The sequence below is a fragment of the Heptranchias perlo genome, chromosome 26 (genome assembly GCF_035084215.1).
Source record: "Heptranchias perlo isolate sHepPer1 chromosome 26, sHepPer1.hap1, whole genome shotgun sequence".
NCBI lineage: Eukaryota > Metazoa > Chordata > Chondrichthyes > Hexanchiformes > Hexanchidae > Heptranchias > Heptranchias perlo.
The window spans coordinates 41570310-41642110 of NC_090350.1; the positions used below are offsets into that span (position 1 = coordinate 41570310).

The 71801-nt window shown below is 45.1% G+C and overlaps 4 protein-coding genes across 6 annotated transcripts in view; 1 reads left to right on the plus strand and 3 right to left on the minus strand.

Moving 5' to 3' along the window:
• Positions 1-4403, plus strand: part of LOC137342733 (exostosin-1-like) — a 221555-nt gene extending 217152 nt beyond the window's left edge. Inside the window, exon 11 of the mRNA XM_068006891.1 lies at positions 3846-4403. Within this exon, the coding sequence (XP_067862992.1) occupies positions 3846-4031 (186 nt within the window). The 3' untranslated portion in view covers positions 4032-4403. The remainder of the gene's footprint in view (positions 1-3845) is intronic.
• Positions 4404-23718: 19315 nt separating this feature from the next.
• Positions 23719-37354, minus strand: LOC137342734 (mediator of RNA polymerase II transcription subunit 30-like). Of its 2 annotated transcripts, none has more exons than XM_068006892.1 (5): positions 37270-37354; positions 35234-35463; positions 31265-31423; positions 30475-30567; positions 23719-24725 (listed from the first exon to the last, which is right to left on the minus strand). In XM_068006892.1, exons 2-5 carry the CDS (start codon positions 35444-35446, stop codon positions 24630-24632), a joined length of 561 nt encoding a protein of 186 aa, XP_067862993.1. In that variant the 5' UTR covers positions 35447-35463; positions 37270-37354; the 3' UTR covers positions 23719-24629. The 2 variants fall into 2 exon arrangements, with proteins under 2 accessions (XP_067862993.1, XP_067862994.1); XM_068006893.1 differs by lacking the exon at positions 37270-37354 and adding an exon at positions 36379-36612.
• Positions 37355-40519: 3165 nt separating this feature from the next.
• Positions 40520-55719, minus strand: LOC137342877 (proton-coupled zinc antiporter SLC30A2-like). The gene is made up of 8 exons (XM_068007051.1): positions 55227-55719; positions 54005-54213; positions 52572-52718; positions 51077-51230; positions 49307-49514; positions 47688-47793; positions 45282-45416; positions 40520-41280 (listed from the first exon to the last, which is right to left on the minus strand). The coding sequence occupies exons 1-8, from the start codon at positions 55295-55297 to the stop codon at positions 41135-41137; spliced, it is 1176 nt and encodes a 391-aa protein (XP_067863152.1). The 5' UTR covers positions 55298-55719; the 3' UTR covers positions 40520-41134.
• Positions 55720-60001: 4282 nt separating this feature from the next.
• The window catches only part of LOC137342735 (E3 ubiquitin-protein ligase TRIM63-like), a 15254-nt gene continuing 3454 nt past the window's right edge, over positions 60002-71801 (minus strand). Inside the window, exons 3-9 of one of the 2 annotated variants that reach the window (XM_068006896.1) lie at positions 70911-71076; positions 68333-68428; positions 67039-67272; positions 65925-65947; positions 64840-64964; positions 63577-63642; positions 60002-60757 (exon numbers count right to left, since the gene is read on the minus strand). In XM_068006896.1, the coding sequence (XP_067862997.1) occupies positions 60747-60757; positions 63577-63642; positions 64840-64964; positions 65925-65947; positions 67039-67272; positions 68333-68428; positions 70911-71076 (721 nt within the window). In that variant the 3' untranslated portion in view covers positions 60002-60746. Of the gene's footprint in view, positions 60758-63576; positions 63643-64839; positions 64965-65924; positions 65948-67038; positions 67273-68332; positions 68429-70910; positions 71080-71801 lie in introns of both variants that reach the window. The other variant, XM_068006895.1, reaches the window with a different exon arrangement.

Genomic DNA, 71801 nt, shown 5'->3' on the forward strand with positions numbered 1-71801 from the left:
CGGTTTAGGAAGAAGGCCCACTACCACCACCTCAGGGCAACTAGGGATCGGCAATAAATGCCGGCCTTGCCAACGCCGTCCAGATCCCGAGAATGAAAGGGATTTCTGTGGTTTGCCTGTGTGGGGGTGGGGGGGAGCGGATGAAGCTTGGTTTTGGCCTGCAGTAGGCACAGGACAGATGATACCATTCGAATGAAGTGGAGGGTGGGGGCCTTTGGTGTCCTCCCACCTCGTTTTCCATCTAGAAACTCCAGGCAGCCAAGTGCAGGATGCCCAGAATGATGGGGCCGTGTCTTGACTCAGATCATTTACTGGCCAAAAGGCCTGCGTGGGACCTGGGGCAATCTGAGGAATTACAAGTAGGCTTCCACTTTTAAAGTACCTCCCCCCAATCGGGACCTTCTGCCTGCCAATCTCCAGCTATTCTTGATGTCAGCCGTGGCTCGGTGGGTAGCACACACTCTATCAGAGTCAGAAGGTTGTGGGTTCAAGTCCCACTCCCGAGACTTGAGCACATACTCCTAGTGCCAGTACTGAGGGAATGCTGCAATGTCAGAGGTGCCGTCTTTCAGATGAGACGTTAAACCGAGGCCCCGTCTGCCCTCACAGGTGGATGTAAAAGATCCCACTGTACTAACTCGACGGGAAAAATTGCAATGGTGAGAGAGAATGAAGGCTAGAGGTGAGCGAAGGGATCACGTTCTCAGACGAGCTCACTCTTGTATCCTGACTAAGACTACGAGTGATAACTCCACATTGCCACTTTAAGGATTCAGCTTATTTCACCAGTAGCATCCTCTGTGTGTTGAGACCATGTGCGTGGAATCAGTTTTCAAGACGGTACTTTTTCATTGTATTCCCTGCACAGTTGGAAGCTGGATTGATTTCTGGTTCGATTTGGTAGGCAGACCTGTGAGGTTTAGACACCATCATTCATGGGTTGAGCTAACACTGACATGAAGCAATCAATGATGTTCCCACTGTGGACGGAAGGTTTGGTAATCATGCTACCGTCCCTTGTTGTTGATATATTATTGATTAACTCCTGCTGAATAATTTAGGGGCTGTAATTCTAGTAATGACTAAAGTAAATGAATTCCAAAATCTGTGCCCTTAGCATTAACTGCTTGGACCCGTATTGCAGAATATATTCAACAGGACAAATAGATTGCTGCCCGGAGTCATAGAATTTTATTTAAATGCTACCTGTTTTGAATTGTTCACTGTTTCATTGGGCCTATCATTTCTCTCACATTGCACAGCACTGTAGTGTATGAACGTGCTCTGCAGGAACACAATTGCCCTGCTTTGCCTCTGCTGGGAAAATAGAAACCCCCCAAAAATACTGGGCCAACTTTGGCTGGAGTGGGGCGTCTCGCTGCATGTCCCATTAGTGAGACTTTTTCCCTCACCCTTCAGCTGGAATATAATTTTTGCCGGAAGTTGCCGGAAGTGCGAGCTGATAACGGCACAGCGAGGGAAACGGGGCTTCTGGGACATTAGTGAATGGAGGGATCAACAGTCAATCTCCTTAACCAATGAGATTTAAGGATTGAGAAAGAAACAGAAGAATGACGGAGAAAGAAATAGGGTGAATTAGCGTCAAATCAGGTACAGAAAGAGAAATAAAGAGAGGGAAAGAAAGATTAGATTAGGAGAGAGAGAAAAAAGAGACAGAAAGGAAAAGTAAGAAAAATATTTGAAATTTGAAGTTTTTTAAATCTCTTAAGAAGAATTCACTCCATGCAGGAATAAGACTGCAAAGTTTCAATAGTTCTCTTTCTGGGCCAGAGAGGTTGTTCGACATTGTGTTAACAATTATCATTGTTAAAAGGTTGTTTACGCCGTTAATTATGAACCCTAACTTTCTGCGACAAGTTTAATGGGCGATTAATGTGCAAATCCAGCAAGTTCTTAAAAATAATGGGGAGGTTGAGGGCGAGATGCCATTTGTGTGAAGCAAACCGTGGAGTGGCGTAAATCGACCAGCAAGTTCTGAAGATTCTCAACTCATGGCGTTTCTCTTCATCTACTGAACTTGCTGGTCGTTAAAACGCCGTTATTTTTCCAGGAAGATTTGGCCCATGAAGTCATCTGTTCTCTCCACAGATGCTGATTGATCTGCCGAGTGTTTCCAGCATTTTCTATCTTTATTTCAGATTTCCAGCATCTGCAGTTTTTTTTGGTAAAGTAGAATTAACGTGATCCATTAGTGAATCACACAAACAACCTACAGAGTTTATTTAAAAAGAGTCCCTACGAACTAGAGAAAACAGAACTCATGAACGAAACTACAGCAACTTCTCCCGATAAAAGCAAGATTATTTCTCCAGCAAAATGCAGTGAGTGGAGGATAGTTACATAATACAAATTATATACGTAAAATCAATCCCAGTCACTTACAGCAGTGATTGACAGGGGATTTACCCAATCATCTCCATTCTGGCTGGGACTTGTGGTGTCAATATATGCAGCCATATTTTAATGGACGTCCTATGGTGTTGTTCATTTGAGTCGGAAGATGCACTCTATCTGTCTATCATCTTTGGTTAGGGGTCACATCTGCACGTGTGTTCCCTTGCCCTTCTTGTGGAAGTTGGAATGGGGATCCCCTGGTCTGTTAATATTTGCAGGGGATCCTTGAGAGTGTGTCAGTATTTGCCGGGGGTCAGAGGTGGTGTGTCGGTGTCTGCAGGAGGTCCGTGGGAGTGTGTCAGTATTTGCCGGGGGTCAGAGGTGGTGTGTCGGTGTTTGCAGGAGGTCCGTGGGAGTGTGTCAGTATTTGCCGGGGGTCAGAGGTGGTGTGTCGGTGTTTGCAGGGGGTTCCTGGGAATGTGTCAGTGTTTGCAGGAGGTCCGTGGGAGTGTGTCAGTGTTTGCAGGAGGTCCGTGGGAGTGTGTCAGTGTTTGCAGGAGGTCCGTGGGAGTGTGTCAGTGTTTGCAGGAGGTCCGTGGGAGTGTGTCAGTGTTTGCAGGAGGTCCGTGGGAGTGTGTCAGTGTTTGCAGGGGGTCCGTGGGAGTGTGTCAGTGTTTGCAGGAGGTCCGTGGGAGTGTGTCAGTGTTTGCAGGGGGTCCCTGGGAATGTGTCAATATTTACAAATGTCAACAACAGAGAACTGTGCATCTGCCAGCAATGAGTCCCTCTCAAGGCAAAAGTACCTGACTCGGTGCTATTGTCCACAGGATTAGGAATAGGGGTGACTAGGGTAGGGGTGACTAGGGTAGGGGTGACTAGGGTAGGGGTGACTAGGGTAGGGGTGACCATTTTGAACCCAAATAGGGTGTGAGCAGTTTTTTTTAAGAAAAAGCATGAGTGAAATAGCGGCCAATCACAAATGCAGCAAATGGACTGTTTTCTTGAATCATTTTCATTTCCCAAAACTGTCAGGGGCCTCCCCCTCCCTGCTCCTAGGGTTGCCAACTCTGGTTGGACGTATTCCTGGAGATTTAATCACATGACCTCTCACCTCCAACCACCCAGCCCCCACCCAGCAAAACTGCCTTTTTGCGCCATTTATCAATATTTTTTATAACTAATAAATTAAAATGTTCAAAGAAAATGAAAAAAACACTTTTTTATTGCCCCTATGATTTTTCTCCCGTGCTTTGCTCACAGCAGTGTCCTGGAGATTAATCTTTGATTCCTGGAGACTCCGGGATAATCCTGGAGAGTTGGCAACCCCTACCTCTCCAAAATCAGACTGTCCAATTGATTCAAAACTGGACCTTAAATGGTTATATGAATGCGAGTTGTTGTTGTTGTATAATCTTTTGACAAAGCAGAGGTTTTATGATTGAATGACTTTCTGATTCTGACTGGTTTCTTTCTTCTTCCCGATCACACAGGGGTCAAAGAGCACTCGCTGGGCCGATCCAGACCATTTCACACAGAGACAGAACTGCATTAACACATTTGCCAGCTGGTTTGGCTCCATGCCCCTCGTACACTCACAGCTCCGCCTCGACCCCGTCCTGTTCAAGGATCAAGTCTCCATCCTTCGAAAAAAGTACCGCGATATCGAGAGACCGTGAAGGACAGGCTCGGGATGGTCAGTCGCTGTAGGCCTGGCCTAAGGGACATGACCGGGTCAAAGGTCTTCTCAGAAGAACACAAGTCAAAAAATAACACAGATCAAGATTCTTCACACCCTCCTCAAATCTTTTAGACAATCTTCCGCACAGCCTGAAAGAATAGGCCAACTGACTTTTTTTTAAAATCGCTGTTATTTACTACAACACAATCCATGTGGAATCACTAAAAATGTGATTTATCTCTTAATTGAGGCAGTTTTGGAAGAGATTCAGAGGGGTGGCCAATACCCTCCCAGAACTGGTTATACATTAAGTTCACATTCACAAGACTGCGCTTTACCTAATCCTAATAAAGTAAACCAGTTCTTATCAGTTGCTTATGTTATAACCTAATTTCTCTGAAAGACTGCGTGTTCGTTATTTGTTCCAAAAAAAGGTCCATAATCCAATCAAGATATGCTGGAGAGTTCTCCAGCGTAAATGAGAAAACTGGCTAAACACGCCTGGCAATTTTCAAGATTTCATTCTTTTCCTTGTCAACCTAAGAAATCTGTAAAGATCGACTAATATAACGATTGTGTGGGGGGTGGGGGGGTCAATGAGTGAGTGCCAGGGCCTGAATAACACTACCATTTGTAGGAGTCCTGCTTCTGGACCTGTGTTGTTGGATGCTGGTGGTTTGTAAAAGAGAAAGAGAGAGAGAGAAGTGTGCAGAGTCTCCCCTGCTGTGACCCTGCCTAGAACACACCAGTTTACATGAAGATTCAGTGAGCTGGTTTTAATGTTAAATTGTTCACGTTTTTTTTAAAAAAAATAATGCAGTTCAAAATGGAAGATGCATGTTGCTGCCCACAGGATTATGTTGTATGAAATTACATTTTGTCCAATACGTTGCATTGCATTGAATAATTTAGCACAGGCCTTCCAATCTGCCTCCGGAACACAATAAAATCATAGAGTGTAGACGGAGGCCATTTAGCCCATCATGCCTGTGCTGCCTCTTTGAACGAGCTATCCAATTAGTCCTATTCCCCCTGCTCTTTCCCCATAGCCCTGTAATTTATTTCCCCTTCAAGTATATATCCAATTCCCTTTTGAAAGTTAAAGTGCGTTCCAGATCGTAACAACTCACGGAGTAAAAAAAAACAATTCTCCTCGTCTCCCCCCTGGTTGTTTTGCCAATTACCTTAATACGACCAATTAGCCTTGAAAGAGAAAAACATAAAGCTTTGAAATTCCACTGTGTGAATTGAACACTTAATGTGTTCGTATGAAATTACATTGTCCATTGTTTCAACTGAGTTAATTTATTTAAAAATAAATAGGTTAATGCTGTTTCAAATAACAAAGACACACAATACATCAAGTGTTCATACGCTAATGTTCGTGCTGTGTAAGTTCAGAGGCCAAAGACTGAGTTTGGGATCACCATGGCAACTGCCTTCGTTTGAGGATATTTGCTGTTCATTTCCCCCCGTGTTTGGGATGTGAGATGTTGACAAGGCAGGTTCACAAGCCACATCTTACAGCCCCAATGCTTGAAGGTGCGTTCATAGAGAATAGAAACTCCTGGCTCAAAGAGGCTTGGGGACCATGGAAAAACTGCTCAGTGCCCTCCCCGTGACTGAAGGAATGGACTATTATTGTCAGAAATTTCCTTGTGAAATGTTCCTGTTTGCTGCATTTTCAGGCATACTTGGGAAAACTATAATCTATTGCATCACACGCTCACAATCCTCCACACACACACTCATTCACTCACAATCCTCCACACACACACTCATTCACTCACAATCCTCCACACACACACTCATTCACTCACAATCCTCCACACACACACTCATTCACTCACAATCCTCCACACACTCATTCACTCACAATCCTCCACACACACACTCATTCACTCACAATCCTCCACACACACACTCATTCACTCACAATCCTCCACACACTCATTCACTCACAATCCTCCACACACACACTCATTCACTCACAATCCTCCACACACACACTCATTCACTCACAATCCTCCACACACTCATTCACTCACAATCCTCCACACACACACACACACACTCATTCACTCACAATCCTCCACACACTCATTCACTCACAATCCTCCACACACTCACTCATTCACTCACAATCCTCCACACACTCATTCACTCACAATCCTCCACACACACACTCATTCACTCACAATCCTCCACACACACACTCATTCACTCACAGTCCTCCACACACTCATTCACTCACAATCCTCCACACTCATTCACTCACAATCTTGCTCACACACTCATTCACTCACAATCCTCCACACACACACTCATTCACTCACAATCCTCCACACACACACTCATTCACTCACAATCCTCCACACACTCATTCACTCACAATCCTCCACACACACACTCATTCACTCACAATCCTCCACACACACACTCATTCACTCACAATCCTCCACACACTCATTCACTCACAATCCTCCACACACACACTCATTCACTCACAATCCTCCACACACACACTCATTCACTCACAATCCTCCACACACTCATTCACTCACAATCCTCCACACACACACACACACACTCATTCACTCACAATCCTCCACACACTCATTCACTCACAATCCTCCACACACTCACTCATTCACTCACAATCCTCCACACACTCATTCACTCACAATCCTCCACACACACACTCATTCACTCACAATCCTCCACACACACACTCATTCACTCACAGTCCTCCACACACTCATTCACTCACAATCCTCCACACTCATTCACTCACAATCTTGCTCACACACTCATTCACTCACAATCCTCCACACACTCACTCACAATCCTGCTCTCACACACACTCATTCACTCACATTCCTCCACACACTCATTCACTCACATTCCTCCACACACTCATTCACTCACATTCCTCCACACACTCACTCAATCCTGCTCTCACACACACTCATTCACTCACAATCCTCCACACACACTCACTCACAATCCTCCACACACTCACTCAATCCTGCTCTCACACACACTCATTCACTCACATTCCTCCACACACTCATTCACTCACAATCCTCCACACACTCACTCAATCCTGCTCTCACACACACTCATTCACTCACAATCCTCCACACACTCACTCAATCCTGCTCTCACACACACTCATTCACTCACAATCCTCCACACACTCACTCACAATCCTGCTCTCACACACACTCATTCACTCACATTCCTCCACACACTCATTCACTCACATTCCTCCACACACTCATTCACTCACATTCCTCCACACACTCACTCAATCCTGCTCTCACACACACTCATTCACTCACAATCCTCCACACACACTCACTCACAATCCTCCACACACTCACTCAATCCTGCTCTCACACACACTCATTCACTCACATTCCTCCACACACTCATTCACTCACAATCCTCCACACACTCACTCAATCCTGCTCTCACACACACTCATTCACTCACAATCCTCCACACACTCACTCAATCCTGCTCTCACACACACTCATTCACTCACAATCCTCCACACACTCACTCAATCCTGCTCTCACAAACATTCACTCACAATCCTCCACACACACACTCATTCACTCACATTCCTCCACACACTCATTCACTCACAATCCTCCACACACACTCATTCACTCACATTCCTCCACACACACTCATTCACTCACAATCCTCCACACACTCATTCACTCACAATCCTCCACACACACTCATTCACTCACAATCCTCCACACACACTCATTCACTAACAAACCTCCACACATACACACACACACACTCATTCACTCACAATCCTCCACACACACTCATTCACTCACAATCCTCCACACACACTCATTCACTCACAATCCTGCTCACACACTCATTCACTCACAATCCTCCACACACTCATTCACTCACAATCCTCCACACACTCACACACACTCATTCACTCACAATCCTGCTCACTCATTCACTCACAATCCTCCACACACTCACACACACTCATTCACTCACAATCCTGCTCACTCATTCACTCACAATCCTCCACACACACTCATTCACTCACAATCCTGCTCACACACTCATTCACTCACAATCCTCCACACACACTCATTCACTCACAATCCTCCACACACACACAGACCCACAGACCACCACACTGAAACAATCTCTACTTGCATTCACAAACAAAACACTCTCCATTCTACGCATACACACTCACAGCACACACACACCTCTGATTGTATTCTTACCGTACACTCACAATCTACCACACACACACACCTCCACTTGCGTTCACCCACCACACACTCACAATCATCCACTAACACAAACACACTGCTATGAGCCTCCACACACACTAATACTCCTACACGAATACACACTATCAGAAAACACACCCGCCACATTCTCACAATCCTACACACACTCCTCTAAACACACACACACATCACTCACAATCTTCCACACTCATACTTCCATTTTTATTCACACACCACACTCGCACACACCATGCACACAATCCTCCACTCATTCACATACCAGCCTCACAATCCACGCACACACCTACCTCCACCCAATCCACACACACACAATATCTTCCACATTCATACAATCCTCCTCACACACACACTCAATCCTCTCCTATGCACTCTGTCTCTTACACACACACACACACACAATGCCCTTGTACACTGTCACACACTCACAATCCATCTCTTGTACACACACACACACAATCCTCTAATATAGTCTCTCAAATTTTTTTCTCATATTCTACCGCATTCCTTCCCTCAGATTCAGGAGCCAGCCCTCCAACCCAGAGGCTCAATCCTTTCAGATGAAATGTCTTTACTGAGTGTTTAATTTTTCCGCGTTCCCCCGAAATGTGCGAGATTGCTCTGTGGACTTCCACTAAAGGTCACTATCAAAAAACAAAATTAACCTGCATGTGGGGATGATGGTACAGAGAGAAGGTCAAAGGACAAACACCTTGAAGAGCTCGGTAAGATCCAACTCCAAACCCATGGGACTTAATATGGTGGGTTTACCTGAGCTAATGAGCATAGACAATAAATTCCACCAGATGCTCCTACAGCGAAGGTCAAAATACTCTACAAAACTTACAGACTAGTTTTACCTAAAAGACTGAAGAAAAACAACAAGCACTATTTAGGATAATCATCAAACCCAGTGGACATGAGACCAGAAGTGAGACATGTGGGATGAGCGAGTTAAACTGGTGGCCAATTGTGAAAAAAATAACTAGCCATCCAACCAATTGGCCCCAGGGCCCCAGCAATGACAGAGATAGCCTTTAGCAAATGGTTACTCACCCGACACAGGTCAAAAACAGCAAAGTTTAGGAGAAAAGCCAATGCAGAAATGCTACTGGGTGGTATTATGAGCTACATTCAACTAAAACAGGACAGTGATCAACACTTAGAATGGACTTCTAGATAGAGTAGTGGAGGCAAAAACCCTGGAATCACTTAAGAACCAATTGGATGCTGCAATGGATATACTGTAGGGTGTTTCCGGATGGGTGAATTAAGATGGGCTGAATGGCATCCCCCATCTTTAATTATCATAAGAACGTAAGAAATAGGAGCAGGAGTAGGCCAATCGGCCCCTCGAGCCTGCTCCGCCATTCAATAAGATCACATGATATCAAGAAACGGCTGAGTGCACTGGATACAGCAAAGGCTATGGGCCCCGACAGCATCCTGGCTGTAGTGCTGAAGACTTGTGCTCCAGAACTAGCTGCGCCTCTAGCCAAGCTGTTCCAGTACAGCTACAACACTGGCATCTACCCGACAATGTGGAAAATTGCCCAGGTATGTCCTGTCCACAAAAAGCAGGACAAATCCAATCCGGCCAATTACCGCCCCATCAGTCTACTCTCAATCATCAGCAAACTGATGGAAGGTGTCGTCGACAGTGCTATCAAGCGGCACTTACTCACCAATAACCTGCTCACCGATGCTCAGTTTGGGTTCTGCCAGGACCACTCGGCTCCAGACCTCATTACAGCCTTGGTCCAAATATGGACAAAAGAGCTGAATTCCAGAGGTCAGGTGAGAGTGACTGCCCTTGACATCAAGGCAGCATTTGACCGAGTGTGGCACCAAGGAGCCCGAGTAAAATTGAAGTCAATGGGAATCAGGGGGAAAACTCTCCAGTGGCTGGAGTCATACCAAGCACAAAGGAAGATGGTAGTGGTTGTTGGAGACCAATCATCTCAGCCCCAGGACATTGCTGCAGGAGTTCCTCAGGACAGTGTCCTAGGCCCAACCATCTTCAGCTGCTTCATCAATGACCTTCCCTCCATCATAAGGTCAGAAATGGGGATGTTCGCTGATGATTGCACAGTGTTCAGTTCCATTCGCAACCCCTCAAATAATGAAGCAGTCCGTGCCCGCATGCAGCAAGACCTGAACAACATTCAGGCTTGAGCTGATAAGTGGCAAGTAACATTTGCGCCAGACAAGTGCCAGGCAATGACCATCTCCAACAAGAGAGAGTCTAACCACCTCCCCTTGATATTCAACAGCATTACCATCGCCGAATCCCCCACCATCAACATCCTGGGGGTCACCATTGACCAGAAACTTAACTGGACCAGCCATATAAATACTGTGGCTACAAGAGCAGGTCAGAGGCTGGGTATTCTGCGGCGAGTGACTCACCTCCTGACTCCACAAAGCCTTTCCACCATCTACAAGGCACAAGTCAGGAGTGTGATGGAATACTCTCCACTTGCCTGGATGAGTGCAGCTCCAACAACACTCAAGAAGCTCGACACCATCCAGGGCAAAGCAGTCTGCTTGATTGGCACCCCATCCACCACCCTAAACATTCATTCCCTTCACCACCGGCGTACCGTGGCTGCAGTGTGTACCATCCACAGACCCAATACGAATGCAAACTGGGGTCAAGCAGGGCTGCGTCATCGCACCAATGCTCTTCTCCATCTGCCTCGCTGCAACACTCCACCCCATCACCATGAAGCTCCCCGCCGGAGTAGAGCTAACCGACAGGACAAGCGGGAAACTGTTCAACCTTCGACGCCTCCAGGCCAGAACCAAGACCACCCCAACCTCTGTCATCGAGCTGCAGTACGCAGACGATGCCAGCGTGTGCGCACACTCAGAGGCCGAGCTACAAACCATCGTCGACGCATTCACCGAGGCGTATGAGAGAATGGGCCTCAGGCTAAACATCCGGAAAACAAAGGTCCTCTCCCAGCCCGCTCCTGCCACACAACACTGCCCCCCGACCATCAAGATCCACGGTGAGCCTCTGGGCAGCGTGGATCATTTCCCATACCTCGGGAGCCTCCTCTCGCGCGAGCAGACATCGACGATGAAATTCAACATTGACTCCAATGCGCCAGTGTAGCCTTCAGACGCCTGAGGAACAGAGTGTTCGAAGACCGAGACCTCAAATCCAGCACCAATGGTCTACAGAGCAGCCGCGGTCCCCGCCCTCCTGTACGCATCAGACACATGGACAATGTGCAGCAGACACCTCAAATCCCTGGAGAGATATCATCAACGTTGTCTCCGCAAAATCCCGCAAATCCACTGGCAGGATAGGCGCACCAACGTGAGCGTTCTCTCCCAGGCTAATATCCCCAGTATCGAGGCACTGGTCACGCTCAACCAGCTGCGATGGACGGGCCACATTGTCCGCATGCCCGACACAAGATTCCCAAAACAAGTTCTCTACTCCGAGCTCCGCAATGGCAGGCGATCACTAGGAGGGCAGAGGAAACGCTATAAGGACACTCTCAACGCCTCCCTAAAAAAATGCAACATCCCCACCAACACGTGGGAATCGTTTGCCCTAGAATGCCCAAACTGGAGAAGAAGCATCCGCGAAGGCGCCAATCACCTCGAGCGTCACCGCGTGAAGCACGTAAGCAGCGGAAAGAGAGCGCAGAATCCAGAGCGTCTCACCCACCCGCCTTATTAAACACTACCTGCCCCACATGTGGCAGAGTCTGCGGCTCCAGGATTGGACTATTCAGCCAACGTAGAACCCACCCTCCCAGAGTGGAAGCAAGTCATCCTCGACCCTGAGGGACTGCCAAAGAAGAAGAAGCACTGCAGCAACTCGCCAAGGTTTCTTCGACAGCACCTCCCAAACCCACGACCTCTACCGCCTGGAAGGACAAGGGCAGCAGGCATGTGGGAACAACACCACCTGTACGTTCCCCTCCAAGTCACACACCATCCCGATTTGGAAATATATCGCCGTTCCTTCATCGTCACTGGGTCAAAATCCTAGAACTCCCTAACGGCACTGTGGGAGAACCTTCACCACACGGACTGCAGCGGTTCAAGAAGGCGGCTCACCACCACCTTCTCAAGGGCAATTAGGGATGGGCAATAAATGCCGGCCTCGCCAGCAACGCCCACATCCCATGAATGAGACAGAGGGGGAGGTATAAGAGGAGGGGGGGTCGCAATATTAATTAAAGAATCAATTACTGCCATAAGGAGGGATGATATATTAGCAGGTTCCTCAAATGAGGCCATATGGGTGGAGCTTAAAAACAAAAAGGGGGCAAGCACTTTGATGGGAGTGTACTATAGACCCCCAAACAGTCAGGGGGAGATAGAGGAACAGATATGTAGGCAAATCTCAGAAAATTGTGCAAATAATAGGGTAATAATAGTGGGGGATTTCAACTTCCCCAATATTAACTGGGATACTCAGAGTGTAAAAGGCTTAGAGGGTACAAAATTCTTAACATGTATCCAGGAGAGCTTTTTGAGCCAGCATGTAGAAAGTCCGACAAGAGAGGGGGCGGTACTGGACCTAATTCTAGGGAATGTGGCCGGCCAAGTGGAAGAAGTGCTAGTAGGTGAGCACTTTGGTGACAGTGACCATAATTCAGTGAGATTTAAGGTGGTCATGGAAAAGGACAGGGAGGGGCCGGAAATAAAGGTTCTAAATTGGGGGAAGGCCGATTTTAATAGGATAAGGCAGGATCTGGCCAAAATGGACTGGGATCAGCTGCTTGTAGGAAAATCCGCATCGGAGCAATGGGAGTCTTTCAGAAGGGAGATTGAGACCATACAATGGCAACATGTTCCCGTAAAGGTCAAGGGTGGTTCCAAGAACTCCAGGGAACCTTGGATGTCAGGGGATATACGAGAATGGATTAGGAAAAAAAGGAGGGCTTTTGGCAGATACAAAAGGCTAAGGACGGAGGAAGCCCTAGAGGAGTACAAAAAGTGCAGGGGGATACTTAAAAAGGAAATTAGGAGATCAAGGAGGGGCCATGAAAAAACACTGGCGAGCAAAATAAAGGAAAATCCTAAGATGTTTTATAAGTATATTAAGGGTAAGAGGATAACGAGGGAAAAAATAGGGCCCATTAGGGACAAAAATGGCAATCTGTGTGTGGAGCCGGAAGATGTAGGAGGGGTTCTAAATGAATTTTTTGCATCTGTTTTCACTATGGAGAAGGACGACGTAGACATAGAAATACGACAGGGGGACTATGATATACTCGAACATATTAACATCGAGCGGGAGGAGGTATTGGCGGTTTTAGCAGGCCTAAAAATGGATAAATCCCCAGGCCCGGACGAAATGTATCCCAGGCTACTGTGTGAGGCAAAGGAGGAGATTGCGGGGGCTCTAACACATATATTCAGAACCTCTCTGGCCACAGGAGATGTGCCAGAGGACTGGAGAACCGCTAATGTAGTACCATTATTCAAGAAGGGGAGTAGGGAAAAACCGGGGAACTACAGGCCAGTGAGCCTAACATCAGTGGTAGGAAAATTATTGGAAAAAATTCTGAAGGACAAAATTAGTCTCCACTTGGAGAAGCAAGGATTAATCAGGGATAGTCAACATGGCTTTGTCAAGGGAAGATCATGTCTGACTAATTTGATTGAATTTTTTGAGGGGGTGACGAGGCGTGTGGATGAGGGTAACGCAGTGGATGTGGTATACATGGATTTCAGTAAGGCCTTCGATAAAGTCCCGCACAGGAGACTGGTCAAGAAGGTACGAGCCCATGGAGTCCAGGGTGCCTTGGCACTTTGGATACAAAACTGGCTTAGTGGCAGAATGATGTGGAGATGCCGGTGATGGACTGGGGTGGACAAATGTAAGGAATCTTACGGTTGGACTATAACCTGGTGTTGTAAGATTCCTTACATTAGTGGCAGAAGGCAGAGGGTGATGGTCGAAGGTTGTTTTTGTGACTGGAAGCCTGTGGCCAGTGGGGTACCACAGGGATCTGTGCTGGGGCCCTTGCTGTTTGTGGTCTACATTAACGATTTGGATATGAATGTAAAAGGTATGATCAGTAAGTTCGCTGATGATACAAAAATTGGTAGGGTGGTAAATAGCGAGGAGGATAGCCTCAGTCTGCAGGACGATATAGATGGGATGGTCAGATGGGCGGAACAGTGGCAAATGGAATTTAACCCGGAAAAGTGCGAGGTGATGCACTTTGGAGGAACTAACAAGGCAAGGGAATACACAAGGAATGGGAAGACCCTAGGCAAGACAGAGGGTCAGAGGGATCTTGGTGTGCAAGTTCACAGATCCCTGAAGGCGGCGGAACAGGTAGATAAGGTGGTAAAGAAGGCATATGGGATACTTGCCTTTATTAGCCGAGGCATAGAATATAAGAGCAAGGAGGTTATGATGGAGCTGTATAAAACACTGGTTAGGCCACAGCTGGAGTACTGTGTGCAGTTCTGGTCGCCACACTACAGGAAGGATGTGATCGCTTTGGAGAGGGTGCAGAGGAGATTCACCAGGATGTTACCAGGGCTGGAGCGCTTCAGCTATGAAGAGAGACTGGGAAGATTGGGTTTGTTTTCCTTGGAGCAGAGGAGGCTGAGGGGGGACATGATTGAGGTGTACAAAATTATGAGGGGCATAGATAGGATGGATACTAAGGAGCTTTTTCCCTTCGTTGAGGGTTCTATAACAAGGGGGCATAGATTCAAGGTAAAAGGCGGGAGGTTTAGAGGGGATTTGAGAAAGAACTTTTTCACCCAGAGGGTGGTTGGAGTCTGGAACTCACTGCCTGAGAGGGTTGTGGAGGCAGGAACCCTCACAACATTCAAGAAGCATTTGGATGAGCACTTGAAATGCCATAGAATACAAGGCTACGGACCAAATGCTGGAATATGGGATTAGATTAGACTGGGCTTGATGGCCGGCGCGGACACGATGGGCCGAATGGAATTTAACCCGTGCTGTATAACTCTATGACTCTATGAATAAAAAAAAGTTCTCCCCAGTGTCCTGGCCAATATTTATCCCTCAAACAACATCAATAAAGCAGATTATCTGGTTATTTATCTCATTGCTGTTTGTGGGATCTTGCTGTGTGCAAATTGGCTGCCACGTTTCCTACATAACAACAGTGACTACACTTCAAAAGTACTTAATTGGCTGTAAAGCACTTTGGGATGTCCTGAGGTCGTGTAAGACGCTATATAAACGCAAGTCTTTATCTCTTTTATGGTCTTTCTCCCATTGTCATTAAAAGAGGAATTTCGGACCAAAATATTTGTAAGGGATTTGTTGACTCCATTAAGGCAGGAGGCACTAACATTCACTTTGGTATTTGTATAACATGAATGCAGAGATAGTGTGAATGTTTAACCACTGCTGTTACACACAAACAAGTGAGTACTGCATCAACTCAGCTCCACCCAGTGGCTGGATACATAATACTCAAACAGACCAATTAATTACTTTGAAGTGTAATGGCCTTTAAGTAGGAAAACATGACCACTATTTTGCACACAGCAAGATCCCACAAGTAGGTAATGAAACAACTGACCAGTTAATACATTTTGGTGGTGTTGGTTGAGAGAGAAAAGTTGGCCAGGACACCGGGGAAAACTGCCAGCTCTTCTTCAAAAAGTGTTGTGGGATCTTTAACATCCACCGGAACCATGCATACAGGGTCCTGGTTTTACAGCTATCCAAAGGACTGTACCTCCAACAATAAAACACTGGGAATTATTACCAGTAGAGAGGAGTGTGCTGTGATGAAATCAAATTTATATGTGCCAGGAACAATAGCTTTCGTACAGCATCTTTAATGTAAAAAACATCCCAAGGTGCTTCACAGACGGTGATGGAAAAATGAGACCCAACCCATTATGAATTGTTGGCGGTGCCTTCCTTTGGATGAGATATCATCAATATCATCCCACACACAGGGCAATGGAGTGAATGACCAGCTAGTCTAGTTTCTAGATGGTATTAGATGAGGGTGGAACATTGGCCAAGGAGACCAAAAGACCTTCCTGCTCTTCTCCGAATAGTGCAATGGGGTACCATTCACACTGGAACAGGCAGATGGGACCTCCATTTAATGGATCATCCTTTAGTACTGCACTAGAGTATAAGCCTTGATCGGCAACTTGAGCAGTGGTGTGGAGTTCCGATCCACAACTCCCACCCAGAGATGAGAGTGCATTCAACTGAACCAAGCTGACGTGTATTTAACATTGCACCGAGCAAGGGTCAGTGTCCTATTTAAGCAAACCAAATGATCTTGCACCTCATCTACAGAGTAATGTAAATTTCCTAAGTAGGTTGAATAAACTGTTCATCCTCCCTGGATCATCATTGTGTTGAAATCGAATACTAAGGGCCATAAATATAAGATAGTCACTAATAAATCCAATAAGGAATTCAGGGGAAAGTTCTTTACCCAATAAATAGTTATAGAATGTGGAACTCGCTACCACATGGAGTAGTTGAGGCAAATAGCATAGATGCATTTAAGGTGAAGCTAGATAAGTACATGAGGGAGAAAGGAATAGAAGGATCTGCTGATAGGGTGAGATGAAGTAGGGAGGGAGGAGGCTCGTGTGGAGCATAAACGCCGACAGAGACCAGTTGGACCAAATGGCCTGATTCTGTGCTGTAAATTTTATGTAATTGTATGAATTCATTGCACCATTGCCCTATAGTGCCTGCCCCATCGCCCTATAGTGCCTGCCCCATCGCCCTATACTGCCTGCCCCATCAGACTGGCTTTGGACTTGGCAAATGATGCCAACACGGGTGAATAACAACAAGGAGACACAATGAATTCAGGTAGTGAGGGATTGAGAATTAAGTGGAAAAGAGCAGGAGAACGCACGGAATTTTAAATAGGTAAAACAGAATATAGAATGGAAGGATTAAGGGGAGAAGCTGAGGAGGTTTGTCAAGTGGACAATAAGCAGAATAATAGCAGCCCATAAGGGACCAGAGTTCTGTGTATTTGAGGGTTCAACTTGCAATGCATTTAAAAATGATTAAAGCTACTGGAAAGATTTTAGTATTCATAAGTGTTGAGTTAGATCTACATGGTACATATACTGTGGGTAGAATTATTTATTTAGGAAAGTATGATTCATTGACCTAAGGGGATGTTGGTCTAGTTTGTAAAAAGCATCAAACTGACAAGGTTAATAGGAGAAGTTGTGTTGCCTCCAGGTTGAGTATTTCTAATACACAGAGCAGAGAGGATGGTAGGGGAGTTTGATAGATGGTTGGCAGTTCCGTAGGGGATCATTAGGAAACTTTGTCAGGCTAGAAAGAGGGAGGAGGAAGAAGTGCGAGAGGTTCCCTTCTGGGAACGAAACGGAGATGAGAGCAGCATAGAATTTAAAATGGAGTGCCTGGTCTGTATTGTCCATACCACACCGGGCAGCACATCCCCCAAAAGAGTTGTCATGAAAGCTGTGCATCATAAAGAATTACCTCCAATATGATTTCAACCCCCCACCCCCCGACCCTTAATGATGGTCAGCTAGGGAATAAAAGGATGCCAACAACAACTACTTGCATTTATATAGCACCTTTAACATAATAAAACGTCCTAAGGCGCTTCACAGGAATGATTATCAAAGAAAATTTCACCTTGAGCCACATAAGGAGATATTAGGACAGGTGACAAAAAGCTTGGTCAAAGAGGTAGGTTTTAAGGAGCATCTTAAAGGAGGAGAGAGAGGTAGAGAGGTTTAGGGAGGGAATTCCAGAGCTTAGGGCCTGGACAGCTGAAGGCCACGGCCACCAATGGTGGAGCAATTAAAATCGGGGATACGCAAGAGGCCACAATTGGAGGAGCACAGAGATCTCGGAGGGTTCTAGAGCTTGAGGAGGTTGCAGAGATAGGGAGGGGCGAGGCCATGGAGGGATTTGAAAACAAGGATGAGAATTTTAAAATCGAAGCGTTCCCGGACTGGGAGCCAATGTAGGTCAGCGAGCAGAGGGGGTGATGGGTGAACGGGACTTGGTGCGAGTTAGGATACGGGCAGCAGAGTTTTGGATGAGCTCAAGTTTATGGAGGGTGGAAGATGGGAGGCCGGCCAACTATGGCTAGTCAGTGATTCCTACTGGAAGACACTGAGCTGGAACAATGAAAGAGAACTTGGAAGATTTTTTTTTACAGAAGGTTATTCGAAGATGGAACATTTCACCACAAGTGATCATTGGGGCAGACACAATAACATCATTTAAAAGGGAATTAGGTAAGGATTTGAAAAGGAAGAATATAAAAGGAAATGGGGAAATAATGCAAGGAGCCAGCACCTGCCCATGTGGAATGATCTCATTCTGTGCTGTAATTTCTAGGATTCTGTTATTGTAAAGTGCGTTGGGAGGTTTCTGAGGGATGTGATAAGCTGCTATTTAAATGCAAGACCTTTCTCTCCTATTTTCCCCAAAATGTAAACATAAAATGCTGGAACTCCACGGCAGGCCAGTCAGCATCTGAAAGTTAAAGGTAAAAAATAGAACTTGCCTTTATATAGATCCTAATCACATCCTCACGACATCCCAAAGCAACCCATTAATTACCGTTTTGGAGTGTAACAACAACTTGCATTCATATAGCACCTTTAACGTAGTGAAACGTCCCAAGGCGATTCACAGGAGCGATTATCAAACAAAATTTGACACCGAGCCACATCAGGAGGTGTTAAGACAGATGACCCAAAGCTTGGTCAAAGAGGAAGGTTTTAAGGAGCGTCTTAAAGGAGAAGTAGAGCGGTTTAGGGAGGGACTTTGAGAGCCTAGGTAGCTGGAGGTACGGCCACCAACAGGGGAGCGATGAAATATTATGCGGGCAAACACGACAGCCGTTTTGTGCACAAGGTCCCACAAACAGCAAATGAGATGAATGAGCAGTTAATCTGTTTTTGGTGGTGTTGGTGAGGGATGAATATTGGCCCAGGACACCTGGAGAACTCCCAGCTCTACAAATAATGCCATGGGATCATTTAATGTCCATCTGAACAGACAGGTGGGGTTCTTCATCTCTGTCAGTGCAGCGCTCCCTCAGTACTGCACTGAAGTGTCAGTCAAGATTATGTACTCAAGTGTCTGGAGTGGGGCTTAAACCCACAACCTTCTGACAATAACTGGGCACAATGCCAAGAGTAGACAAAGATGATGACGTACCGGGTGGAGTATGCTGGCGTGTTTGGACAAATGTTCTGGAGTTTGATTGGATTACAAATGGGGAAGATGGGGTTTGGGGGGGTGATTTTCACTGAGCTTTATCGCCTCGGGGTTGGTGCGTCTGCATGATATAGAATAGGGCCCGTGATTGGGTTAATTGTCCATTGCCTGTTCTCCTTACTGACCTTATACAAGGGACTAATCTACAGGCAGTGACAAGATTAAGGAGGAGACACGATTCAAACTTTAAAATGGTGCAGTCAACGTTGTGTTTGTGCACAGGTAATTCATGGAAAACCAAAGCACATATAAACTAAAGAAGCCATGAACTAAATCTTACCTTAATAAATAATTCTTGGGGTTACCAAATTATGAATTATGAATGAACTGGTTCAGTAATTAGCCATTTAGTTGAAGCATTCAAAAAGGAATTGTATTCCAATTCAGCAGGGAGTAGAGCAACATGAATTCTGAGTAGGATAATGGTCAGATTAGAACCTGAAACAGGAGCTGTATGTATTTTAATTATTGAACTGTGTGAAAAGTTTGGCGTTTAAATTCATTCCTGGTTCAATCCAGAATTCTAAGTTGCCGTTTAAGGCACTCGTGACATTCTATGGGTCAATGGCAACAGTAATATCCTGATTTCCAACACCACCACATCGTTGTGACCCACACACAGTAGTGCAAGGTGACAGAAAAGACACACGGCTGGAATTGTAAGGTTATTCTCAGGTGAAGAATAATGTCTGCAGTTTAGATCCAGGAGCCCGCAGACTAGTAGCGGGATTTTCCCCTTTGCCAACCGATCAGTCTCCACACACTCAGCTCCCTGACCTGCAGCACGATCATCCCACTTCCTGATCACTCCATCAGGGAACATTTGACAAGAGCTCGGAATCCTGGAGTCTCCGAAATGCTCTGCCGATTGTTTATTTGCGTGTTGCTGCATCTCCCGTTCCCCTGTGGGAATGTGAACGGAGGACACCCCTCCAGGGCCATTAACTTCCGCTGCATTTGTATTTTATGCATTTACTACATGGCAGCCTGTAATTAACCCCAATATATTTCTTGATAGATTTGCAGTAAAACACTCACATTTATATAGAAGAAAGAAAAAATTTGCACTGTTGGAATGTAGGAAACGCAGCAGCCAATTTGCGCACAGCAAGATCCCACACACAGCAATGTGATAATAACCAGATAATCTGTTTTAGTGCTGTTGGTTGAGAGGTAAATATTGGCCAGTACACCAGGGAGAACTCCCCTGCCATGGAATCTTTTACGTCCACCTGAGGGGGCAGACGGGGCCTCGGTTTCACATCTCATCCAAAAGATGGCACTTCCAACAGTGCAGCACTCCCTCAGCACTGCACTAGAATGTCAGCCTGGATTTTATGCTCAAGTCCCTGGAGTGGGACTATAACACCTCTCTCAGATGTCCCAAAATGCTTCACATACAATCATAGAATCATACAGCACAGAAGGAGGCCATTCGGCCCATCGTACCTGTGCCGGTTCTTTGAAAGAGCTATCCAATTAGTCCCACTTTCCTGCTCTTTCCTCATAGCCCTGCAAGTACATGTCCAATTCCCTTTTGAAAGTTATTATTGAATCTGCTTCCACCACCCTTTCAGGCAGTGCATTCCAGATCATAACAACTCGCTGCGTTAAAAAAAAATTCTCCTCACCTTCCCTGTGGTTCTTTTGCCAATTATCTTAAATCTGTGCCCTCTGGTTACCGACCCTTCTGCCACTGGAAACAGTTTCTCCTTATTTTATCCATCAAAACCCTTCCTAATTTTGAACTCACTTCCAAGTATTCTGTTCTGATGAAAGGTCATCGACCTGAAACTTTAACTCTGTTTCTCTCTCCACAGAAGCCTGACCTGCCGAGTGTTTTCCAGCATTTTCTGTTTTTATTTCAGATTTCCAGCATCCGCAGTATTTTGCTTTTGTCCAAATATCTAATATTCTATATACAAATTATCTGAACCCTCCAGTTTAGATTCCAGCCTGTAATTCACCCTTGTTCAATATATTAGGCTGCAATCTAATCAAGTGGTTCGAGTGGTTTTTATATAGAACAACAAATACCCAGGAGTGAGTTACAGGCTGGAATCTAATCAAGGAGATCGGCTGGTTTACGTGTACAATAACAGATACCCGGGAACGAGTTACAGGCTGGAATCTAATCAAGGGGTTTATATATAGAACAACAGATACCTGGGAACGAGTTACAGGCTGGAATCTAATTAATGGGCTCACGTGGTTTATACATAGAACAACAGATACCCAGATGTGAGACATGGGCTGTAATCTAAGCGAGGGGTTCGGGTGGTTTTTATATAAAACAGATACCCGGGACTGAGTTACAGGCTGGAATCTAATCAATGTCTATATAGACTATTGTATACTTAGGAGTGAGTTACAGATTGTTTTTTCTAGTCTTCAGCTATAAGTCAGATAGCTAAAAGTGAGATAAGATTGCAATCTATTTGGACTGTTAATTGACCCTCTGAGTTTGTAACCACCATTAAACTGCGAGATTGGTCACGAAATGACTCCCCAGTCCCTGATATTTTCTTTATGTACTGTTTAACTTTTGGGGATTTAATTGTTCTTTTTCTGAGGAGATTGCTCTGCATCGATGCTGACAAGTTGATATTACACCTTGTTGTACGACCTTCACTGGGGGGAAGCTTTAGGAATTCTGAATCTCATATCAATGACCTCGGGTTCTAATAAATACTGGACGCTGTGCTCTATACGAACCAACTGCAAACCAGCGTTATAGAACAGACACAGTCTGGGGAGAGCCGCTTGCTGGTAAGACTCTAATGCAAATCGTTCACCATTTGAACAAAATGGATGGCCTGGAAACTGTGAATAGGAAATTATCACAGGTGTTTTAAAACAACAGCAACTTGCATTTATATAGCACCTTTAACTTAGTAAAACATTCCGAGGTGCTTCACAGGAGCGTAATCAGACAAAATTTGATACTGAGCCACATAAAGAGATATGACAGAGGTAGGTTTTAAGGAGCATCTTAAAAGGAGAGAGGGGCGGAGAGGTTTAGGGAGGGAATTCCAGAGCTTAGGCCCTAGGCAGCTGAAGGCACGGCCGCCAATGGTGGAGCGATTAAAATCGGGGATGTGCAAGAGGCCAGAATTGGAGGAGCGCAGAGATCTCGGAGGGTTGTAGGGCTGGAGGAGGTTACAGAGATAGGGAGGGGGCGAAGCCATGGAGGGATTCATACACAAGGACCCGGAGCCAATGCAGGTCAGCGAGCACAGGGGTGATGGGTGAGCGGGATTTGGCACGAGTTAGGACGCGGGCAGCAAAGTTTTGGATGAGCTCAAGTTTACGGAGGGTGGAAGATGGGAGGCCGGCCAGGACAGCATTGGAACAGTCCAGTCTAGAGGTAACAAAAGGCATGGATGCATATCAAGAATATGTTCTGTGGGTAACTACTTATCATTAAAGGGGCAGCCTCTTCATGAGAGGTGGATCTGGCATTTTTCCATCGTGTTATTTGCAAATGAAAAAAATCTTTTTTTCATGAATCGGGTCCCTTTAGCAGCACTTCCTCCTGGCATTACCAGCTCTTCCCTAAACTGTGACCAATATTCTCAGGCTCCTCTTCTGGATGCACTGATTTGTGTTGGGGGTATCCTCCTACCAGTACCTCACCTATTCATTGCATGTGCGCCCATACAGAGTGCCACTGGGCTATTCGTCCACGATGGTTTCACAAGCCGAGTCCGATCCTATCCTCATCTGGATTTGCCGGCAAGGTTTGCTGGACAGGACAGTCAGGAAGAGGAACCTTGGCTGATTCTCTCCCTGGCCCAGTGATGTTGAGCCAGCTCTCGTGCCCAACCGAAGACCAGCTGGCAGTACAGACTGTGCTCAAACCTGCGACCTCCTTGGTCAGTTATGTGGCACATTTCAGCACTCGGTGAGCCCTCAGGGAGTCATCATCTCTTTCGAATACAAGGCAGACCCAGAGCAAGAGAAAATTGACTAAACTCATGACAAGCAATACATTATGCACTCTAATTCAAACAGGTTACAAAGGGATCAATTTAACAAATGGTTTTCATTGACTGATGGGATGTAAATAAAAATTATCCGTTAATGTCTTATTTACGTAGAAAAATGCAAATTAACAGCTTCCTCTGACAGACTAACAATTGCAGCCCTTTGTATTTTATTGTTTATTAAATTTTGCTGAACTTATTTCTGTCTGCAAGGATCGCCCGGCTACAAATTAAATCCACCAGTCACCACAAATACAACGATGGGATTTCCAAGTTGGGTAATTACAATACGGGTCACATGTAGTGAGTCACCTCATCGAACTCCGAGACACAACAGACCAAACTCTTCATTCTCTCTGATGCAGTAACGTACTGCAGTCTGACAAGTGCCATTGGGCTGTTGCCAACTATGGTTTCTCCAGTGGTTGTAGGGTTGCCAACTTTGGTTGAACGTATTCCTGGAGGTTTCATCACATGACCTCCCATCTCCCACCACCCCACCTCCATCATTGGTCTATCAACACATCCTCAACCTCAGTCAAACAACTCTTCCCCACCACCCTCCCCCCTTCCAATGTTTTTGCTTATAAGTGAAAGTGTTCAAAGAAAATTTTTAAAAAGCAAATAATATTTTTTTAATACCTGGATGATTTTTCTCCCTGGGGGGCTTTTGCTCACAACAACGTCCTGGATATCAATCTTCAATTCCTGGAGACTCCAGGGCAATCCTGGAGGGTTGGCAACCCTAATCCTGGACCAACCCCACATTGCTAAGAACTACCACACAAAGAAACTTGGACCCGATCACACACAAAAATAACAAAATGCATTGTGTCAGAGAGACTCATGGCATCTGAACAAATTTACTGGACAAAGTATTCAAATTAATTTCCCTGTGTACAAATTACATTTTTTTTGTTTTTCTTTTTTTTTGTAAATGTAGAAAAACAGTAATATATACAGTGCAAAAAACAAAAACGCACACACACACAAACTACTTGAAGGTTTCTATCTTTAAACAATCTAAATGGCGAGGTCAGTTTGTAAAACAAAATGGGATTTCAAGCCTGTGCTTAGTTCCTCATTGCCAGCATCGAGTTGATGTCCCAAATGAGATTTCGTAGCTGGTCCATAATGTGCTTCAGTTCTTGGTTCTTCTGATGTAGTTTCTAGGAGAGCACAGAACAGAATGTTTAGGAACAGGAAAGGCTGTCAGTCTCTATCTCAGCCCTGTGTTTTCACCATATTTCACAGTCTTTCAGATGAGACGTTAAACCCAGGCCCCGTCTCGAGTGGACATAAAAGATCCCATGCTGCTAAACAAAGATGACATGGGGAGTCCTGGCCAATATTTATCCCTCAACCAACATCACCAAAACAGATCAGGTCATTATCACATTGCAGTTTGTGGGATCTTGCTGTGCGCAAATTGGCTGCCACGTCTCCTACATTACAACAGTGACTACACTTCAAAAGTGCTTCATTGACTGAAACGCTTTGAGATGTCCTGAGGTCGTGAAAGGCGCTATATAAATGCAAGTGCTTTCTTGCTTTGCGCCCATTGTACTCTTGAAAAACGGGCGCAACGCATGCCAATTTCTGCCCCCTTTTGGGCAAGGCAAGAAAGTTTCCCCCGCACCACACAATCAATCCAACCCTCTGATCGGCTGTTTTGTACACCACGATACGTCAGACGCCCCTAGGAGCCACTGACCACATGATGCACTGCTTCAGTCTAATGAACGTACCCAGATGCACCAACAGTTGGATCTAGTAACATTTGGCAATTTATTTTCCACAATGATGATTCCACTGACCTTTTTACTAATTATTTGCAGTTTGCTTCCAGACATGAATTAGCCAGTAATTGGGGAGCTAGCTGGCCCAGGTCCATATAGCACAAGAGTCCTTGGCATTTAAGGAGGCACTAAATTAATGAGCAACCTTTTACATAAATTATATAAGTCCAACATGAGTGGGTATCGTGCACAGACACAAAAATAATGACATTTAAGAGAGACCAAGAACATAACATGACCTGCTGTGATTTTAACGCTTGTAATACTGCAGGCATATGAATAAGGCAACATTTCACTGCTGCTCCCAGCTCAACCTAGAGTCAATCTGTACCTAATTGTTGATCTGAATATAGAATTCTGATGGACAAAAATCTTTCCCATACTGTAGAATTCCAATGGACCAAAGTCCTTCCTGTTCATTCCCATTGTATAGAATTCCAATGGATCAAACCCACTCCCAAATCTGTAGAATTCCAATGGACCAACGTCATAGAATGATACAGCACAGAAGACGGTCATTCGGCCCATCGTGCCTGTGCCGGCTCTTTGAAACAGCTATCCAATTAGTCCCACTCCGCTGCCCTTTCTCCATAGCCCTGCAAATTTTTCCTCTTCAAGTATTTATCCAATTCCCTTTTGAAAGTTATTATTGAATCTGCTTCCACCGCCCTTTCAGGCAGCGCATTCCAGATCACAACTTGCTGCGTTAAAAAAAATAAATTCTCCTCATCTCACCTCTGGTTCTTTTGCCAATTACCTTAAATCTGTGTCCTCTGGTTACCGACCCTCCTGCCACTGGCAACAGTTTCTCCTTATTTACTCTATCAAAGCCCCTCATGATTTTGAACACCTCTATTAAATCTCCCCTTAACTTTCTCTGCTCCAAGGGGAACAACCCCAGCTTCTCCAGTCTCTCCACGTAACACATCCTTCCCATTCACTCCCATTGTATTGAATTCCAATAGATCAAACCCAATCCCAACCTGTAGAATCCTAATGGACCAAACCCACTCCCATTGAATAGAATCCCAGCAGACCAGAGTAAATAAAAGTTGGACTAGCAGCAGTTCATCCTAAACCTCATACCAGGGCCGTCCATCTCTGGTAGGTTCTGTTAATTTCTTAGTTATTTTTTTAATCTCTTATTTGAATTTCTTTCCTCTCCAGGTTTCATTGTTTGTTTCTCTTCCTTCACTTGTCCTACTCCCCATTGCTGCGATCTCCCCAGTCTGTGATGAATCATTAATAACTTTCAAAAGGGAATTGGATTATAACTTCAAAGAAAAAAAAAGTTAGAGGGCTGCGGGGAAAGAGCAGGGGAGTGGGACTAATTGGATCGCTTTTTCAAGGAGCCGGCATATGCACGATGGGCCGAATTGCATCCTTCTGTGCTGTAACAAACTGTGATACTATGAAGAGGGGACCAGCTGTTGCTTCCACTGTTATATTATGAGGTAATACCTACTAGAAAGGCTGGCTATGCTTAAAGTAGATAGGTCAGCTGGTCTGGATGGGATGCATCCTAGATTACCGAAGGAAGTACGGGTGGAATCTGCAGAGGTACTGGCCATAATCTTCCAATCCTCCTTAGATACGGGGGTGGTGCCAGAGGACTGGGGAATTGCAAAATTTGTTCAAAAAAGGGTGTAAGGATAAACCCAGCAACTACAGTTGTACTCAATGCCTCTAGTTCAGCCTCGGTGGTGGGGAAACTTTTAGAAACGATAATCCAGGACAAAATTAAGAGTCACTTGGACAAGTGTGGATTAATAAAGGAAAGCCAGCACGGATTTATTAAAGGCAAATCATGTTTAACTAACTTGATTTAGTTTTTTGATGTGATAACAGAGAGGGTTGATGAGGGCAATGCAGCTGATGTGGTGTATTTGGACTTTCAAAAGGCGTTTGATAAAGTGCCACATAATAGGCTTGTCAGCAAAATTTAAGCCCATGGAACAAAAAGGGCAGTGGCAGTATGGATATAAAATTGGCTAAGTGACAGGAAACATAGAGTGGTGGTGAACGTTTGTTTTTTGTGCTGGAGGAAGGTGTACAGTGGTGTTCCCCAGGGGTCGGTACTAGGACCACTGCTTTTTTTAAAATATATTTTAATGTCTTGGACTTGGGTGTGCAGGGCACAATTTCAAAATTTGCAGATGACACAAAACTTGGAAGTGTAGTAAACAGTGAGGACTTCAAGAGGTCACAGACAGGCTGGCGGAATGGGCGGACACGTGGCAGATGAAATTTAAGGCAGAGAAATGAGAAGTGATGCATTTTGGTAGGAAGAGCAAGGAGAGGCAACATAAACTAAATGGTACAATTCTAAAGGGGGTGCAGGAACAGAGAAATCTGGGGGGATATGTGCACAAATTTTTGAAGGTGGCAGGACAGGTTGAGAAAGTGGTTAAAAAAGCATACGGGATCCTGGGCTTTATAAATAGAGGCATAGAGTACAAAAGCAGGGAAGTTATGTTGAACCTTTTATAAAACACTGGTTCGGCCACAACTGGAGTATTATGTCCAATTCTGGGCACCGCACTTTAGGAAGGATGTGAAGGCCTTAGAGAGGGTGCAGAAAAGATTTACTAGAATGGTTCCAGGGATGAGGGACTTCAGTTACGTGGATAGATTGGAGAAGCTGGGGTTGTTCTCCTTCGAGCAGAGAAGGTTGAGAGAAGATTTGATAGAAGTGTTCAAAATCATGACCGGTTTAGATAAAGTAAATAAAGAGAAACTGTTCCCATTGGCGGAAGTGTCGAGAACCAGAGGACACAGGTTTAAGGTGATTGGCAAAAGAACCAAAGGCAACATGAGGAAAAATTATTTCACGCAGCGAGTTGTTATGATCTGGAATGCGCTGCCTGAAAGGGTGGTGGAAGCAGATTCAATCGTGGCTTTCAAAAGGGAATTGGATAAATATTTAAGAGAAAACATTTTCAGGGCTACGGGGCAAGAGTGGGACCAACTGGATTGCTCTTACAAGAACTGGCACAGGTTCGATGGGCCGAATGGCCTCCTTCTGTGCTGTAACCATTCTATGATTTTATTCTGTATTTAAAACAGGCTTTACTATTACTTTAAAGAAAGAAAAAAAAAACTTGCATTTATATAGCACCTTTCACATCCTCAGGACATCCAAAAGTGCTTTACAGCCAATGAAGTACTTCTGAGGAAGAGTCACTGTTTGAATGTAGTTTGCAAAAGCCAATTTGCACACAGCAAGTTCCCACACACAGCAGTGAGATAAATGACCAGATAATCTGTTTTGGTGATGTTGGCTGAGGGGTAAAAGTTGGCCAGGACACCAGGGAGAACTCCCCTGCTCCTCTTCGAATAGTGCCAACCACCAATGGATCAACCATAATGATCTATCAGTTTGAGTAGGAGAATTGAGAGATATTCCCTTAACACCAGTGCTTGATCAATGGTGCAATTAAACAACCAGATTGGAATCTGTAGACTGTAAGCTGGGAGCTGATGAATGTAAAGCAGTTTGCAAACATAACTAATCTCAGTGTTTTCCTTTCTCATTCAATGCTGGATTATATAACACAAGAACACATCAGCTGCCAAATATATCACAATAAAATGCAATAAAATTACTGCTTATTATTTTATTCACAATCACAACATGGGGGAAGGAGGGAGTGCGGGGGGGGGAATTCCTCTCTCTAATGGCTGGTTGCTATTTCTGAAAAAGGCACTCAAAACCTAGACTGTCCAGTGAAAAAACTGAGCAGTTTGTGATTATTGCACGATTGTGGCTGTAGTTATTTCAATTAATGTACTGGAGCGATGAGGTTTGATGGACCGAAAGCCACTTTCTCATGAGCAAACTTCAAACAGTGAGTCAGACAGGGCCCAGAATTAAGAGTCTTTGAAAATCCCGCCACCCACTGGCTCAACTCAGGACTGCAACTCAAAGCACAATCAATCTGCACCTCACAGACAGCCCACAGCAACAACGAGAGAGCAGCTGCAAACATCACGGATCAGAATTCTAAATGGGACGGGGGGGGGGGGGGGGGGGGGGGGAGAATGGGGGAGGGAAGGAGGGAGGGTCTGGTTGTATGAACTGCAAGAATTCAGAGACCCGGAGTGAGACAGACAGACCCCCTTAACCACTCATTTACCCACCTCTTGATTTAACTCATCTTCTCTGTAACTCTATTCACCATTAGTTCAAGCTGCACTCTGAGCCCTGGCCTTTCACTCGACATTACACCCTCAATAATGTGTTTATTTAAAAGCAGAGCACTCAATGTGAGCAGGTTAGTCTCTATCTTTTAACGGTAAAGAACTTGCATTTCCATCACTCCTTTCACAATCTCACGACGTCCTCATGCGCCTGACAGCCAGTGAGGTAGTTTTGAGGTGCAGTCACTGTTTTAACGTAGGAAACGGGGCAGCCAATTTGCGCACAGCAAGATCCCACAAACAGCGATGAGATAATGACCAGATACTCTCTATTAGTGGTGTTGGTTGAGGGATAAATATTGGCCAGGGAAAACTCCCCTGCTCTTCTTCGAAATAGTACCTTGGGACTTTTTCACGTCCCCGAGAGGGCAGACGGGGCCTCGGTTTAAAGTCTCATCCGAAAGACGGCACCTCTAACGGTGCAGCACTCCCTCAAGTACTGCACCGGAGTGTCAGCCTAGATTTTGTGCTCAAGTCTCTGGAGTGGGGACTTGAACCCACAACCTTCTGACTCAGAGGTGAGAGAGAAACCCACCGAGCCACAGTTGACACCAGCTCGTTTATTATACTCCAGACAACTCATTTTGTTAGATGCTAACCAACTTTTTAAAAAGAAAATTAGAACATTCTCTATTTATGTGCAACTTATGAGTTACCTGGAGCTCCACAACGAGCAGTATTTAAACAGTGGCCTTAAAAGGGACAGGCCTCACAACTGTGCTCCAAACTCCCAGACTACTCCTGGGCAATGCCAGGGGTTATCCACTATTATTTTAAAAAATCTGGATGCAGTGCGTCTGAGGGGTTCCCGGGAAAGGGTCCTGCCCGAGATGATTTTACCACAAATGACCTACAGCACTTTTACAAGCGTGGCAGGGAAACAATTTAAAATCAGCAGTTGCGAGCGTGCCCATTTTACCTCGAGGATTTCCTGGCACTCCTTGTTTGCCAAACCACCAACATTCGGAAGATCCGAAGGTCTGAAGGGCTCTTCACCCACAAAAGGAATTAACTGCGGACAGAAAACACACAACAGCGTTTGAAAAGGAAGACAGGAACAGAAGGAGGCCGTTCAGCCCATCGAGCCTGCTCTGTCATTCAATTAGATCACGGCTGATTCGTACCTCAACTCCATTTAACCACCTTTGCTCCATATCCCTGAATACCCTTACCCAACAAAAATCCATCGATCTCAGTCTTCAAAGTTTCAATTGACCCACAGCCTTTCTGGGGGAGCAAGTTCCAGACTCCCATTACCCCTTTGTGTGAAGAAGTGCTTCCTGATTTCACTCCCAAATAGCCGAGCTCTAATTTTATTATGTTCGGGGCTCTCCCACCAGAGGAAAGTTTCTCTGTATCTACCCTACCAAATCCTTTAATCATTTTAAATACATTGATTGGATCACCCCATAATCTTCTAAACCTCAGGAAATACAAACCAAGTTTATGCAATCTGTCCTCATAATTTAACCCTTTAAACCGCTGTACCATTCTGAAATATTTGCACTGTACCCCCCTCCATGTCCAAGATGTCGTTCCTGAGACTGGGTGCCCAAACGTGCCTTTAGTTCAGTGATAATTATTATTTAATAATAATAATAAACAACGAGAGTTGCTTGCTAACTTCATTTCATTATGATTTCCTCGGTGCATTATTCGTACTGGGAAAGAAAACCAATAGAGACAGTTTTGTTTTGGTCGCTCGGTACCTCTGTCACTGAGACGTCAGCGACCCCGCACATCTCTCCACACTTATCGTAAAGCAACCGCAGCTTCTTGAAGAGCAGAGTGAGCTGGCGCAGATGCTCCTGGAGTTTGTTGTACCGCTCCTGGTACACTGTGTGATTCGGGGTCACGCCGTTTGGAAGCTGCGTAGAAACAAGAGGATTCGGGGGTGGGGGGGGGGGGGGGGGGGGAGATAGAGTGGGTACAGCAAGATTTAAATATTGTCATCATACAAACGGGGTCACTCCCATCAATCACCCTGATCCACTGCCCCTTGTCCCTCGATCTTACTCTTCCCAATAGCCCCCCCGCCCCTCCATCACAGACCGAGACTTCAGGTAAAACATAATGGATCAGGAAGCAGGAAAGTTTGCCGACAAGATATACAATTTTTCCCGGATTTATTTATTTTTCACCCAAATCTGGCCCTTGGAGAGGGTGCAGAGGAGATTTATTAGAATGGTACCAGGGATGAGGGACCTCAGTTACATGGGGAGACTGGAGGGGTTGGGGTTGTTCTCCTTAGAGCAGAGATGGTTAAGGGGAGATTTAATAGAGGTGTTCAAAATTATGAGGGCTTGTGACATACGGAGAAATTGTTTCCAGTGGCAGGAGGGTCGGTAACCAGAGGACACAGATTTAAGATAATTGGCAAAAGAACCAGAGGGGAGATGAGGAGCAGAATAATTTTTTTTTAAACACAGCAAGTTTTTATGACCTGGAATACACTGCCTGAAAGGGCGGTGGAAGCAGATTCAATAGTAACTTTCAAAAAGGAATTGGATAAATACTTGAAAAGGAAAAATTTGCAGGGCTATGGGGAAAGAGCAGGGGGAGTGGGACTAATTGGATAGCTCTTTCAAAGAGCCGGCACAGGCACGATGGGCCAAATGGCCTCCTTCTGTGCTGCAAGAGTCTACGAAAAAACTGAGGCACAGTCACCTCCTTGTCAATTCTGTGTCTAGTTTTGAACTTAGAAACTTGATTTTGAAACTTTTTTTTAAATTACGAGGGATTTTCCATGTTAAAAGGTGCTTTATAAGTTTTTGTTGAAAAGGATGAAAGCAGGTGATATTGTAACATCACCTCTCAATTAACCCAGCCCACTGTGTGCTGTAGGGGTTGGTTATATCCTGATGCTGTATTCAGTGATACAGGCTCGTGAAGCAGAATGTTTATAATCCATCTACAGTGTCCCTGTTAATCAACTTCCTGAGTTCAAAAATCTCTGTGGAGAGATACGTAGGGTTAACGTATCAGTTCTGATGAAGGGTCATCGACCTGAAACGTTAACTCTGTTTCTCTCTCTCTCCACGGATGCTGCCTGACCTGCTGAGTATTTCCAGCAATTTCTGCTTTTATTTTAAGTTAAATGTTCCCACATTCGCACCAGGAAGTAAAGGAACTGTCGTAACTGAGCTGTAACATTCTGCCTCAATCCAAAACAAAAAATCCACACAGCAAAGCAGAGATCCTTCTGCCTGGGGAGATTTCTTCCAGGAATTCTGTCTCTTTAGTTTAAAAGGTGGAATTAACCATCTCTTCCTGAACCAGATTTGCTGGACAATGAGAAATCTGAACTCGCCTGCTGCTCCTCAGTACAACTTTACAAAGTCTTTTTACTGCTCCCATTAACGACGAGGTTCAAATTCATGGGACATGCTCATTGTTCCTGATGCCAACTAACAGAATATTATCACTGAACAGTATAGTAACCCTGAGCTCTGCACCAAGCAGGCGGCTGAGGTTCGTCACAAAGAGCAACTGCATCCTCTGGTGGTCGGGGTGCAGTACTGCAACTCCTTAAAAAAAACACTAAGTGAGGGCAGATTGGAACATTCTGAAGCCTCTGCTGTGATTCTGTAACCAATTGTAAACAATTTTACAACACCAAGTTATAGTCCAGCAATTTTATTTTAAATTCACAAGCTTTCGGAGGCTTCCTCCTTCGTCAGGTGAACGATGTGACCAGTCACAGGGAGGTGAAAACACACCCTTTCATGTCCTGCTTCCCTTCTAATGGAGAATACATTTCACTTCTTCCCAGTACACGAACACACACACACACACACACACACACACACAGTCACACACACACACAGTCACACACACACACACAGTCACACACACACACACAGTCACACACACACACACAGTCACACACACACACACAGTCACACACACACACACAGTCACACACACACACACAGTCACACACACACACACAGTCACACACACACACACAGTCACACACACACACACACACACACACACACACACAGTCACACACAGTCACACACAGTCACACACAGTCACACACAGTCACACACAGTCACACACAGTCACACACACACACACAGTCACACACACACACACAGTCACACACACACACACAGTCACACACACACACACAGTCACACACACACACACAGTCACACACACACACAGTCACACACACACACAGTCACACACACACACAGTCACACACACACACAGTCACACACACACAGTCACACACACACACAGTCACACACACACACAGTCACACACACACACAGTCTCTCTCTCGTTTTCTGCCATACCATGTGATCAAAACTATCAATTCATCATGATTGTACCCACACCTTACACCAGGTTCACGATGGGTAGGGTAGTGTAGTGGTTGTGTTACTGGACTAGTAATCCAGAGAACAAGAGTTCAAATCCCACCATGGCAGTTTTGAGAATTTGAATTTGGTTTTAAAAAAAAAATCTGGAAATGACACTGGCCTTTTTCTGTAAATCTTTTCAGCCCAGCTGGTCTACGTCAGGGTTTATGCTCCACACGAGCCTCCTCCCACCCATCAGCATAGCCTTCTATTCCTTTCTCCCTCATGTGTTTATATAGCTTCCCTTTAAATGTAACTATGATATGCACCTCAAATACTCCTTGTGGTAGCGAGTTCCACATTCTCACCACTCTCTGGGTAAAGGGGATTCTCCTGAATTCTCTATTGGATTTATTAGTGACTATTTTATATTTATAACCTCTAGTTTTGGACTCCCCCACAAGTGGAAACATCTTCTCTACGTCTACCCTATCGAACTCCTTCATAATCTTAGACCTCGATCAGGTCACTCCTCAGCCTTCTTTCTCCGAGAGAAAAGAGCCCCAGTCATTCCTGGTATAACCTCTCACTTCTGGTATCATCCTTGTAAATCTTTTTTTGCACTTTCCCCAGTGCCTCTATATCCTTTTTATAATATGGAGACCAGAACTGTGCACAGTGCTCCCAGTGTGGTCTCACCAAGGTTCTATACACGTTTCCTACATTACAACAGTGACTACACTTCAAAAAGTACTTCACTGGCTGTAAAGCACTTTGCGACATCCTGAGGTTGTGAAAGTCACTATCAGAGCAAGTTCTTTCTATCTAATGTAACTTCTCTGCTTTTCAATTCTATCCCTCTAGAAAATGAACCCCAATGCTTGGTTTGCTTATTTTTTTTTAAAATGGGCTTATTATCCTGTGTCGCTACTTTTAATGATTTGTGTATCTGTTCCCCGAGATCCCTCTGCTACTCTACCCCATTTACACTCTTATTATCCAAGCAGTATGTGGCCTCCTCATTCTTCCTACCAAAATGTACCACCTCACTCTTATCTATGTTGAAATTCATTTGCCAATTACACGCCCATTCTGCAAGTTTATCAATGTCTTCTTGTATTTTGCCGCAATCTACCTCGGTATTAAATATACCCCCAGATTTGGTGTCACCCGCAACTTTTGAAATTGTACTTTGCCTCTTCCCTGCTGGCCTTATCTGCTCACGAGGGTTGGTCGGTCTCTCTCTCTCTCTGGTTTTCTCCCATACCATGGGATCAAGACTGCCAATTCATCATGATTGTACCCACCAGGTGATGAGCATTAAATTCACAAAAACGTAAGGTGGGCAGGGATGAGGCTGGTTACCTGTGTTGCCCGGAGCATGTGGAAGATGTCCATCGTACGAGCCACAATGTCCTGGACGGTTTCCTGGCCGACCTTGCAGAGGGTGACGCACGTGATCTCACGCAGGGCGCTCTGTGGCTGTTGCGGGGGGACTGGCTGAGCGGGATGGACGGGGGCGGCGGGTTGCGAGTGCAGGCCTGGAATCCGCGGCCCGGCCCCAGGTAGCGCCGTCATTGCCCGTCGAGGCAAACCTGCAGAAAACAAAGGGTTAACAGGAGAGGCTCGGAGTTTAGAAGGTTGAACGGGTGATCTGATCAAGGTGCTATAAAGAATGAAAGGATTCGATAGGGCAAATACAGAGAAACTATTTCCTCAAGAACAAGGGAACACACTCTTCAAATTAGAGCCGGGCCGTTCAAGAGTGAAATCAGGGTGCACTTTTTCACACAAAGGGTAGTGGAAATCTCTCTCCCCCAAAAGGCTGTGGACGCTGGGGTCAACTGAACTGTAAGACTGAGATCGATAGATTTTTGTTGGGTAAGGGGATCGAGGGATACGGAGCAACGGAGTTCCAGATTTTTACTATCCATTGGATGAAAAACCGCTTCCTGATTTCACTCCCCAACCGCCTGACTCTAATTTTAAAGATTATGCCCCCTTGTTCTGGATTCCCCCAGCAGAGGAAATAGTTCCTCTCTATCAATCCTATCGAATATCTTCATCATTTTAAATAATCCATTAGATGGCCCTTCAATCTTCTAAACTCAAGGGAACACAAGCCAGGTTTATGCAATCTGTCCTCATAATTTAATCCTTTCAAACCAGAACCCTTATGGAGATCAGCTTCAGCAACTCCAGCTGCGGAGGAAACACATGGCTGGTGATTTTTTGCGAGAAAATGTCTGTGCTGATGTCAGGCAAGGACGGATCAGGCTGGGCTGAGAGAGAGGTGACGAGGGAGAGGAAAGAAAATAGGAGGGAAAAAAGGAAAGAAACGGGGTGAGTGGAATAGAAGGAGCCATGAATATTTATAAAGCCACAAGAAAAGATATTTTGTGTTCGAAGGGGGTCAGTAAAATAATCCAGTTTTCTTGCCTCCTCTCCCGAGGCTCTATACGGTCTCAGTGGCCTAGGTCGAGTGAGAGGGGCTTTCCTGCTCCACATACCTCAGCATCACAACAGACTGCGCATTTACCCACGTGCGTGGAGGGCAAGCAGAGAAGAACTCGGGGGGCCGATTTCCCACTCCACGCCTTTTTAAATATTCCATTGTTTGGGATCCTTTCAAATTGCAAACACTCAGTAGCAGACGGTGCAGCGCCCCGCCCCCGCCGATAGAGAGCCGGGCTACTGGTGACTGACGGCTCTCACACGGGAGGAAACAATTCCAGAATCACGATTTAAGGTGAAACCCGGATTCGCGTTGGGAGAAACCCGAAGCCGACTCTAAAAATAAAAATAAAAATCAAACATTTAAATATTTGAAAGATTCGATTTGGGAAAAGGCTGGGAACGGCACTGAGAATTGGGAACGGCAGCGAGCAGGGTCAGGCTGCCCCTTGGAACAGGATGGAGACCGAGTCCCTCCAGGAGAGACTGAGACCAGGTCAATTTCACGGCTGGGGACAGCGGACACGTCAGTTTCAGCCGCCCGGACACATTGTAACAAACATGTAACAAACATCGCGAACGCAGTGAAACCAACATTCGAAACATTCCGACACAATGTTGCGAACGGTGTAATCGCGCCGCTACAATGTATCACAGCACGTCCGGCGCATCGTCCCCCCCTAAAAACCCCCCACTCTCTGTGAAGCCCCTTCCACCTGTTTAAATTCACAATTAAATAATTAGATTCGAGAAACGATCGACTGCACGAAATGAATCGGTAACGTTGCCACCAACGAAACAGAACCAATCTTTTGTCTGCTAAAGTTAAAATGTTATTTTATATCTTTTTTTGAAAAAACCACACACGGATTAGGTGGAGAGGGAAATCGCGCCGCCTCCTCCTCCTCCTCCTCCTCCTCCCTCCCTACCTAAATCAAACCCTTTACCTCTTTAAGCTTCAAGTGCAAACCCGCCAGCTTCCCCCGCTCGCTCTCGAACCTTTCTTACGTAAAATAGAAACTTTCAATATTGTAACAGGAAGCGGTCTTGTTGTTTAGGAACCAATCAGAGATGGAGAGTAGGTGACTTCACTTCCGTACTTGGAGCGTTCCTGAGTGAGTGTTGGGCCATTCATTACACACTTTTTTTCTTTCAATTTTTTTTTGTGTATTAGGCCCCCCTTTTATAAGAAGGGGGGGTGGGGTGTGCTTAAATACTAAAACCAAACAAACCAAAACCAAGTGTTCAAATTAAAATTTTATTCTCCTCGTCCAGGATGCACTCCAGCCCCTGCGGTGCCCACCGGTCGCGGAAAGCCTCGAGCGTACCGGCAGACACCGCGTGCTCCATCTCCAGGGCCACCCGGGCGCGGAGCATTCCGCGGAAGAGAGGCAGACAGGCCGAGCGACCGCCCCCACGGACCACGATCATCCTAGACCTGTGGATGGCCACCTTGGACAGGCCCAGGAGCAGGCCCACGAGAACGTCCACCGACCTGCCCGCCCCCCTCCTCACCGGGCGGCCAAAGATCAGGAGCGTGGGACTGAAATGCAGCCAGAACTTGAGGAGCAGCCCCTTCAAATAATGGAATATGGGCTGCAGTCTCACACACCCAGTGTACAGATGGAACACGGACTCCTCCAGGCCGCAGAAATCACAAGCGGCCTGGGTGTCCGTGAAATGGCGTAACCGCCGGTTGCACGCGACTGCTCCGTGCAACACCCTCCACCCCAGATCCCCAAAGTAACACGGGAGGATCCCTGTATAGAGAGCCTCCCACTGGGGACCCCCGTCTCTGTTAGAGGCACATCCGACGTTACAGAACCGTCTCTCCATCGGTCGAATGTGCTGAGCCAGTCAGGAACAAAGAATGAGTCCAGTAACCAGTGAATTATATTTTTCACATCTTGACAGTAGAGTGAATTCGGCGAGGGTACAACAGTCACTAACCATCACTGTTTGATACACAGCCCAACCCATCAAGAACCAGTTAATACAGTTACGAGGAGGGGTATTGACTGGTACACTTACTAACACATCCCACTGCATTTCATGTTGGGATGGGGGAAGATCTTTGAGCCAAACACCTGGAACCAGAGACAAAAACTGATGTGAAAGGGTCATCCCCTTTAAAACTTTCCTTCTCTTCCATGAAAATACTGGGAATCTTACAACACCAGGTTATAGTCCAACAAATTTATTTTAAAATCACAAGCTTTCGGAGATAATCTCCGAAAGCTTGTGATTTTAAAATAAATTTGTTGGACTATAACCTGGTGTTGTAAGATTCCTTACATTTGTCCACCCCAGTCCATCACCGGCATCTCCACATCATGAAAATACTGATGTAGGTTTGGGTACAATTCCATGAGCATCAGACAATATCAGCTCCTGAACTAAATGGCCATTCTTAAAGTGTGACCCCAGATAGTGGGCTATTCATATACGAAGGGCATCACAGCAGACCTTGATCTGGTCACCAACGACACCCAACTCGAACTCACCACCACCTCTCCCAACCCCTCCACTGCTTCTGTGTTGGACTGCTTATCAGAAATCCAGTCCTGGATGATGCTATTCCAATGCTCTCCTGACTGGCCTCCCATCTTCCACCCTCCATAAACTTGAGCTCATCCAAAACTCTGCTGCCCGTATCCTAACTCACACCAAGTCCCGTTCACCCATCACCCCCTGTGCTCGCTGACCTACATTAACTCCCGGTCACTGAATGCTTCAATGATAAACATCTCATCCTTGTGTTCAAATCCCTCCATACCCTCACCCCCTCCTTCTCTCTAACCTCCTCCAGGCCTGCAACCCTCCATAACTCTGCACTCCTCCAATTCTGGCCTCTTGTCCACCCCTCACCTTTTTCATCCCAGTATTGGCAGCCGTGCCTTCAGTGACCTAGGCCCCAAGCTCTGGAATTCCCTCCTCCTTTAAGACCTACCTCTTGGACCAAGCTTTTGGTCACCAGTCCTAATATCGCCTCCTTTAGCTCGGTGACAGTCTTTGTCTGATTATGCTCCTGTGAAGCACCTTGGGTCAGTTTACGATGTTAAGGACACTGTATAAATGCAAGTTGTTGTTGTACCACACTAGAATACGGTGAACAGTTCTGGTCTCCATATTACAAAAAAAAGATAGCGGCACTGGAGAAAATGCAAAAAAAGATTTACAAGGATGATACCAGAACTGAGAGATTATAACTATCAAGAAAGACTGAATGGGCTGGGGCTCTTTTCTCTAGATAAGAGAAAGCTGAGAGATGAGCTAATAGAGGTTTTTAAGATTATGAAAGGGTAGACGTAGAGATGTTTCCTCATGAGGAGTCCAAAAACTAGGGGCCATAAATATCAGATAGTCACTAATAAATCCAATAGGGAATTCAGGAGAAACTTCTTTACCCAGAGAGTGGTGAGAATGTGGAACTCACTCCCACAAGGAGTAGTTGAGGCAAATAACATAGATGCATTTAAGGGGAAGTTAGATAAGTACATGAGGGAGAAAGGAATAGAAGGATATGCTGATAGGGTGAGATGAAATAAGATGGGAGAGGGCTCACGTGGAGCATAAACACCAGCATGGACCAGTTGGGCCGAATGGCCTGTTTCTGTGCTGTAAATTCTTTGCAAGTTGTTGTTGTGTAGTGGATTCATCAAAATGAGCATTGGGGATAATATTTAAACTTTACTTATGGAGGAAGGTTTGATGTAACCTTCACATAATTTTTTTATAACCAAAGAATTACACTAAAAGGTTAATGAGATCTGCATTGCTTTTGCTCCACCCCATATCAAAAAATCCCTTAAGAAACTTTGCACGATGAGTCACTTTTCATAGGCAAACAGCAGTCACTCTGTTGGAGCAAAATCCCACAAACAGCAAGGAGACAATTGACTGGACAGTCTGCTTTCGGCGGTGTTGGTCAAGGGTAGGATATTGGCCAGGACATCAGCAGGAGCTCCCTGTTCTTGAAGTAGCACCGTGGGGTCTCTTGACGTACGCCGGAACAGACAGGACCTCAGTTTAACATCTCACAGACAGTGCTGTGTAGTACGAGGGAGGGATAAAGTCCCAGCCCAGATTACGTGCTCAAGCCCTGGAGCGGGACTCAAAGCTCTCAGCCTCCTGATCAGGAGGTGACAAGTGTCACCAATGGAGCCAAGCTGACACACAAGACATCATACAACTTCAGGGATTACAAATTTCAAACAGTGTTTATTTGTTTCAGCAAAAAAACTTACATTAAGAACTCTTGCATAAATATGAAAGACCTGGAAACAGGCAGTTAATTTCTCCGACATTGAATGATAACTATTAAAAAAAAGTGTCATTTCACCCAGCATTAACCTCCAATCAACAGGGTTCAGTCACATTGAGGGGAAAGAGACAAAGGGCAGAGCAGTCATGTCTAAAACACGTTACACCCATGAACCTAGGCCACATCAACACAAAAGCTTACTAACTCTCCCATCACCCTCCCAGAAGGCACAGACAAAGAGGGAACAGCTCTCCTGGTGCCAGTTGGATGCCCAATTGGTACATTTATGTTCAAATATCATTTTGAAGTCTCATTTATGACCATGCTCAATGAGGATGCATGTAAGAGCCTGACCTTTGACCTTCCAACATGCAAAAACTGACTCTCACCTATGGTGCTTGGGTTCTGGGTCAGTCAGTGGTAAGATCACTTCACACACCATCTTGCCTCTGCACTCAACTCATTCAGGAGTGATTCCCCGGAGATGTGGTCACAAGTGATGTCTCTCTCAGACATACACACTAGAGAAATTCCATGCACTGGCAGAACTAGTCTCTGGGCTCCTGGCATTCCCTACACTCGACCATATCACGAGAGTAATTTTCTATTTGGATGGTGGTGGAGTAGATGTCGAACTTGCTCTGGAGCATCTGGTTAGCTTCGGCCAATATAACCTGAGCATTCGCATCGTCATCTGCAAGAAACGCAGCTGTTAGATTACAGAAATCACTTAAAAGCTACTGGACAGGTACAAAAAAATTACAATGACGAATGGAACGTTGGCCTTTATCTCAAGGGGACTGGAAGTTACATTACAGTTATATAAAGTTCCTGGTTAGACCCTATCTGGAGAATCTGCACTGCACCCCCTCCAAGGTGCCCCGGGCACCTCACCTCAGGAAGGATATATTGGCCTTGGAGGGGGTGCAGCACAGATTCTCCAGAATGATACCAGGGTTTAAAGGGTTAAATTATGAGGACAGGTTGCATAGACGAGGTCTATAGTCCCTCGAGTATAGAAGATTAAGGGGTGATCTGATTGAGGTGGTTAAGATGATTAAAGGATTTGATAGGGTAGATAGAGAGAAACTATTCCCTCTGGTGGGGGGAGTCCAGAACAAGGGGGCAGAACCTTAAAATTAGAGCCGGGCCGTTCAGGGGTGATGTCAGGAAACACTTCTTCACACAAAGGTGGGTGGAAATCTGGAACTCTCTCCCCCAAAAAGCTGTTGAGGCTGGGGGTCAATTGAAAATTTCAAAACTGAGATTGATAGATTTTTGTTGGGTAAGGGTATTAAGGGTTACGGAACCAAGCCGGGTAAATGGAGTTAAGATACAAATCAGCCATGATCTAATTGAATGGCAGAACAGGCTAGAGGGGCTGAATGGCCTCCTCCTGTTCCTATTTTCCTAGATCACAACTCACAGCCCATACTAGGAGTAAATAATCAGTGTAAACTAACTCATTAGACAGAGCTGGGGCCTTGTGGGGTCTCAACCATCTCATTGTGTTGCTTAATGGGACCACCAGCATCACACAGCTTAAGATGACTCGGTCAAGAGTCTTCAGCAGGTAGCCATGTTTCATAATCTGTCTCCTTTACTAGTTAGGTCTGTGAGACTGTCTCCCTCCAACTAAGTCATACTTTGCACTGGTTATCTGCTCTACCCACTAAATACTGGGTCTTTTTGAACTCTAGCAACATTATTTAATTGTAAACAATTTTACAACACCAAGTTATAGTCCAGCAATTTTATTTTAAATTCACAAGCTTTCGGAGGCTTCCTCCTTCGTCAGGTGAACGATGTTCCTCGAGCCTGTTCTGCCATTCAATTAGATCATGGCTGATTTGTATCTTAACTCCATTTACCCGGCTTGGTTCCGTAACCCTTAATACCATTACCCAACACAAATCTATCAATCTCAGTTTTGAAATTTTCAATTGACCCCCAGCCTCAACAGCTTTTTGGGGGAGAGAGTTCCAGATTTCCACCCACCTTTGTGTGAAGAAGTGTTTCCTGACATCACCCCTGAACGGCCTGGCTCTAATTTTAAGGTTCTGCCCCCTTGTTCTGGACTCCCCCCACCAGAGGGAATAGTTTCTCTCTATCCACCCTATCAAATCCTTTAATCATCTTAACCACCTGACGAAGGAGGAAGCCTCCGAAAGCTTGTGAATTTAAAATAAAATTGCTGGACTATAACTTGGTGTTGTAAAATTGTTTACAATTGTCAACCCCAGTCCATCACCGGCATCTCCACATCATGACATTATTTAATATCATTGTGCCTGTGGGTTAAAGGGGTTATCTTACAATAATTAATCAGTAAGGCTCAATTCAGCAAATAGACCATCTAAATACCTGTACAACATCTGAGTGTTGGCTCAATTATTGAGCCCCATAGTAGATGTTTTGTCTCATGCACCCCAGCAACTCTGTCAAAATTATATTTTGCTTTCGGTCCCTTTTAAAACATTTTCAGGCTATATCCACACAGGATGTCCAGGTCAAATACCGCTGCGTGTCTCTCCCTCCATTTATAAAATTACAGGCCCACAATTTAAGCAAAAAAGGACAATGTTTCCTACTGCAGCACCTCTGTACCGCCACATGGTGGTGCTGTGGAGGAGAAAGCCTCTTTTCTGATGCTCAGCAGCCCCATCAGCTGGTATTATGTGGTACTGCAGTCATTTGTGGCCTGCGTAAAACCAAAACTGCGGTTCAAGAAGGCAGCTCACCACCACCTTCTCAAGGGCAATTAGGGATGGGCAATAAATGTCGGCCTCGCCAGCGACGCCCACATCCCATGAACAAATAAAAAAAATTACTGCAAATTGGCAGTCTCATTAACATTGCCCTGACCACTGTTGTTTAAATCCTTTCAGTTTTATATAATTATGGAAAATATCAGAATACTAATTGTTTCCTGCCTGCCTTCTAGTGTACAGGACAGGAAGGAAACACTGGCTTATTTATATCTGGGCCTTAGACCCGACTCCTCCAGTAGTACAGCCACAGGAATACGGATGCCAACCCTACAGAACTGCCCTGGAGGCTCCAAGAATTAAAGATTAATCCCCTGGACGCTGCTGTGAGCAACACCCCAGACAAAAATCATAGGGACAGTAAAAAAAAAGGTTTTTTTAAAAAAAATTTCTTTGAACAATATCAGGAAAAAAAAAGGCTGACCAACACTCAAGAATCATCCAATTGGGTAATGAAGAGTCTATTCACTTTCCAATTGGTTGGGAAGGCAGGGCACCATGAGGATGAGCAACCAATCACAGGTGTGGGGGCAGGGCAGGGCAGGAGGTCATGTGATGCCACCTTCAGTAATATGTCCAACCAGAGTTGGCAACCCTAGACAGGGGGTTTATTGCGTTCAACTATCTGGTTTTAAAGCAGTGAGGGAGGCTGCCCATAACAAATGCAATTTAAAACTGTATCAAAACAATCAGATAAACAGACTTGCATTTATATCGCCACTTGCCCAACCTCAGGATGTCCCAAAGTGCTTTATGGCCAATAAAATACTTTTGAAGTGTAGTGGGTAAATATGACGGCCACCAGGGGTTACCTGAAGACCAGACATGGGACTCTCCACTCCGGAACAGATTAGGGTTGAGAATTTCCTCTGATTTACGATGCCAGAGCAGAAGCACTTTGCCGTAAGCATGGCAGAAACTACACGCGTGATGCGTAAACGGGGTTTCCGGCAAAGTTATCCCAGCGGAGTGGGAGCAGCTCAAAGGAAATTCCCAGCCCTGGAATATTTTATAATATCGATTGAACAGACACTGTCTGTTGGCGGTGGGAGAGTAAGTCGTGCTCAAAGTTCTCCCCTTTAATGAGATACAACAAAAAGAAAAAAAAAGACTTGCATTTATATAGCGCCTTTCACGACCTCAGGACGTCCCAAAGCGCTTTACAGCCAATGAAGTGTAATAATGTAGGAAACGCAGCAGCCAATTTGCCCACAAACAGTAGAATCATAGAATGGTTACAGCACAGAAAGAGGCCATTCGGCCCAGGCTGGCTCTTTGAAAGAGCAATCCAGTTAGTCTCATTCCCCTGTTTTTTCCCCCGTAGCCCTGCAAATTTTTTCCCTTCAAATATTTATCGAATTCCTTTTTGAAAATCACGACTGAATCTGCTTCCTCCACCCTTTCAGGCAGCACTTTCCAGATCATAACTACTCGCTGCGTAAAAATTATTTTTCCTCATGTTGCCTTTGACTCTTTTGCCAATCACCTTAAATCTGTGTCCTCCGGTTCTTGACCCATCTGTCAATGGGAACAGTTTCTCTTTATTTACTTTATCTAAACTCTTAAGTAATGAGAGAATGACCAGATAATCTGTTTTAGTGATGTTGTTCGAGTGATAAATATTGTCCAGGACACCAGGAGAAAACTCCCCTGCTCTTTTTGAAATAGTGTTATGGGATTTTTTACATCCACCTGATGGGCCTCGGTTTAACGTCTCATCCGAAAGACGGCACCTCCAACTGTGCAGCACTCCCTCAGTACTGCACTGGGAGTGTCAGCCTGGGGTATGTGCTCAAAATCTCTGGAGTGAGGCATGACCCCACATAACCCTCTAACTCAGAGGCAAGGAGTGTTACCCACTGAGCTACAGATTCCAAACACAACCTACAGTAATCTCTGCCAACGAGAGCCGTACTCTGGTACTTACTGATGACGATGTGGACAGAGAGCACGGGCTGGTTCACGGTCAGCGCCCAGATGTGGAGGCTGTGCATCGCTTTCACCCCATCAATTAACAGGAGAGTCTCTTTAACGTCATTAAAGTCCATTCCTTTTGGAGTACCTGGGTGAAAATACAGAGCAGAGCTTCAGTGGGAATACTTAGGTTTTGCTTTAAACGAGCGTGTATCATCACTCCTTCTGGGCTCTTATTCCTGTCCCCTCTGATCTCAAACGAAACTCTCACATCTCCTCCACTGTTGTAACTGACTTTAGTTTCTTCTTTTGTGCCAAACACTCCTTTCTAAACAATTTTTTAACTCCCTGAAAATCCATCCAAGACTCAAACCCTGCTCTCATATCTGGAGAAGTTCTAAAACCTCTCCCACACTCCCGGGCAGGATACAAGAAAAACATCCTCCAATAGGGGATGCTCAGTCTCCAGCCCCAATCTTTCTCTCCCCTCTATACACCTCTTCCAATCCATTTTAAAAATCATTGCTACCATGGTTACTGTAGAGCTATAAATAACCCATCATAGCTGCTCTTCCTCCTCCTGCATCCTCATGGTGTCGAAATCAAGACTCATCGCAACCCATCGAGTCTACAGCACAGAAACAGGCCATTCGGCCCAACAGGTCCATGCCAGCATTTATGGTCAACAAGAATCTCCTCCCACCCTACTTCATCTCATCCTATCAGCATATCCTTCTATTCCTTTCTCCCTCATGTGTTTATCCAGCTTCCCCTTAAATGCATCTATGCTATTTGCCTCAACTACTCCTTGTGGTAGCGAGTTCCACATTCTCACCACTCTCTGGGTAAAGAAGTTTCTCCTGAATTCCCTATTGGATTTATTAGTGACTATCTTATATTTATGACCCCTAGTTTTGGACTCCCCCACAAATGGAAAGATTTTCTCTACGTCTACCCTATCAAACCCTTTCATTATCTTAGAGACCTCTATCAGGTCACCCCTCAGCCTTCTCTTTTTTTTGAAGAGAAAAGACCCCTAGCCTGATTAGTCTTTCCTGATAAGTATATCCTCTCAGTTCTGGTATCATCCTTGTGAATCTTTTTTGCACCTTCTCCAGTGCCTAAAGATATCCTTTTTATAAAATGGAGACCAGAACTGTCCACAGTAATCCAAGGTTCTACACAAGTTTAACATAACTTCTCTGCTTTTCAATTCTATCCCTCTTAAAAATTAACCCCAGTGCTTGATTTGCCTTTTTTATGGTTTTATTAACCTGTGTCGCTACTTTTAGGAGATTTGTGTATCTGTATCTAGAGATCTCTTTGTTCCTCTACCCCGTTCACACTATTATCCAAGCAGCATGTGACCTCCCTAATTTTCCTACCAAAATGCACCACCTCATACTTATCTATATTGAAATTCATTTGCCAATTACACACCCATTCTGCAAGCTTATTAACGTCCTCTTGCATTTTAACAGATTCTTCCTTTGTATTAACTACACCCCCCAATTTTGTGTCATCTGCAAATTTTGCAATTGTACTTCCAATTCCAGAGTCCAAATCGTTGATGTAAATTGTGAACAGTGGTCCCAGTGCCGATCCCTACCCAGCACCTACTGTAAATGATTTCCCCCTCCCCACCAGGTTATGATGGAGCTGTATAGAACACTGGTTAGGCCACAGCTGGAGTACTGTGTGCAGTTCTGGTCGCCACACTACAGGAAGGATGTGATCGCTTTGGAGAGGGTGCAGAGGAGATTCACCAGGATGTTACCAGGGCTGGAGCGCTTCAGCTATGAAGAGAGACTGGGAAGATTGGGTTTGTTTTCCTTGGAGCAGAGGAGGCTGAGGGGGGACATGATTGAGGTGTACAAAATTATGAGGGGCACAGATAGGATGGATACTAAGGAGCTTTTTCCCTTCGTTGAGGGTTCTATAACAAGGGGGCATAGATTCAAGGTAAAAGGCGGGAGGTTTAGAGGGGATTTGAGAAAAAACTTTTTCACCCAGAGGGTGGTTGGAGTCTGGAACTCACTGCCTGAAAGGGTTGTGGAGGCAGGAACCCTCAACATTCAAGAAGCATTTGGATGAGCACTTGAAATGCCACAGCATACAAGGCTACGGACCAAATGCTGGAATATGGGATTAGAGTGGACAGGGCTTGATGGCCGGCGCGGACACGATGGGCCGAAGGGCCTCTATCCGTGCTGTATAACTCTATGACTCTAACCCCTTACCTCTCTTCACCCTTCCCTTCCTCCTCCAACCTACAGGCTTTTCAAAAAAAAAGGATGGTGGTTCCTCATTTTCTTCATCTTCTCACCTACACTCTCCATGGTTTCCAGCACCATGGACCATTGCCCTTCACTTGAGAGTTCGTAACAGCAAAAAAAAAAATTAAAAACTCTGGACTTGCCTTCCATTAATACGTGGAGCACATCCTTCAGGATGGAGATGGTGGTCCCCAGAACCAGCACAGAGAAAAGGAAGGTGCAGATTGGGTCCATAATTTTATATTCAGGCTAAACACAGATTAAAAGAAAATTATTCAAATGCAATGAGCACGTATTCAAAACACCCGACACATTAGGAGATTGAAAGCAAGGAAAGGACTATTACATGGTCAGGAGCCTCTGATCCCTTGACCCCTGTGCAATACATCCCGGAAATGTCATACGGGAGTGATTTGATGGAACCCCAGGCAGCAAGTTGGATGTTTAAACACAAAAAAAACCTCAATATTTTGAGAGCAAATTCACCATCTAGTGTAGGACATCCCCGATTTTCATCGCTCCACCATTGGCAGTCGTGCCTTCAGCCGTCTAGGCCCTGACCTCTAGAATTCCCTCCCTAAACCTCTCCACCTTTAAGATGCTCCTTAAAACCTACCTCTTTGACCAAGCTTTTGGGTCACCTGTCCCAATATCTCATGTGGCTCGGTGTTAAATTTTGTCTGATAACGCACCTGTGAAGCGCATTGGGACTAAAAGTAGCAACGCAGGTTAATAAGGCCATAAAAAAGTCAAATCAAGCACTGGGGTTCATTTGAAGGGGGAATAGAATTGAAAAATTAAGAAGTTATGTTGAACTTATATAGAATCTTGGTTAGGCCACACTTGGAGCACTGTGCACAGTTCTGGTCTCCATATTATAGAAAGGATATAGAGGCATTGGAGCAAAACAGATTCACAAGGATGATACCAGAACTGAGAGGATATCCTTATCAAGGCAGGCCTGGGCTCTTTTCTCTAGAAAAAAAGGTTGAGGGGTGACCTGATAGAGATCTTTAAGATAATGATGGGGTTTGATAGCATAGACGTACGGAAGATGTTTCCACTTGTGGGGGAGTCCAAAACTAGGTGCCATAAATATAAAATAGTCACTAATAAATCCAATGGGGAATTCAGGAGAAACATCTTTACCCAGAGAGTGGTGAGAATGTGGAACTCGCTCCCACAAGGAATAGTTGACGCAAATAGCGTGGATGCATTAAAGGGGAAGCTCGATAAACACATGATGGAGAAAGGAATAGAAGGATATAGTGATAGGGTGAGACGAAGTAGGGAGGGAGGAGGCTCGCATGGAGCACAAACGCCGGCATGGACCAGTTGGGCCGAATAACCTGTTTCTGTGCTGTAGCTTCGATGTTTGGCAACCCTCCAGACTAGGGTTGCCAACCCTCTAGGATTGCCCTGTAGTCTCCAGCAATTAAAGATTAATCTCTAGGACATTACTGCGAGCTACACCCGGGAGAAAAATTATAGGGGCAACAAAAAAAGAGTGGGGTTTTTTTCCCCCCACATTATCTTTGCAAACTTTTATTAGTTATAAAAATATTGGAGATGGGGGGGAAAAAGACTGGTTGGTTGGACATATCCCTGGAGGTTTTGTCACATAATTTCCTACCTCCAACTGCCCCACCCAGTCAGAGTTGGCAACCCTACTCCAGACTCAGCCTCCCCTTTTCAAAGTTACAAGTTCTCCCATCTTTTTTTTTAAAATAAGAGCATCGTCACTGAAATGCTGCCCGCCTACCTTAAAATAGATGATATAAGCAGCAATCAGGACTCCGAAGCTTTGCAACAGGTCTCCCACGACGTGGATGAAGGCGGCTCGTACACTGGGGTTCACACGGCCAACGGACCTAGAGTCCTGGGGGCTGGACTCTGTGTCCTGTGATCTGACCTCTCCTTTACTGCCGTGGCTGTGGTTGTGACCAGACTGATGAAGGATGATGCCCATTCTGTGGGGGAGGAAAAGGAACAGGCAAGAGGAAGAAATTAGAACTGAGGGGATGGCAAGTCTTAAGTTTCGAAAAACAAAAATCAAAAGGCACATTTATTTTTTTTTAAATTAATCAGATAGTGTGGCTTAGTCTTTGTATCTGCGCTGGTGAATGTTGTACTGAGCTCCACAGACAGGGAAGGACCCAGGGTTAATTCACATTCTGACTTTGCTGAGCTCTAACTAGGAGAGAGACAAGGGTGGTACAGTTGGCCCTCAGTGCCACTGGGATAGGAAGAGAAGATTTTTTTTTTTAAAAAAGAGGTAGGGTTTCCAATCTCAATTGCTACCCAGTGAACCCCACTGACCTCTGCTGCAAAGCAAGTATACACATAGGACCAGGGTCGTCTGTGATGCCCCTACCCCTTGTCCTTAAGCACTCCCCCAGCCCCACCCAACAGCCTGCCAATGCTTGAACCTTGGCTCGTGCCATGAAGGATGACCACTTGGGAGAGATGGTAACAATGCTGGTGGTGTCCATGGAACTGTACTCCAGAAACAGTCAGTGTCATTCAGGAGAGGAATGGGCAAGAGCAAATTGGAATTTATGGCAGTCACTTCTTACAACACCTCTGATGTGTTAAAATTGAAAAATGACAGCACGTTTAACTGTGTTACTCTCCCACGGGTCAAGGATTTCCTGTAACAGAGAAGACAAGACCACAGGCCTAATAGCAGGCCGGTCACCAGGAAGCATGTTAATGGTTTCCCCATCTCCGCCCCCGCCTCCCTCCCGCAAGAGGTTTTGTCTTTTGATTGGCGCCTCCACACAGCAATGCAGTCGGAATCAGTAATTCAAAGTGGAATAGAGGAGTGCGGGGGGAGGTGGGGGGGGTTTGGGCAAAACATAAACCCAAATTACATGGTGCCCCCAATATTACACAGCCATTTAGTTCAGTAGCTTTAAAGATGTTTGGGGGAAAGAGAGAGCTGATGAACTGGATCATGTCTGGGTCTGTTGTGGACTAATTGATAGAGATTGATTGCTCTGATTAGTCAATAATTCCATTATCGATGTATCCCAGATAGTGGAAGGCCCACTAGAGGGACCAGAGTCTTTTCTCGTCCAGCAATTCCAATGTTCCTAAGGCTACAAACTCACATCACCATGAAAGTGTGGCTATTAAGAAAGCCATAAGGTCGCAAGTTAACTGATCTCAATCTCAGACAGCAGGGATGTGAAATTGCTCTCAGCACCCTGGGCTCAGAAGGAGGGGAAAGGCATCAGCCAGGATCCCTGCTCCTGATCTCTACTCAGTAACTCCTGGCGAAAAGCACAAAATGTGTCTTGTCAGGTGAAGAATGGATTTGGGCTCAGCAGTGATGCCTCCATGGAAGAGCAGCGAGCCAGCCAGCCAACATTCACTAGGATCTCACACGAGCAATGGCCACTCGAGCAAGTTACCGAGCGGCAGCAGTGAAACCGTGCCCCAGCAAGGATTAGCGCCTTCATGACCGGAGAGGAGAAAACCCGGGAATAAAAAGTAACAAAATGCCACTGACAAACAAGACGATACTCACACGATATTAACAGCAACAGCACATCCTGACGTGATCAGCATGGCACCACCATTAATTTCATACTGGCCAGAAATAAGTCGCTTGACCGCTAGATACACAAGCACACCAGTCACCACCCAGATGGACAACACAGAGATCAGGGCTCCTAGAATCTCTTCAGGAAACCAAAGGAAGAGGGAAAAAAAAGTTAATTTGCGTAAAATAATTGGAGAGATTCAAAAAAGAACAGGCACAGGTAAATCTTGATTTACAATACCGTTGGATATCTATTCTTTCCTCCTCCTCCTCCTCCTCCTCCTAGGCGTGAGTCCGGAGAGTAGTCTTTTGAAGGATGGAATAGTAACATAAGAGAAACGCGTAGGCCATTCAGCCCCTCGGACCTGCTCCGCATTCAATTAGATCATGGCTGACCTGCACCTCAATCTCTAATTTTTCCACCTTTGCTCCATAGCCCAACAAAACTCTATCTTCACCAAACATCCACATCCATGCCCTTTCCAGCAGGAGTCACTGGATTGCAATAAGAAAATCTGACTGCTTTCTTCCCCTAATCTTTGGTGGGGGGGGGGGGGGCAGGGGGAGGGAAAACACTGAGGCCAACAGCTGACCCAGGTAAGACTACCTGGTGCATTTACCAACTGAAGCATCAGGTGAGCTGAAGCCTCAGATATTTGTGAGAAAGATAATCATCCTGTATGTAATTACACTTTAACATGTAACAGTTAGTCACCATCACGTCAGTGTTTCCAAAGCCAGCTTGGAAAAACATGCAATTTGGCTCCAGCTCCAGCTCCCACTGAGCGACAACCGATTTCAAGAAATGGTGAAATATCAAGAGAGCGTGCCGGAGTGCCAGACCGCACCGCTACAGAGGTGGGATACAAGTCCGTCAGGGGGCTATGGTCGGGACATTGAGGGGGCAGGGCAAATGGAATCCACAGTCCTCCCCACAAGTGGGAGGTGAAAGGATCTTTGGCGACATATGCAAGAAGAGCTGCTCAGAAATGGACACGTGCAACTGTCGTGACTTGTGAAATGCTCATCCAGAGGGACTTCATGATATTGTGCCCCATCTATACAAATGGCGGGTTAAACACTCGGGAGCCAAATTGGCCTTGAAATCGACTTCAATAGAAAAAGGAGAAAAATAAAAAAGTCAGGCGGACGGTAAAATGGGCAGGTGATTCGCTGTCTTCCATTTTGCTCTACTGCCCGAAACCATTCACCCCCCCCAGTATCCAAAATTTCAACCCATTCAGGATTCACATAAACCCCTCCCCTACCACCCATTCATGCTAAAGTCAAGCAATTAATAACCAGTTCTATTCCATGGCCAGAATGCCCTAGAGTGATCGCAAGACCGTTTTTGGCAAAAAGATTGGAATGCGTTACAGTTGATTTACTCGGATGAACTCAAACCAAGCATTACATAACTGGTTACATTCACAACATGACGCTGTCCACATCCCGATACAAATGCCAGATTTGACCTCACCTGAGCGATACCAGCCAAAGTTCATGGTTTTAGTTGCAGGCCGAGAGGAAATCCACAGTGAAAACAAGCTGACGAGCATGGTGGCAAAATCCGTTAAAAGATGAGCAGCATCAGTCATGATAGCCAGACTCCGAGCCAAGTATCCTCCTGAGTGGGGGAGATGAATGGTAGCCAAGGATCAGAACATGGCGTTGCAATAGCCCCACTACATTTATTCCAACTTTCCTAAATATCCAGGACATTAGAGCCAGGCCGTTCAGGGGTGATGTCAGGAAGCGCTTCTTCACACAAAGGGGAGTGGAAATCTGGAACTCTCTTCCCCCCAAAAAAAAGCTGTTGAGGCTGGGGGTCAATTGAAAATTTCAAAACTGAGATTGATAGCAAGGGTATTAAGGGTTACAGAATCAAGGTGGGTAAATGGAGTTAAGATACAGATCAGCCATGATCTAACTGAATGACGGAACAGGCTCAAGGGGCTGAACGGCCTACGCCTGTTCCTATGTTCTCATAACCCCCTCTAGAAGATGGTCACTCTTTCTGGGTACAGTTCCAAGGACACCAACTGACCTCCAAGTAGCCATTCTTCATGGGTGAACCTGGGCAGTGAGTTTCAGTGGGCTGTTTAATCACAATGGAGCCAACCCGCCCTCTCACTTGCTGTCCACACATTTGCACCTTTCCAGCAGGTCATTTAGATAGTGACCAGGGGTGGGAACCCTGGCCGATTTTTACCATCCTCAACCAAAGACACCAAGACCAGTTGCAGTGCCCCCTCCCCACCATGGGCCCAACTGACCGAGCACATAAAATCAAATCTGGAGCCTTCCTACTCTTAACCACAGTGGATCTACAAAACCAAATCTTGGCTTGTGTCTGCTCCATGATGCAACCCAATAAACAACCATTCCAAATCACACGTGAAGTGGACATGTTTGGATGGTACCACTGCAAAAAAAGATTTCCACTTACTTGTAGCAAGGTGTCAGCCGTGGCTCGGTGGGAAGCACTCTCAAGTCAGAAGGTCGTGAGTTCAAGTCCCACTCCAGAGAGCTGAGCGCACAATCCAGGCTGACACTCCAAGTGCCAGTGCTGCACTGTCAAAGGTGCCGACTTTTGGATGAGACATTAAACAGAGGTCCCATCTGCCCTCTCAGATGGACGTAAAAAAATCCCACAGCCCTATTCAAAGAAGACGTAGGGAATTCTCCCCACTGTCCTGGCCAATATTTATCCCTCAGCCAACATCACTAAAACAGATTATCTGGTCATTTATTACATTGTTGTTTGTGGGATCTTGCTGTGCATAAATTGGCTGTCAGGTTACAACAGAGACTTCACTTCAGAGAAAAAATATTTAATTGGCTGTAAAGCGCTTTTGGACGTCCTGAAGTCACGAAAGGCGCTATAGAAATGCAAATTATTTCCTTCTTTACCTATCACTTCTCCGATTATAAAGACCAAGCAGACAGCAGAAGCTAGATACAGCCTCCGCCGGGCATGATCTCGGCCCCCTTCCTTATGGTCTCCAGATGATTGGTTGGAATGACAGTGCCGGGGCTCCAACTGACCCGGCAGAGGGTTGGCACGTGTCAGGCTGCCGTACAAATTGTTTGAAAAGGCTTCACGCTGCTCCAGACAAGCGCTGTAAACAGAAGAGGAAAAATGCAGAATAGAAACAGAAATCGGCCATTCAGCCCATCGAACCCACTCAGCCATTCTATCTTTTTAATCCCAATTCCATGCTCTTTTTCTCCATATCCCCTAAAATCCAATTGACTTCGCATTCATGATCCTCTGGGGCAACATGTTCCACGTTTCCTGAATTCACTGTTTCAGGCGATGGGCCACTTTTAATATGGAAGCTGGGGTCCTATGATGCGAGTAGGACCGCGATTGCCATTTTGGGTTGGATTAGGTCGGAGCTGGTGGGTGCCTGCTCCGTGCACACGTCCGTCCCACGGGCGATGGAACCCAGGGTAAGAGTCATGTTATTTTCTTGGGCCCCGGAGGAGCAGGAGCGAACCTCCAAAACTTACCTTGCTGTCCACCCCGCCCCGATCTCAAGACCTCCATCCGGTGAGGTGCATTAGGAATTCCGTTTGGTGCCCCGTGGTTCACCTACCAGATTTAAATCACGGGGGACCTCCCCATGGCCTGAATGGGTGGCCAATCAGTCACCCAAAAAGGTTAAAATAGACCCCATTATTTCTCCTTACTGTGTTGAAATCGTCTCTGACCAACTCATTCTTTCAAGACCTCAAAACTATTGACCCCCTGACCTCCCTCCTACAAGCTGCAGGTTTTTGAAATCAAAACTTGGCATCAGCTTATCTCTAATTCCTGATTTGCTTTGTTCTCTCTCCTCTGCTTTTTCTTTCCACCATTTTTTGTCGATTTTCCCACCCCATCCCCCCCCACCTTACTGGGTTTGGTTCCTCGGGCTCACACATTTTCTGGTGCCTCACCCCAGCAACCCCCATTCTTCATGGGCGAGTCCAGACAAGAAACTATTCGACTGCAAGGATCTTCACAAATCTGATTTGGTTCTTGCCCAACATCTGTATACACATAGCCACACTTCCAATAGGAAGGGGAGAGAGGTGGGGGAAGGAAGACAGGAAGGGCGACACTCGTGATAACTCTGTCCAGACTCACCCGGCGGAGGGGCAGCTTCCCGGGGGCGGCGAGTCTTTCAGAAGCGGCAAAGTCTCGCTCATTTGATCCATCGATTTTCCAATTTAAAATCCTTCGAAAGGAGAAGCGGGGGTAGGGGTGAATTAAATTCCCCTCCGAATCCCACTGGCGACGGCTCCCAGAACTGGCTCTCTTGAAAAGGAATCAGGAGACCGGGCGGTTACGATCCAGATCCTTTTATTTGCAGTTTAGGAGCGTGTGGAAGGGCCGATCCCGGCTGCCCGCAGGCCGTGTGCAATGGCAAACTCGTTCGCAAACTTTTCGGGAAACTTTGAAATCATTTTGAACCATTGACTGCCCTGAAAAAAGGGGACGGGACGGGACGATATGTTTAAATGACACAAGTAGCCTGGAAATTGGGATCGTGTGAAAAAACGGATTGCAAAATAAGTATTTAAAATCTGATAGATGTGAAATTAATACTGAAACTAACACGTCTGTTCCAGGCTGGATGGGATTGAGGTGTGTGAGGAAAAGGGCGGGGTAATTAATATTGCTTCTCTCTCAATCGCTGTGTGTTTGTGGGCCAACACAGGCAGGGAAAGTCTCTAAGCACAGAAACAGGCTATTGAGCCCAAGTGTTTATGCTTCACAGGAGCCTTCTCTAACCTAACTCTATATCCTATTCCTTTCTCCCTCATAGAATGATTATAGAAGAGAAGGAGGCCATTCGGCCCATCGAGCCCACGCCTGCTCGTTGTAAGAGTAATCCAGTTAGCCCCATTCCCCTGCTTTTTCACTGTTGCTCAACCATTGGCGGTCGTGCTTTCTCCAGTCTAGCCATGTAACTGAAGTCCCTCCTAGTAAACCGTTCTAGTAAATCTTTTCTGCACCCTCTCTAAGGCCTTCACATCTTTCCTAAAGTGCGGTGCCCAGAACTGGACACAATACTCCAGCTGTGGCCAAACCAGTGTTTTATAACGGTTCAACATCACTTCCTTGCTTTTGTACTCTATGCCTCTGTTAATTAAGCCCAGGATCCCGCATGCGTTTTTAACCACTTTCTCAACCTGTCCTAACACCTTCAAAGATTTGTGCACATATAGCACTCTGTTCCTGCACCCCCTTTAGAATTGTACCATTTGGTTTATATTTCATCTCCTCATTCTTCCTGCCAAAATATATCACTTTGCACTTCTCTGCATTAAATTTCATCTGTCATGTGTCCACCCATTCCACCATCCTGTCTCTATCCTCTTGAAGTCTATTATTATCCACCTCACTGTTTACTAAGCTTCCAAGTTTTGTGTCATCTGTAGACTTTGAAATTATACCTTCTATACCCAAGTCCAACTCATTAATGATATATATTAATATATAACAAAAAAAGCAGTGGTCCTAGTACTGACCCTTATGCCACCTCATGTGGCAGGACAAGTTGAGAAGGCATAAAGAATTGAGGCAAAAAGTACAAAAGCAAGGAAGTTATGCTAAACCTTTATAAAACACTAGTTAGGCCTCAGCTGGAGTATTGTGTTCAATTCTGGGCACCACACTTTAGGAAGGATGTCAAAGCCTTAGAGAGGGTGCAGAGGAGATTTACTAGAATGGTTCCAGGGATGAGGGACTTCAGTTATGTGGAGAGACTGGAGAAGCTGGGGTTGTTTTCATTAGAACAGAGAAGGTTAAGAGATTTGATATAGAGGTGTTCAAAATCATGAATGGTTTTGACAGAGTAAATAAGGAGAAACTGTTTCCAGTGGCAGAAGGGTCGGTAACCAGAGGACACAGATTTAAAGTGATTGACAAAAGAGCCTGAGGCGACATGAGGAAACATTTTTTTATGCAGCGAGTTGTTATGATCTGGAATGCACTGCCTGAAAGGGCGGTGGAAGCAGATTCAATAGTAACTTTCAAAAGGAACTTGGATAAATACTTGAAGGGAAAAAATTTGCAGGGCTATGGGGAAAGAGCAGAGGAGTGGGACCAATTGGATAGCTCTTTCAAAGAGCCGGCATAGGCACGATGGGCCGAAAGGTCTCCTCCTGTGCTGTAGCTACTATAATACAATGTGTTTATCCAGCTTCCCCTTAAAGGCACCTAGGCTATTCGCCTCAACTACTCCTTGTAGTGAGTTCCACATTCTCACCACCCTCTGGGTAAAGAAGTTTCTCCTGAACTCTCTATTGGGTTTATTAGTGACCATTTTATATTTATGGCCCCTAGTTTTGATCTCCCCCACAAGTGGAAATATCTTCTCAACGTCTATCCTTTCAAACCCCTTCATAATTTTAAAGACCTCTATTAGGTCACCTCTAAGCCTTCTCTCTTCTAGAGAAAAGAGCCCCAGCCTGTTCAGTCTTTCCTGATAATTACAATTTAATTGAACTTGGAAAGTTCCACAACTTGGGAGTTACTCCGAGCTGTTGAAACCTTTCCCCTTGGGGGCCAAGTGAGAGTGCAATCAAAGCTCCCAGACTACATCTTATCACAATACAAAGCACCAAATTCAAAAAACACCTCATGTTGAAATATAAAGCTTTGTAAACATTACCCAGTTAACAGTCAGGGTGTTCAGACATCCCACAAAATTTCTATAATTTTTTTATTGGACCGCTCCTTCTGAAAGAATCTGCCTTTAAACCTCGATAGAAACACAGAAACAACAGATGCTCTTCCAGAGCTGTTCAGTTCTGCAACCCGACCAGTGAAAGACGATTAGTTGGGCTTGCGATTCTAAATGTTCACCGGGATATTACGCTGAATTCCGCTGCCTCGGCCCTAAGCTCTGGAATTCCCTCCCTAAACCTCTCCACCTCTCGACCTCTCTCTCCTCCTTAAGACGTTCATTAAAACCTACCTCTTTGACCAAGCTTTTGGTCACCTGTCCTAATATCTCCTTATGTGGCTCGGTTTCAAATTTTGTCTGATAATCGCTCCTGTGAAGGGCCTTGAGATGTTTTACTACATTAAAGGCGCTATATAAATGCAAGTTGGAGTTGCTGTTGAATACTAGTGAAGTTATCGATAGACTAGTGACACATAACCAACACTTGGACTTCAAGCTTTAGACTTTTTGTCTGACAAGAATGTTTTTATTTTATTTTCATTTGTATTATTTAAATTGTTAGGTTAATGGAAGTAATAATATTTCTATTTGAACCTTATTGTGGAATTCCTATTTGAAAAATTGACCTTTCGAAGTAGTTTCAGTCTGGGAGCTAATAGACAACATCCCCCTTCCCCCTGCGAGAAAAGATCCTGCCTACACTACTGATAGTTAAATAAACAAACAAGATATTCAAACAAAGACCAATAAAACCATAGGTACCCAGAGGAGTGAGCAGTGTAAAGGCCATTAGTTTTGCTGCCTCTTTTGCCTGCTGCCCTTTGCACCTTGTTCACTGATGCTCTTAAGTTCTCGCTGATCCCCCTCGCTGTTCGTTGGTCCACCCAGTGAGGTATGGGTACTCGGGAAGATAGGAACAGGAGGAGGCCATTCAGCCCCTTGAGCCTGTTCCGCCATTCAGTTAGATCATGACCGATCTGTACCCAATCCTTTTATCATTTTAAACGCCTCAATTAGGTCACCCCTCAACCTTCTAAACTCAAGGGAATACAAGCCAAATTTATGCAACCTGGTCTCATAATTTAACCCTTTTAGCTCTGGTATCATTCTGGTGAATCTGCGCTGCACCCCCTCCAAGGCCCATATATCCTTCCTGAGGTGCGGTGCCCAGAATCGAATGCAGTATCTCCAGAATGGGTCTGACCAAGGCTCTGTACAACTGAAGCATCTCTTCCTCCCCTTTATATTCCAGCCCCCTTGAAATAAAGGTCAACACTTCGTTAGCCTTTTTGATTACTTTTTGTATCTGTGCACTAGCTTTTAGTGATTTGTGAACGTGGGCACCTAAATCCATTTACTCCTCCACATTTCCCAGTCTATTGACATTCAGAAAATATTTCAATTTGTCTTTCTTGGATCCTCACACCTTGCCACATTGAACTCCATCTGCCATAGTTTTGCCCATTCACTTAACCTATCTCTGTCCCTTTTGTAACTTCCTGAACCTCCACATTACTTCCTTAAAGAGAGAGAGAAAACAAAGAGACAGAAAGGAGAAGTAATTAAAAAAATGTTACACTTTAAAAATCTCTTAAGAACAAGTTACTACCTGTAGGAATGAGACTCCACAGTTTCAATTGTTCCCTTTCTGAGCCAGAGAGGTTGAGCGGCATTGCAGGAACATAAATCTCGTCATTAAAAAGGTACTTACGCTGTTAAGTACCAGCCCTAATTTTCTGTGGCGAGTTCAATTGGCATTTAATGCGTAAATGCAGCAATTTCTTGACACTCGTGGGCAGATTGATTGCGATTGCTGCCATTTTCACGAGGCTAATGGCGGAGCAGCACTAATCATCCAGCAACTTGTGGCGATTCACCACTCACGGGGTATCGCCTCCTCACCACAAGTTGCTGGACACTTTACACGTTAATAATGGCGAGCGCCATTAAACTCACCGATATTTTCCCAGCCAATTCTGGCCTCATATCTTCAGGAAAGTATTTGTTAGTGTGAGGACAGGACGGGCTCGGCTGTGATAAACTCCTCCCCCCCAACACCATTACAACAGTCGGATCGTCTGCCTACACTCATAGGAAGAATGACGATTTGGATTGTGGCTGGTGCCTCAGCACAAGTCAACATCGTCAGAAGAGGGGAGAGAACTGAATGAGGAAAATAGCCCTCCCTCGCAACAAAACAAATAAAATAAATTCAGGTAAACTGGAGAACGTCATATAAATAAGTTTATTTATGCTCAATAATTTCAAACAACATACAGGCATGAAAATGAAGTAACTATCATAATGGAGCTTTTAGGGCCACTTAAAACCGAGTTCTCAGGAATCATCTACACCCCAAAAACCTCTTCCTCTTTCAGATGCTGACTGACCTGAGGACTTCTTGCAGCATTTCAAGTTTTTATTTCAGATTTCCAGCGTTCACAGTCATTTTATCTGGAGAATTATCATCCTATAATTCAAGATTTCATTTTTTTTCTCTCTCGCTACATCTGCCATCTACAATGTATTAAGCTTCCCTTAAGCGTAACTTAGAGAACCTTTTGGTACAAGCACTTTGCTCATTGCTCACTGGGGTCTATCGCAATGTAGCGATTCTCAACAAGAAAGCTAATTGTACAGCAGACATACTGCAAAGGGTAGACTTAAGCTGCTTGTATTTAAAAAATACAATGAATTATTGCTCCATTGTATTATATACAAAAATAATAATATATAAAATGTACAAAACCATCCATTTTGCACCATATAAAAACATTTTTTTTTGTTTTTTTTTTAAAAACAGTTTATGAACAAAAGAAGTTTATTGAACAAATTTTCCTTCCTCCTCGGCTGTCTGTGATACAGGGGCAGAACAATCCCAAGTATTCACAAGAGGTCTTTCACGTTGGAGGTGCCTGAAGTCTTCAAACGAGATGTCAAAGGTTCGTCAATCTCACACTTCGATGGCAACATCACTGCTGGTCTGTGGGGAGGGAACATGAAACAATCACTATAACTGTGCTGATCCCATGCTTGCTTTCCCACAAACCCCTCCAGTGCTCCTCCCTGCTCCCCTCAATGTCCCGACCCTTGCTGGGGTTGGGGTTAGGGGTTGCCAACTCTGGCTGGATGTATTCCTGGAGGTTTTATCACATAAGCTCCTCCCTCCAACTGCTTCACCCTCACGCTCCCGCTATTGGTCGCCCAGCATGTCCATTCTCATGGCCTTCTCACGGCCAATTGGAAAGCGAACTAACTCTTCGTTACCAGATTGGACTGCCAGTCAAACAACCTTTTCTTTCCCAACTCCAACATTTTCATCACTAATAAACAAAAGTGTTGAAAGGATTTTTTTTTAATGCCCCTATGATTTTTCTCGGGTTACTCCCAGCTGTGTCCTGCAGATTAATTTTCAATTCCTGGAGACTCCAGAACAATCCAGGAGGGTTGGTGACCCTAGCTGGAGTCCGGTTCTGTGCTGTCCCCTCAGCACCTCTTCCAGTGGCCAATCTTCCTGTGTTTGTGATTGTCTGCGGCCATTGTTGTGCTTTTCCAGTGTTTGGCGTTTTTATTGGGAAATACACCGTCAGGATTCCTGCAAGGCGCAGTCTCGTCCAGCCCTTACAAGGCCGGAGACATAGCATGAGGTTACGGCCAGCGGTGAGAACCCCCCACCATGCTAGGCGTTCCACCATTCCTGACTCTCAGAGGGAGCCAGCGTAGCAATGGTGGAGTTGCCAGCCCACCAATTGGCATAAGTAATAACTAATAAAGTGCCAGCTATAGTTTACTGGGTAGCACTCTCGCCTCTGAGTCAAAAGATCGTGGGCTGAAGTCCCATGCCAGAGGCTTGAGCCCATAATCTAAGCTGACACTCCCAGTGCTGGCACTGAGGGAGTGCTACACTGTCAGAGGTGCCGTCTTTCGGATGAGGCATTAAATCAAGGCTCTGTCTGCCCTCTCAGGTGGATGTAAAGGATCTCATGGCACTATTTGAAGAGCAGGGGAGTTCTCCCCGGTGTCCTGGGCCGATATTTACCCCTGAACCAACATCACTTAAAAAACAGGTTATCTGGTCATTATCACATTGCTGTTTGTGGGATCTTGCTGTGCATAAATTGGCTGCCACGTTTCCCTACATTACAACAGTGACTACACTTCAAAAGTATTTCCTTATCTAAAAAGCGCTTTGGGACATCCTATGGTCGTGAAAGGTGCTATATAAATGCAAGTCTCTTTTCCTACCTGGCATTCCGGACCTAAATCCCCCCCAAAGAGAAACAAGTACGGAATTTTTTTTTTACTTAAGTGCAGCCTCCTTACAAAGGGGGCCACGGGGGGGCACAACTTCCCACTTTCCAGGGTATGGGGAGGGGCTGACAATCCTGCCCGTCCCCCAGAACTGGCACAGTGCTCCGCATTTTTTCAGCCTCTGGGGGGGGGGGGGGGGGGGTAGATGGGTACCTGCGATGCACTCCTAGTGGCATGGGTGCCTGCCAATGCCAGTGCAAAATAAAGAACTGCCCCCTGAACCCGCAGAATGGCGGAGATTCCCAGTGGCATGGCCCACCACTTACTCTGGGCGTTTTGCCCCACACACCCTGCAGACTTTCGACCACGTAGATTATATTGCAGTCGGCTAAACTACCGTTACTACAAAAAACAACATTGAAATGTGATCTCAGCGTCCGTCACACCTCGTTATCGGTGTTATGGAGATGGAGAGTCTTATTATTATTGAACCAGAGAGCTGCAAAATTCTTTGACAAGACCACTCGTTAACTGTGACAAGAAACATATCTGCAGCTTCCAGATGTGAAACCACAGCCAACAGCGGATGGACTAAAAAAAACCCGGGGGGAGGAGTGAAGATCAAGATCAACCAGTCCATAATTTTAGCTAAATGATCGGCAAGTGCAAAATGGGATTTCGACAGGAGTTACCAAAGTGAAAATTGCCCGGCGTGTGCCATGACCAATAACAAGGACTCTCCCGTTAAGCTCACACTGTCCAACGTGCAGCTGAGCCACACTGGTCTGTGCTGGGTTCGCTGATGTCAGGCCGGGCAACAGCAGGGACCCTTCTATTAGACTCAACAGCCTTGTACTAAAGAGGTGGGGTGGAAATCAGCCAGATTTCCCACTCCTGGTTCCAGTCCAAGGCTCACCCATGAAGGATAGTCACCGACTCCATTCCTCTCCCTGGCCACCGTCCAAGGCTGAACCGGTCTTAGCTTGACCCTGAGCTGAGCTTCCGACCACAATCCTCTCCATCACCAAGACCGCCTACTTCCACAATTTCCTTCACCCCACCGTTGGCGGCCGTGCCTTCAGCTGCCTCGGCCCTAAGCTCTGGAATTCCCTCCCTAAACCTCTCCGCCTCTCTCTCCTCCTTTAAGTCGCTCCTTAAAACCTACCTCTTTGGCCAAGCATTTGGTCACCTGTCCTAATATTCCTTTATGTGGCTCGGAGCCAATTTATGCCTGATAATCACTTCAGTGAAGCGCCTTGGAAAGTGTTACTATGTTAAAGGCGCTTTATAAATGCAAATTGTTGTTGATTGGTATCTTGGTTGAAGTACTGAAGGGTGGCCAGCAACCTTTGAACTCTACCCCAGCAAGAGATGTTGCCAACTGAACAGCCACCTGCTATATTTAGTTGCACTGATGGTGATCTCATTTAACCCCGCTAGATTCAATTCCTCTGATGAGCTCTTTGTAAGCTGCCTGCCAGGTGTGGTAAGGTGCACTGAAATGAGAGGCAACCTCAGTCCTATTTGAGTAGAATGCTCCGTTTTGCTCACCATTAGCTTGATCTTCTGCTTCATCCTCTTCCTCAGTCTCCTCCTCTTCTTCCATCTCATCATCATCTGGAGGGAGAACATGCAGACCGGTCACTCAACTTTCCTACCAGTGTATTTCCAGACTGGCTTTTTGCACTTTTTATTTTGAACTAGAATTGCTTTAAGATGAATTCCATTAAACCCAAATGTTTGGCAGGAGGTTTCTGGTAAATTTTGCGCAATTCCGGAATCGAAAGTTGCCCAATAATCACACAGCATTTCCTAACATATTTTGGTTGAAAATCAAGCCAGATAGATACCAAGAATATTCTTAGAGTACCCCGGAGCTCAGTTGGTAACTTCACTGGGGAGAAAAAAAGCCTTTAATTTGTCTAGCACCGTATTACATCTCTCAGAAATGTCTCAAATCACTCAGCGCAGAGGCGATTACTTTCTTTACCAACCCTTGTGCACTGAGTCATGCAGGTGAAGTAGGTCCCAGGCTCGATCTCTGGTCTGTGCTGAGTTATCTGATCTCAGTCTGGGGCAGCAGTAGGAGTGCAACAATTAGTCTCTGTCCCTGGGCTACGGAGGGGGGAAATCAGACTGGGTCCCCACCACTGGTGGAAAGCTCCACCCCAAACCCGTTTCATTATATCAGGTGAGGACATGATTGGCTTTAGCCATCAGGCCCCGCCCACATTCAAATGAGCTGCCAACATTCACTGTCTAGTTTTTATTAAGGGTCACGGAAACAGGGCGGGTAGATGGAGTTAAGATACAGATCAGCCATAATCTAATTGAATTGCAGGACAGGCTAGAGGGGCTGAATGGCCTCCTCCTGTTCCTATTTTCACCCTTTGTTTATCCCCTCAATTTGGAATTTATTGAAACCATCCTTGTGGCCATTCTGAAGAGTGTTGAATTATGGGCTGCTGTGTGCTGTGGGTCCCCAGGGGTGAAAGGTCAGTGTGCCGACTCACTGCGCTACATAAGAACATAAGAAATAGGAGCAGGAGTAGGCCAATCGGCCCCTCGAGCCTGCTCCGCCATTCAATAAGATCATGGCTGATCTGATCCTAACCTCAAATCTAAATTCATTTCCAATTTCCTGCCTGCTCCCCGTAACCCCTAATTCCCTTTACTTCTAGGAAACTGTCTATTTCTGTTTTAAATTTATTTAATGATGTAGCTCATTAAATAAATTTTCTCTACACTCTACGCTCTCTCCTAGGCCACAACATTCATTTTTTTGCCAAACAGCAGTGACTGCAATCATCGTACCTGTTCCAAATGTTATATTTTTCAGGGTTTCCTCTGCTAGTTCCAGATTCATTGAAAACTGATCCATGTTCTCAAACCCTTCATCGGATTTTGGTATGTGAGAGGTTCTGGAAGCATCAATGATTCTGAAATTTGAATTAAAGAACAGAATTCAGGTGCATTGAGCAACAATCAATCTGAACAATTCCTTTATCATTACTGCATTGTACTTAGAAGAAAGAACTAACTGCCAATTGGCAGTAATTGGCAAAAGAACCAGAGGGGAAATGAGGAGAAATTATTTACGCAGCGAGTTGTTATGACCTGGAATGCGCTGCCTGAAAGGGCGGTGGAAGCAGATTCAATAATAACATTCAAAAGGGAATTGGATAAATACTTAAAAAGGAAAAATTTGCAGGGCCACGGGGAAAGAGCAGGGGAGTGGGTCTAATTGGACAGCTCTTTCAAAGAGACAGGACATGCACAATGGGCCAAATGGCCTCCTTCTGTGCTGTATGAGTCTATGAATTTGCATAGCACCAAATGTCCCAAAGATAAATGGCCAGATAATTGTTTTTTGGTGGTGTTGGTTGAGGGAGGGATGTTGGCCAGGACAACACCTGCTCTTCTTCAAATGCTGGGCCATGGGATTTTATAAGCCCTTCTGAGAGGGTAGGTGGGGCCTGGAGTTAATTTCTCTCCTGAAGACAATGTAGTACTCCCTCTGTACTGCATCAAAGTAGTAGCCTAGATTATTTGCTCAAGTCCTGGAGTGGGGCTTGAACCTATGACCTTCCATCTCACAGGCAAGAGTGTTATCAACTGAGCCAAGCTGTTATCAATTTAAAGCCCCAAAGAGAGTCTTCAGGAAAGGAAACTAGAAATTTGGCACTGCCCAGTTGATGCAGTTATTCAATTAATTTTGATGCTTTCACTCAGGAAATACAGAACTTAAACAAAACTGTTACTGTAGTGGAAGGTACAATTCCGGATTGAGTTCAATGTGCTGGATAATTAACTTAATAGAGAGCCTCGATTTTTTTCAAAAATAGGAAATAATGAGACACGAGCTTAATAGAGAGTGACTAAACCCAATTAAGACTTACTTTTGCAGGAGTTTCTTTGCATTCTGTGGAAAAGAAAAGAAAATTGATCAGAGGTTTGAATATTCCAAATAAAGACAATTTTATCATTTAATGTAAAGAAAATCTTTCTCAATAAGTATTTAATCTATCAGTGCATTTATAACAAAGTACAGGGGATTATCAGCTTGTACACACTGACTTGTGTTCGCTCTCTCACTCTCGTTACATGGAAAACGCCATGACATTTATATGTTAAATTGAAGTTTGATGATTGGAGAGATAGTTAGCGGCATCAGGAGGAGTGAGAAGCAGGGGTTATAAATATTAAGCACAACCAGCTTCCTTGCTAGCTTTAGTGGGTGAACTGTATCACCCAGAACAGTACTGAGCCATTCATGGATGAGGAAAAATCCCAACTTTGAACTCCGCTCCTCCCAAGTTAGTTGCTCTGAGTCAGGGCAGAAATTGCAGAACTCTCCAGGGCTAGAGAGGGGAATTTTGGGTTCAAGTCTCTGGAGTGAAACTTGAACCCACAACCTTCTGACTTACAGGCAAGGATTCTACTTACTGAGAGCCACGGCTGACTGCGTGATGAACTGACTGGGCTGAACTGCATAGAATTGTGACTGTTGTGAAGGGCTCTGTGTTGGCACAGAACCCATTTCTTTTTGGGTGGGGTAAGAAGGACGGTCTTTGCTAACATTGAAGTGGAGGGAAGTAGCTGACAGTCCAGGCTGTTCAAGGTGGGGTCATGGTGGTACAGGATTGAGGTCGGGTGTGTGGGCAGCAACTGGCGTTGGGTGCGTTGCCGCACGTCTGGGCAGATGCTCCAGTGCCGATGCCCAACAGATGAGAAATGCCGCAGTTCTGGAGGGGCTGCAGCATCTCAGGCACAGTGTGATCCAGCAAAGGAGGAGGGTTCATGAGATGGGCGGGGGCCAAGGTGCCTTAAGTTCTAAATTTGTTCATTTTTATCCATGAGCAATGACACCACTTAGTATTATATGTATCATACTGTGTGTTAATAGGATACAGCACAACAATACACATATATCACACTGTGTGTTATTGGGTATAAGATTATGCCAATAGGTCTATTCAGGTATTGGCAATGCACAGCACAAGTGTCTCTTACAATGAGGAAGGCAGCAATTCCGGGCTCGTCCATGAATTGAATGGCATTCTCCACCAGCTTGGAGGAACCCTCCAGATGTTCTTTGTACTGCCTGATCAGACCGTTGATGAATGACACTTTCCTCTCCTGTTCTTTCGTAATTGATTGCAGCATATCTTCTTTCCTCTGTTCCAGAATGGCATATAAGCTGTCAAACTTTTCTACGAGGGAGTGTTTCTGGTGTCTGCTGTTCTCCTGGAAAAAAAAGAGGCAATAAGAAACCTTCATCACACGGTCGAAAGCAGAGGTTACCATCTTCCCCCAGATGGTGACATTGATCCTATGTTTCACCCCATGGACAGCAAGCCCTGATTAGATTGCGTATGGATTGGGAAAACCTATTTGAATCCAGTGGTTGGCCAATTGGTAACGAGGGAGCATAGACTCAGGATTTTCACAAGAAGTTAAAAGAAACTTTTCCACACAGACGATTGCTTCACCACAAATGTCACTCCCAGTGAGGAAGGCAGCAAAGTGATTCTCGACGAGCCTGTAATAGCCACCTTCCTCATTGCCGGAGACACTTGTGGAATGCTTCATCAGTGCTCAGTGGCAAATGAGTGACTGTCGTCCGTGCTTCTAACTTTCAACCCTGCACTTAACCAAGTATTTATCCAGATTTTTCTTTTTGAACGAATGAATCATCTCAGCATTGATTGCTTTTGCTGGGATTCAGTTCCTTAAATTCACTCTCCTTTGTCTCCTTTTGAGGTTTGTTCATTTTATACTCTCACAGTCAACAACAACAACAACAACATGCATTTATACAACACCTTTAACCTAGTACAAAGTCCCAAGGTGCTTCACTGGAGCGATTATCAAACAAAATTTGACACTGAGCCACATAAGGAGACATTAAGACAGGTGACCAAAAGCTTGGTCAAAGAGGTAGGTTTTAAGGAGCGTCTTAAAGGAGGCGAGAGAGGCAGAGAGGTTTAGGGAGGGAATTCCAGAGCTTAGGGCCTTAGTGTCTTAGTCTGAGCTAAGAAGTCTGTTTAAGCCTATGATATCAACTCAGCATTCTAAAGGATTTCTGAAAGAAAATTGGGTTACACCCTGAATGCACATTCCTGATCCCTGGAACTTTTTCCTTTTAAACGGAGTTATTTTACGTGGGCTATTTTCGGAGAGATGTAAGGAACTCCTCTGAACATCACTAATATTGATGCGATTAGCTGTTGCCATGGAAGGGAAGAATGCAGGCATCTATTTCAGGGACACACTGCTCAGAATTCTCCTGTCGGTTATTCCATACCTCGATACTTTTGGATGTCTGTTCCAACTGATCTGTAATGGCCTGGATCCTGTCATTGCCTGCCACAAGCATGGCAATCCCATCAGTCAGCTCTGTCTGTGGGAAAAACAGCAAAAAAAACATGTTAAGGACTGATTCCAGAGACCATCACCACTGCCCCATCAACAATCAACAAAAAACAAGATTTGAGACAGGAAATCACAATTCTATCTTGTGATCTTTACTGTAAATTGTTAAAAGTTTATTATAAGGTCGGATATGCTATTTTTTTAATATCAGTTAGTCCAGTCACACCACGTGTAAATTGGGTTCAACTTTGCATTAAAACAAATTGTATAGTGTGACTCAGGATTGAAACTATCTCAGTCGACTTTAAACATCTAAAAGTGATACATTATAAAATTCTTAAAGATCCTTTTTAACCTGTTACTGTTAACAGAGAGCTGATTCTTTATATTGTATCACATTGAACTGTAGAGTATCATATTGATTTAGAACAGTGTGTCACACTGTACAACATCACATTAATCCAGAATAGTAAGTTACACTGCATAGTATCATGTCGTTTTAGAACAGAGAGGAGCTCTGCACAGGTACACAAGATGTGATAACGTAAAGGGTATCTCACTGTTCTAGATCACATGTTACTGAACGCTGTTTTCCCGAGCCAACGGGATAAATTGGGCCTGCTAGCCTGAGTTACTCAATGCATGGAACAGTCTCACCCTAACACTGGTAATATGACAGGGGCCTTTAACCAAGACATCAACTTGCATATATATAAATAAATATAAATAGCACCTTCAACCTAGTGGTGAATCACAGAGGTGAGGTGGATGCTGAATCATAGTAAGATTTAGAAGCATGATCAAAAGTATGAATTATTTACAAAACTTTACTTAACTGCTTCCTGCCCCACACGCAGTGTGATACTGTTAAGGGTAGTCTGCTGTTCTAGATCATAATGGTACTGCACAATGTACTGTGACATTCTAGATCAGTGTGCTACCATAAAGTGTGAAGCGCTGTTCTAGAACAATGTGCCACTGTAAAGTGTAACAACTGGTTCTAGACCAATATGAAGCTGTAAACGTAACCTGTTGTTCTAGATCAATGCAAAGGAAAGGTAAGACAATCATTAGTCTCTAATTGATCTGAAGATATGCTTAACTGCAAGTATCTGCAACTGACCCAGGGAGGTGCCTATTTACAGCAATTAAGGGATAGACCAGTTAAAGCCCAGTTTCACCTCAACAGCAGAATAATAACTGTCCCTTACATGGTATAACAGTCCTCTCCTTATAAAACAGCATAAACTGTGACTTACTGCACTATATATTGATATACACTAGATATGCTAGTATTTTGAAAATGTTGTAGTGCAGTATTTTGGCAATCCTGGTACATTTCTGAAATTAATCCTGGTGAATTTGGGCTGTTGACCTGGGTGAGTTTATAGAATGTTTCAGGAATGACGCGGGACAGGAAGTGAGCAGAAAATGATGCCCTTGTGGGAGCGATAAGTTGTCACATTTATTGTCACTTTGCGAACTGAATGTCAATAAAGCAGCTCTGGCGTTCCCCCCAGTGGCTGGGTGGGTAAGTGCACTGCTTGGTGCACACAGATCAAGAGGTTCCCAGGTTCCACTCCGGGTCCGTCCTGAGTTAGCTGAGCTCAGCTAGTTGTGGGGACGATGCAATTGGTCTCAATGCCCTTGGGCTAAGGAGGAGTAAAATCAGCCAGGATCCCTGCTCCTAGACACTATCGATTGAGCCCAGTGGGTGTGTACGGACATCGGAATCCCAAAGGCCAAACAACCTGCCAACAATTGGCACCAATCTGACAGGTGAAGAATACCCGTTCGGGTGAGGTACTAGATGGTATCTGGTGCCCATACCCCAGCAAGATTCAGCACCTTTGGATGGGGAATGAGTTACCCAACTCAAGGAGACGTGAGCATGTTTAAAGAAGCACAGTGCAACTTTGATTTCTCCAAGTAAGCAGGCAGACAAGCTGAAAAGTGGGGCACCGCAGCTCAAAAGAATTCCCTCCTCCTTCCCACTGCCCCCAGGCCAGCTGTCGCACTGCGACACTCCTGCACTAAAATTAGCCTGAACGTCAAGAGGGTTTATGCACAAGGCTATGTTAACCCCTTGTTGCCCAGGTGCTTCTGAACTGCTTTACTGTTGTTGATTACGTAGAATTACATAGAACTTACAGCACAGAAACAGGCCATTCAACCCAACTGGTCTATGCCGATGTTTATGCTCCACACAATCCTCCTCCCACTTTACTTCATCTCACCCTATCAATATATCCTTCTATTCCTTTCTCCCTCATGTACTTTCTCCAGTGCCTCTATATCCTTTTTGTAATATGGAGACCAGAACTGTGCACAATACTCTAAGTGTGGTCTAACCAAGGTTCTATCTAAATTTAACATAACTTCACTGCTTTTGAATTTTATTCCTCCAGAAGTGAACTCCAGTGTTTTGTTTGTACTTTTTATGGCTTTGTTAACTTGCATTGCTATTTTTAATGATATTAAATAAATAATTTTGACCACCCAATCCTTACCTTTTGCTGTTGAAATACGTTCTGTAGAGGGGCCACCTCACAGTCCTTGTGAGCACCAAAGACCTTGCACATTGAGCAAGTGGGAACTTGGCAAGTCATGCAGTAAATGTTGATCTTTTCATCATCGTGCTCTTCACACATGGGCTGGTTCCCTTTCTTCAAAGGTCTGCTGGATGTCAAAAGCAAATATGTATTTTCATCAATACGTCACAGATGGTAAAGTAGCAACATGTGCTACATAGAATTACATCGAGTCTACAGCACAGAATTAGGCCATTCGGCCCAACTGGTCTGTGCTGGCGTTTATGCTCCACACGAACCTCCTTCCACCCCTTTTCATCTCACTCTATCAGCATAACCTTCTTTTCCTTTCTCCCTCATGTGCCTACCTAGCTTCTCCTTAAATGCATCCAAACAAAAACAGAAAATAGTGGAAACACACAGTGGATCTGTGAGCACCAGTCGAAAAAGAAAAGGCAAGTTAACGTTTCAAAAGTGTCCACCACCTAAAAATGTCTTTTTCCTTTCAGATGCTGTTGGACCTATTTAGCATTTCCAGAATTTTCCTTTTGGATTTCAGATTTCCGGGGCTCACTGTTATTTGCTTTTTGAGCCTTACTGTGTGATTGTGTCTGTTTCTTTGTTCATGTAAACTGCAGCGAAACAGGTCACTGACATCACTCCAAACACCACCCTGTCACCTTTGCACAGCAAGAGCCTGCATCTGTATCGTACGTTTAATGTATTAAAACTTCACAGGGGAACAGATTGAGTGATAACGGGAGAACTGACCAGAAGCACGGTTGAAAAGGATTGGTGTTTGAGGAGGTAATTGATGGTGTGAGTGGAAGTGGTGAAGCGGAGAGGGGAAAGGGGGGTAGAGAGGGAGCT

Bases quoted from the DNA above. Each gene is read 5' to 3' on its own strand.
- LOC137342877 (XM_068007051.1), bottom strand. From the start codon at position 55,297: ATGGATCAAATGAGCGAGACTTTGCCGCTTCTGAAAGACTCGCCGCCC. The intron at 51,231-52,571 runs GTGAGGTCAAAT...GGTTTCCTGAAG, and splicing joins CTTTGGCTGGTATCGCTCAG to AGATTCTAGGAGCCCTGATC. The intron at 49,515-51,076 runs GTGAGTATCGTC...CCTCCCCCACAG, and splicing joins GCTGTTGCTGTTAATATCGT to AATGGGCATCATCCTTCATC.
- LOC137342734 (XM_068006892.1), bottom strand. From the start codon at position 35,446: ATGACGGCGCTACCTGGGGCCGGGCCGCGGATTCCAGGCCTGCACTCG. The intron at 31,424-35,233 runs GTAACCAGCCTC...GTTTCTACGCAG, and splicing joins ACATGCTCCGGGCAACACAG to CTTCCAAACGGCGTGACCCC. The intron at 30,568-31,264 runs GTACCGAGCGAC...TTCTGTCCGCAG, and splicing joins CTGACGTCTCAGTGACAGAG to TTAATTCCTTTTGTGGGTGA.